Source organism: Phascolarctos cinereus, unplaced genomic scaffold (assembly GCF_003287225.1).
Source record: "Phascolarctos cinereus isolate Bilbo 61053 unplaced genomic scaffold, phaCin_HiC Scaffold_2;HRSCAF=192, whole genome shotgun sequence".
NCBI lineage: Eukaryota > Metazoa > Chordata > Mammalia > Diprotodontia > Phascolarctidae > Phascolarctos > Phascolarctos cinereus.
This window is the reverse complement of record NW_027555625.1, coordinates 303,912,659-303,970,358: the sequence shown is the minus strand read 5'-3', so window position 1 is coordinate 303,970,358 and position 57,700 is coordinate 303,912,659. Positions and strand designations below refer to the sequence as shown.

General features: G+C 38.9%; 1 protein-coding gene across 1 annotated transcript; it reads right to left on the bottom strand.

Moving 5' to 3' along the window:
- Positions 1-38,556: 38,556 nt before the first annotated feature.
- Positions 38,557-56,473, bottom strand: LOC110211311 (N-acetyllactosaminide alpha-1,3-galactosyltransferase-like). Its single transcript, XM_020990543.2, has 5 exons — positions 56,378-56,473; positions 54,811-54,899; positions 50,484-50,549; positions 46,624-46,761; positions 38,557-39,206 (listed from the first exon to the last, which is right to left on the bottom strand). The coding sequence occupies exons 2-5, from the start codon at positions 54,888-54,890 to the stop codon at positions 38,639-38,641; spliced, it is 852 nt and encodes a 283-aa protein (XP_020846202.1). The 5' UTR covers positions 54,891-54,899; positions 56,378-56,473; the 3' UTR covers positions 38,557-38,638.
- Between the last annotated feature and the right edge of the window lie 1,227 nt (positions 56,474-57,700).

Sequence of the window (57,700 nt, the reverse complement as noted above, 5' to 3'; positions counted from 1 at the left end):
TTGTTAAGACTCTGCTTTCCTCTATACAAAGAATAGACTCCTTCCTCACTACTGCTTCTTAAAATCCTGAAGTTTCTTCAAAATTAGTTCAGGTTTCACCTGAACTAATTTTCTGATTCACTGAGATGTTAGTGTGCTCTCTCTCTCTCTCTCTCTCTCTCTCTCTCTCTCTCTCTCTCTCTTCTCTCTCCTCAAATTGCCTAATATTTACTTATCAGCATATAGATCTTATCTTCCAGTGGAATGGAAGGGACTTTTTTGGGTTTTTATTTTTGTCTCTCTGGCACCTAACCCAACACCTTGCAACATATCACATACCAAGCACTTGATACTTTTTATTGAATCAAAGATCCCAGTCTGGGAAAAAGGGCCATGGAAAAATTAGCTTAGCTTTCTCTGGAGGTCTATAAATTTCTCTTACTGTTCCCAGTTTTCCCAGTAAAGCCTGTGAAGAATGAACAGAATCATTGAGTCCAAGAAAGACAGAGAATCTTGTGTAGAATATAGAAATCTTAAACCATTCAACTATTTCTTTTGAATAAGGATGCACCTTCAAGCTAAGCCAACTGTTCACCCCACAAAAATATTTTAGACTCCCAGTATTGATGGGAAGCTTAGAGGGTATCTGATAAAACTCATACCTGAACAGGAATAATCTTTATGATATTCCTGGCAAGTGGTTCTCCAGTCTTTGCCTAAAAACTTCTTTTAGACAGTTGTGACTGTTAAAAAAACTTTTCTGTCCATTAAGATGAAATCTGCCTCCTCCACCAATCAATCCTACTTCTATTCTCTAGACCTAAACAGAGAAGAATAATCTTTCTTATGCATGAAAGCCCTTCAAATAATTGAGAAAAGAATGACCCTCCTTACTACCTTCCCTCAGTCTTCTCTTCTTTAGGTAAACATCCCCAGGTCCTTCATCCTGTCTTTTCATTGTCATGATATCTCACCAGTCCTCTCACTAAATCCTCTAGAAAAACCTTTTTTTTAATTTAAAAAATGACTATTTTTTGTACTTACCTACACTTATGGAAATAAGCAGTATTTGTGTATTGGGCAGAAGCCGGTACTTAAAGTCAGGATGATTTATATTCAAGTTGTACCTCTGACACATGCTGTCCATGTGACCCTGGGCAAGCCATTTAAACTCTCAATCCTTACTTGCCCCTTGCCCCTCCCCCTTAACTCTCTAAGACAATAAGTTGCAGAGCCCCTGCTGGTTTGCATTGGTAGAAGAAATTTCTTTAAAATCATGTCACAAAAATCCTAGGATCATGGAATTTAGAGTTGGTAGAGACCTCAGCATCCACCTACTCACAGTAATTTGGAAGGGATTTCTCTTCTATTACACTTTTAATGAGTGATCAGCCAGCTTCTTGTTGAAGGCACCCAAAGGAAGAGAAACCAATACATTCTGAGGCAGCTAATCCCATTTTTGGACAGCTACAATTCTTAGGAAATTTTTCTTGGCATCAAAGCTAAATTTGTCTTTTTTGTAACTTCCACCCACAGATTTTGGTTCTGCTCTCTGGGATTAAACAAAACTAGTTTAATCCTTCTCCCATAAGACAACCAGTCAACTGCTTGTGAATGGGGAGATGGTGCTTTGAAACTTTGACAATTTTGATTACTGAAAGGGGTTAAGACAAAAAATGTGTGTGAAGTTTACACTAAGAAAACAGTTACAGAGACCATGCACTCATTCATCTACTAGAAAAAAAGTCTACTTCATGGTTTTGTGCTAAGGTTGCTCATCTGCATATTCAAGAGAGAAGGACTTTGGAGTTGATAATTGAGGAACTTTGAACCCCAGAACTGATTTATCATTACTGAATACATTTCCTTTTCATGTTTATGATTCAGCAGAGTTGAGGCTTTGGTTCCTCATCACGAGATGTAGTGATGCTATTCAAAGTGAGGATGCTTTTCTGAACCAAACAGAGTACAGAGAGTCAGAGGAGAGACCTCAGAGCTTTCCAAAGGGAGGCATTAGCATTCTGAACTGTCACTTATTGTTGAGGAAGTAGACAAGAAGAACCTCAGAGCCCAGCTACAGGAGCAGAGCTGGAGAGGCTTCTGCCACACTGTAGCTGAGTCTGAACCAGAAAATGCTGAAGACAATAGCTGTCATGGAGGAGTGGGAGTAAACTCATCATAGCAGAAGAATAACAAGCAGGAATGTAGTCCAATTGACCAACCTCATCCAGCTGAGATCATTGCCCTGCCTGGTGCTGAGCTAATCCCACATAGGTATAGAGCTGTTCAGTTTAGCAGGGGGGCCGCTTGCCCAACACGGCAACTATGCTCATCATGAAGTTTTGGTTCCTGAGATAGAGCAAGGTTGTCAGCGATCACTATTTCTGACTTGTGAGTTGGCTTGGCCACATGTGTTCCCCACACATGTACTTCATTACCCTTAATTTAAGTTGGCGCCCACTCTCTCTGACAGACTGTGCACATTGATAGGAAGTATGCCTCGTGCATGTGGGTAGAATGTTAGGTAGTTGCTATTCCTGCTCTACCTCCTGTTTAGTAAATGTTTTGATTAAGAGTTAATGGAGTCATCTCGACTGATTTGTTCATGAGAAATACACTGGGTGAGGACCCATGATCTATAGCATTAGTATGGAAGTCACCATCAAGAGTTAATCCCGACAATCCTAAGAGTAATGAGTTTATTCATCCTCCATTCTTCTTTGGAACCCCAACCTGTCAGAGTAGATGCAGGTTGAGGGGAATTTTTTTTTTTTTTTTTGGCTAGGCAATGGGGTTAAGTGACTTGCCCAGGGTCACATAACTAGTAATTGTTATGTGTCTGAGGCCAGATTTGAACTCAGGTTCTCCTGAATCCAGGGCGAGTGCTTTATCCACTGCGCTACCTAGCTGCCCCATGAGGGGAAATTTAACTTTGACAGGGGAAATCCAGTCAGGAAGGATGGCAAATTCTTAAGAGTGGAATTCTGAAGACACAAAGGAAAATAATTACAATGATGAGGAAAAATAGAAGTTTTCTAAGTAGACAGATATGGATGAATAGGAAATCCAATCAGAAAGAGCCTACAGCCTACAGAGGGAGTTCAGTCTATACCAGAGGTTCCCAAACTTATTTGGCCTACTGCCCTCTTTTTAAAAAAAAATTACTCAGCATCCCCCCAATCTGCTTTCTTTAACCCTTTAATGATTTGTTTTTGAAATTTGCATCATTTCAAAACAATATAAATTTTTTAAAAAATGATGTATCTTAAATTTAATAATTTATTGTAAATTTGTGGGGTTTTCCTGCGTTGAAATTTTGATGATGTAATATTGCCTCATGTAACCATATAGTATTGTATTGTAAACAAATCTTTACATGCACATATTCCTGCTGATGCATGCTGGACTTTCCAACAATGCACTACAGTCTTACCTGACAACACTTGCTTAATAAGACCTGTCAGCAGATTTGGCCACTGATTGGTTATAACTTGCATTTCGTGTATTTATTTGGAAAATAATGTAACCACTATGACTTTAACTCTGTCACACAATAGATGAAACAGGTATGAACAGTGTTTCAAAATTTTCTTATCTTTTCTTCTTTTCTCATGTTTTTCCCATCCCCTTATTTTTATTCAATGACCTCCAATTGCCCCTGAGGTTACCACTGCCCCCTTGCATCATTCCAGTGGCCCCCCCTGCCCAGGGCATGGTATCACCCACTTTGGGAACCTCTGGGATACAGCCAAGTTATCAATGTTATGAAAGCATCTATCAAAGCCCTCTCCATTCCTCCCTCTGCCCCCACTTAATATTTCTTCTCTAGGAGAAATATTCCTGTAATTATTCCTTCAATGACATGGACTCAAGGACCTTTACTATCCTGGGTTCCTTGTTCTTTCCAGTTTATTAATGTCCTTTTAAAACTGTGGCACCTCAAATTGAACATAATATTCCAGATGTGATCTGATCAGAGCAAAGTACATAGGGACTATTATTTCCTTATTTCTGGAAATGACGCTTCTCAATGTAGCCCAAGATCACATTAAATTTTTTGGCTGCCACACCATATTGATGACTCATATTGAGTTTTTAGTCCATTAAAACCCATAGATGTTTTTCAGAACAAGCTGTTCTCTAACCATACCTTCCCCATCCTGTATTTGGAAGCTGACTTTTTTTTAAACCCAAGAAGGTTTTGCGTTTGTCTGTACTGAATTTCATGGCATTATATTTGACCCAATGCTTTGGCCCTTCAGATTCATCTAGGATCCTGTCCCTCTTCTTGAGTATGGTTATCCCTCTCCACTTCAGGCCATCTGCAAATCTGATGAACACACCATCTCTATGCCTTTGTCCAAGTTTTCAGCAAAAAGGTTAAGGGGCAAAGGCCCAAGCACAGATTCTAGGGGCACTCTACTAGAGATATCCTGCCAAGTTGCCATTGACTCACTACTGGCTACTCTTCGGTGTGACTATTAGAATAATTCTGAATTCATTTAACTGTATTATTGTTTGGCCCACATCTCTCTATTTTCTCCTTAAGAACAGCATGAGATCATGTATAATTGATATCATATTGCTTGCCTTCTCAATGAGTGGGGGAAAGGCTGGAGAGAGGGTGAGAATTTGGAACTCAAAATACTAAAAAATGAAAGTTAAAAGCAAAGTGGCACAGTGGATAGAGTGCTGGGCCTGGAGTCAGGAAGATTCATCTTTGTGAATTCAAATCCAACCTCAGACACTTACTAGCTATGTGACCCTGGGCAAGTTACTTTACCCTGTTTGTTTCAGTTTCTTCATCTATAAAATGACCTAGAGAAGGAAATGGCACACTACTCTAGTATCTTTGGCAAGAAAACCCCCAACAGGGGCACAAAGAGTTGGACATGACTGAAAAATGAATTAGCAACAACAAAAAATTAAAAAAAAAGAATGGTGTGAGATACTTTAACAAATACTTTGTTGAAGTCTAGGTTTGCTGTATATACAGCGTTCCTGTAATCTACTAGTTTAATAAGCCTATGAAAGAGGAAATAAGAAGGCAGCTAGGTGGCATGTTGGATAGAGCACCAGCCCTGGATTCAGGAAGACCTGAGTTCAAATCTGGACTCAGACACATAACACTTACTAGCTGTGTGACCCTGGGCAAGTCATTTAACCCCAATTGCTTAAAAAAAAAGAGGAAATAAGATTAATCAGATGTAATTTTTTCCTAATAAAGCCATATTGGCTTTTTAAAATTGGTGCTTCCCTTTTATGGTAATATATTAGTAACAGCACAAACTCCAAAAGACCTTTCAAAACAAGCAGGAGATTAAAAAGCAGTCTATCATATTTCTGTTTATAAGAGCTAGCACTTACATAGCACTTTAAAGTATTCCAAGTACTTTATATATGTTAACTCATTGATCCTCACAATAATCCTGGGAGGTAGGTGCTATTATTATATCCGTTTTATACATGAGGAAATTGAGATGGTAAGTGACTTTCTTAGGCTCACACAATTAGTAAATGTCTGAGTCCAGATTTGAACTCTCTTTTTCCTGACTCTAAGTCTTTTGCCCTATCCACTGAGGCACCCACCTGTTTAATCATTCCTAAAACAGCTTAACTCTTAACCTGAATTGTAACTTGGTGTCAACACTCCTTTTAATTTGCCTTTAGCTTATGGCTGAAGACAAATCAGCCATTTCCCATCTTAATGTGAGGACTCATTTCTTTAGCTATCTTTCCTTAAATCTTTGGCTGACAGGACCTAATGAAATAATGCACATAAAAAGCTTTGCAAATCTGAAAATACTACATAAATGCTAGCTAGTATTATTATTATTACTGTTATTATTCCAGAATCCTCCTAATCTCTGTCTCAAAAAAATTCATATCACATGGAACTTCCTTTTTAAGTCCATAAAATCCCGTCTTTCTCTAGAATTTTTCTGTTCTCTCTCTGTTCTATAGTCTAATCATTTGGTTAGTCCATTTTCCTGGTTCATAGGTTTCTGGGATGTCATTATGACAAGATATTTTATATTCAATAAATATTCTTTCCTTGGATTCTTTCATTAGATTTACAGCACCTCTCACCTTCTTCCAGATAACCAACTCCCTTATTTATTCACTCATTCATTTGACAAAAATTTTCTGCATACAATTTATAAAACGCTGTACTAAATGCTGTGAAGAATACCAAGATGGATATGATAAGGTCCCTGCCCTCCAGAAGCTTACAATCTTCTAAGAAGGAATGAGATACATATTCAAATAACTATTTTTACAGGAGAAAATGTATTGCCTCAAGAAAAGTATAAATAAAACACAAGGGATTAGCTAAGTGAAAGATCATATCCAGTTGGCAGGATTACAGAAGGTTTTTGTAGAGGAAGGAATGTTGGAACTGGGCCCAGAAGAACGGGTAGGGCTTGGACTGGTAGAGATGGTTGGAGCACAGGAGAAGGAGTAAGAGAAGGAGGGAAAGGGGAAGGAAAAAGGGAGGGGAAGGAGGAGTGAGAAAAGAAGCTGGAGGAGTAAAGGGGAGGAGAAAGGGAAGAGGAGAGAAAAATGGTAAGGGGGATGAGGAGGAGAAGGGAAAGGAGGAAACAAACAAGCAAAGGTATGGAGGTAGAAAAGTGCATGGTTCAGAAGTAGCTTAAAACCAAAGGACCATTTTCATTTTGTTTTAAATAAAAAGCTGAGGCACTAGCTTGTCCAAGCCCCTCCTAGAAGAGAACATGCTAACCCACATATAGTCTGAGAATCATGAGAACAGAGGGACTATCACCTCTTCTTCTGAGCACTAGGCCAAAGATCCCACTAGCATTTTTGGTAGTCTTACTGCTGCTTCATTTTGAGCCTGGAGTCATTTGACACCCTTTGGCTTCCTTCATCCTTACATCTGCCTGTTTTTCTTGACGAGGACATGTTTATAATGAGAAATAAATTCCCCAAAATGTCAACTAGCATCACAGAGTTAACCACTGTTTTCCCCTCACTCAGCAAATTTGCCCCACGGTCTAGATCGGAGGGGTCAAACATGCAGTCCAAGGGAACATATGGCCCACAACACTCTTGAGTATTGCCTGAACAAGATTAAAATATAATGGGGAAACATTTAAGGAAATAAATACAAATACAATATAACATAGATAATGTTAATATGTGGTGTTCTAAGTCAATATCCTGCCCACAGGGATCCCTTTCTCTTTCAGTTTGATACCACTGATCCAGAACATACCCATCCTCACCCTCAACCCCCTTGATTCCTAAGCCTCCCAAAATATTAAAGTATATTCTTTCCCTCCTCTCCCATGTTGAACCATGCAAAGGGCTCTGGATTAGGAATGAGCTGAGGGAGCCAGCAAGTCCATTTGTGGCACTGGTTTGCAGAGTGTGTCCTCGGTAAGATATTTTACCTCTCAGCTCTTGGCTAAACAGAAAACATCTCTGTAGCTGGAAGAATCTTGTAAGGCAATTTGTTCTGAAAGGGCATTATCTGGCATCTGATTGTCCCAAACTCATCACCTCAGGACATTTCTATTACCTGCTTCCAAAATGGAGTTTCGTGAAATGGAATTCCTATGAATACTATGTCCTTTCAGAAGAGGCAGTCGATGGCCCAGAATTCAATGATTTCATGGAGTCTGACTGGAAAGAGAACAAAAAACGTAACAGTTACGGAGAAGTTATTGTAAGAGGCGATGGGGAACAAATCCCAGATCTGCCATTTATTACATTCCTCTTTGAATTATAATTATTTGTGCACATGCTTTTTCTCCCTGACTAGATAGATAGTAAACTCAGATAGGCAGTGTGGTACAATGGAGTCAGAAGAGCTGGGGCTAAAGCTGGCTCTGCTAACTAACTGAGATATTTCCTATCAACAGCTAAGAGGTAAAATATTTTACTCGGCAAACCAAGTGTCACAACTGGACTGGCCAGCTCCCTCAGCCCATTCTTGCATGGTCCAACTTGGTAGAGGAGGGAAAGAATATACTTCAGTATTTTGAGGTTCTTAGGAGTCAAGTGGCGGGGGAGGGAAGGTCTAGATCAGCGGTGAAACCTTGTGCAACTTTCTCAGCCTCTTTTCTGGACCTGTTTCCTTGATTTATAATAGTGCTGAGGCACTGAATCAGATGGCTTCTGACTTCATGTCTATTTCTTTTTTTTTTTTAGATAATTGGGGTTAAGTGACTTGCCCAGGGTCACACAGCTAGTAAGTGTCAAGTGTTTGGTCTGAGGCTGGATTTGAACTCAGGTCCTCCTGACTTCAGGGCCGGTGCTCTATCCACTGCGCCACCTAGCTGCCCCAAGGTTGCCATACCTTGATTCTGGATCTGGTAGGGATTGCTGCCGGTACCTAAACTGAGAAGGATAGATGAAACAGAATAAGCAGAGACCCCAGGCCCATTAATCAGAGCCATGGGATAAAAAGAGAAAGGGGAAAAGTATGCTGCTTTTCCTGTTTAGTTCATGGTGCCCTTGCTGTGAGTGACCTGTGTATAATTGTCACCCTCTGGATACAACAGAAACGAGCACACAGGAGAAAGAGAGTGAAATTGTCTTCATCTGGCAGTTTTAAAGATATGGCCTATTCCCATTATGTGGCCAATTAGGGGCAGCTAAGTGGTGCAGTGGATGGAACGCTGGCCCTGGAGTTAGGAGGACTTGAGTTCAAATTCAGCCTCCAATTCAGACGCTTAGTAGGTGTGTGATCCTGGGCAAGTCACTTAACCCTATTTGCCTCAGTTTCCTCATCTGTAAAATGAGCTGGAAAAGGAAATGGTAAATTGCTCCAGTCTCTTTGCTAGGAAAACCCCAAATGGAATCACGAAGAGTCAGAACAAAACCAACAGCCAATATATTGACAGTCTGGCCATATATGTAATGTTCCATACCCACTGTCTCCTGCCCTTACAAAAAAATGTTTTCTAATCTCTTCTTTGGGACCTAACTTAGTCATTATAATTATTCAGTGTTTATTTTATTTTATTTTTTTGTGGCTGACCTTTGCGGATTATAACTATCATTTATCTTTAACCGTGAAAGCTGATAATGGCAATAGACTTTGGCTTATGCATGATTTGGATTTCTTCCACATGGTTTGTGTGAAAACATCCAATGCTGGGGCCTAGAGAGAAGAGACCAGAGTGAAAAATAATACTGGAAAGTGAGTGTAACCAGCACTTGTGTTCAGTTTAGCAGCTCTCAGACTGGACTGTCCTCCCATTGAGAGAGCCATGAATGAGATCTATTGATTGAGCTAGTTCTAACATATTGGGACAAAATGGGACAGCTTAAATGGGTCTTTTTAGAGAGAGGATTTTTCCTCAGCCTGGTTGTTTTCAGCTGCTCTAAGCAATTTCCTATTGTATTACCCAGGGCTTCAAAAAGTAGAAGGCTGGCTAAGACCAAATTCCTGAAATCTATAGTCTCTTCTGGTTTCTGCTGGATGGTGGGCTCCTTGAGAGGGTGAGACTAGAGCTTGTTAATTATCTTTGTACGTAATAGACCACAGGTTGCAGGACAACATAGCCAGAGTCTGTTCATATGCACAACTATTTCTGCCAGGGTGTGCTAGAATCTTAACCTGCAGTTGGTTTTTGGACCTCTGGGTGGTGCAGTGGATAGAGTGCCAGTCTGAAGTTGGCAAGACTGCTCTTTCTGAGTTCAAATCTGGCCTCAGACACTTACTAGCTCTGTGAGCCTGGGCAAGTCACTTAGCCTTGTTTGCCTTAGTTTCCTCATCTGTAAAATGAACTGGAGAATGAAATGGCAAACCATTCCAGTCAGCATCTTTGCCAAGAAAACCCCAAATGGGGCCATGAAGGGTTATCACTGAAATACTGAACGACAATTTAATTTTAAAAAAAACCCGTTGTGTAACGATTGCACCTATAAAGCCTATATCAAATTACTTACCATCTTAGGGAGGGGAGGGAGAAAATTTGGACTCAAAATTTTTGAAAAATGAACATTAAAAATTGTCTTTACATATAATCAGAAAAATAAAAGTACAGTGTACAGATGTGTGCACACATATGCAACATATGTACACGCACAGATATATGCAGTTGATGTCAATTATACAAAAATCAGTCTGTTCTCCAGGAGGTTAGATTTATGCTGGAGAGATAAGATGCTTCACCCTGGTAAAAAGAGTGGTTATTTCAATGATGTGGGGGCTCCTTCACCTAAAGCAGATTATAATCCCTCAGCAAGTAGTGCCTGAAACCTGAACTACTCCTCAGCAGACAATTATTGTTTTCAGGGGGTCCCAGCAATGTGCCAGAGCTGACTTGTGCTGACAGGGTGCTTGGGTGCTTGTATTGGGACCCCGATTCCACGACCACGTTTCTCCCTAGCCTCAGAAACACTATCCCTGGAAGTTTCTCCCCGACCCAAGGACACTGTGCCTAGCAATTACTCATGAGTGGGCCCCAGCAAGACCCTTATCTCTCTCCCTGGTGCAGTTACAAACAGCACCTGAAGGAATTATTAGTTTGAACTGGCTTTGCACTGGGTCAGAAAGATATTCTTACCCATTGGACTATCTATACGACCGTCCTACCTCATTATCTACGTCCTGTAGTAGTCTACATTCTACATAGTTTTAGGTCTAGAATACAGATAATGAGGAGTCCAGGATATAGATAATGAGGTAGGGTGGTCGTATAGATAGTCCAGTGGGTAAGAATATCCTTCTGACCCAGTGCAAAGCCAGTTGAAACTAATAATTCCTTCAGGTGCTGTTTGTAACTGCACCAGGGAGAGAGATAAGGGTCTTGCTGAGGCCCACTCATGAGTAATTGCTAGGCACAGTGTCCTTGGGCTGGGGAGAAACTTCCAGGGATAGTGTTTCTGAGGCTAGAGAGAAACATGGTCATGGAATTGGGGTCCCAGTACAAGCACCCAAGCACCCCATCAGTACTGGCTTGAGCTGGTTACATTTTCAGGCATTTTGTGAGCCTGTGGTTATATACAGCCAGTAAGTGGCTCCATCAGCTTCTATACCAGTAATGTCATTTGTTGCTTTAAAAGAATTGCTGTCTACCACAGCAGAGTGTATTTTGAATACATTATTGTCTACTTTAAATGACTGGGCTTTAATAATGAATATTTAATAATGAATATTAAAAATGCATTTAATTGCATTTTGTCTTAAGGGAAGGGAGTCTGAAGTAGCTATGAGATTATTAGAACATTTTCCTAAAATCATCATTAGGTACTGTTAAATCATTGATTGAAATTATCACTTGACAATTCAATATCTGAAATAAAATGTTAATCATTTAAAATATTTCTGGATGAAATTTATTCTATTTCTTACTAATTTAATAAAAACTAAACTCAGCTAGAAAATGTTGCTAAAGAACCCGAAATTTTTAAAATTGGTTGAGCACTGGGACTAAGAGTTGAATATAGTTTACAAACTGCTACTGCTGTATGGCATGTACATTCATATTACTATATATGCATTTTCATGTTTTTCTTATTCCAGTGTGGCAAAGAGATGAATTAATATTAATTTCTTGCAAGATCTTGCTTTAGTGATTGATATTCCTGAAGAATTTTCTTTCTTTTTTTAACTCCACTACAGTCAAGATCAACTAATTTTCAGAAAGTACAAAAATTAATCAAGTGTACCATAAGAACTTTGGAAAATTTAAAGATTTGTTCCAGGAAATATGAATCTTAAGTTGAAAATTTGATTGTCAAATAAGTTTAAGGATTTTTCTTTTAATAAAGAGAACAATTTTAATCCTTTTCCTAGGAATATTACAAGAAAATGTAATTCAACCATGAACTGATGATGTCTTTTATCAAATAGAAACAATAATGAAAACATTTTATATTATTTTGATTTATTAGAGCCATCTACTTGTTCTTATGGATAGCTGGTAAAAAATTATATTATTTAAGTGAAATGTGAAAATATGAAATTGATTTGAACAATTTGGTAGATAACAACGTAGAATCCAGCAACGTTTTTATCCTTGCAATTATACAAAAATCTAAAAACACAGTTAGGACTATCATCAGTAGAGCTGAAACTGAAAGTGGTTTCAGTTTAATGTATATAATTTGTAAGATTTAATAACAATGAATTTTTTGGGAGAAGAGTTAGCAGATTAGGCTGCAATTTCATTTGTCAAATCATGGTTGAATTGCAACAGTAGGTTAGCATGGTACAAGAATTCAGCAAAAAAACAAGAAAAGCATTCTGTGAGTATCAGTTGGTTACACTGCATTTACAATAAAGCATATATATATATATACATATATATATATACATATATATATATATAGTAGTAGTAGTAGTAGTAAATTGTATAGTACATGTCCTTTATATCAGTAAAATTTATTATAAATACATATCTATATGTGTGTATAGATATAGCTATACATATAAAGGCAGCTAGGTGGCAAGGTGGATAGAGTGCTCGGCTTGGAGTCAGAAAAACTCATCTTTGTGAGTTCAAATCTGGCCTTGGGCAGTTAATGGTTGTGTGACCCGGGGCAAGTCACTTAATCCTGTTTGCCTTAATTCCTCCATTTGTAAAATGAGCTGGAGAAAGAAATGGTAAACTACTCCAATCTTTGCCAACAAAACCCCAAATGACATCATGAAGAGTCAGACACAGCTGAAATGACTGAACGGTAAAAACGACAAAATGGATGTAATGATACTTATTCGATCACCTTCATAGGGTTGTTGTGAGGATAAAATTACTGTGTATGAGTGCATTTTGAAAACTCTAAAGAGCTGTATACGTAGTTTTATCATTAGATAGCAGGACTTTAGCTTTCTGAAGAAAAAGACAAAGCAGCATTCCACTGTGGCTAGGTAAAAACTCCAGAGGCGATTTGTACGACCCTCGTGTTAGCTGCCAGGGACTTGACAGAACCTGAAAGGAATGTGCTCGTATAGACCAAACTATCAAGTAGACCCAGATGAGTTACTGCTATGAGGAGATAAGACCGTCAAAAAGAAAGACTTCTGAGGGCCTCTACTGTACTGGCTGAGTATAGCTGTAGGCCTGCTTAACAAAAGAACTGAAAGCGCTCCCAGGTATGTACAGTCTTGCAAAAGAACAGAAAACGCTACCTTTGAGGTAGAAGTTAACTTCGATTAGCCAAAAAGAGCTTTTCAAGATGGCACTAGTTCAGTCTAATCCAGCAGCAAAAGGCAATATCAGCTTATCAAGGGTCAAATCTTCCCAAATTATTCACGATTTTAATTTTGCAATACAAAGGAGATAATGGAGCTGGTGATCTTTGACCTCCACTCCTACAGTTATTCTCACATTGCTGACTTCCTTATAGATATGAAAAATTACACCTAGATTTAAAAATAAAATCTCAAGGCTAGAAGGACCTCAGAAATTGACTTTCTAGACATTATGTAGTTATGAAAGAATCCTTTATTTAATAATGGCACTACGTGGTTGTCTAGGCTGTGCTTGAAGACCAGCAATGACCACCCATTGCCCCCAGAGGCAGCTCATTCCATTTATGGTTAACTCTAATTGTTAGTAAAATTTCCTTTATTGAGTCTAAATTTGACTCTGCTTTCTGGGGTCCAGAAGAGCAAGTCAAATGTCTCTTCCACATACATGAAGACTGCTACATATACCCTTTAAATGTTCTCTTCTTCAGGCTAAATATGACTAGTTCCTTCAATCTAAACAGGAGTATGAATGTAACTATTCAGTTACTTTGGATTTGTTCTTTATTTATCATATTTCAAATGACAAGTTTCAAGATCACAAAAGGGCAGAGTTTGATTTTTAGGGAAGTCATGGTTTACTGATACTGTTTTTTCCCCCGTGGAGCCAGCTTGAGTCCCCCATCACCAGAGAAAGGGTAGAATGTCCTAGAATGGTCAAATCAGAAAAAGACATTTTGACCCACTCTGAGTTAATGTCCCATAATCCTTTTCATGCTCTATGAATGAACCCAAAAATCAAACTGACTGGGAGCTTCTCCAGTTTATAACTGATAAAGACCAGACACCTTGAACCAGACACTAACTTGATTAATGATATTTCTCCTAATCTTATTGTTTTATGGCATGATCTTGTTAAGACACTACTTTGACACTCTTATTTTATGACATCCTAGGAGCGTCCTCTTGTTCTCTGGAAACTATAATTTTGGCTGCACAGCTCCTGAGGAAGGAAAGGAAAGGGGCAGAGGAGGGGAGCACTATCTTGCTTTATGGGTATATAATCCATGCAGCTGAACCCCAAAGTGAGCTCATTTCCAAATGACTCTCATTCATGTCTGCCCATGTTGAGAGAAATAAACATGCACATACAGCCTAATTTTTTCTTTCTTAGAATGAACTTTTAATAAATGTGTTATCTGTGTATAAAAATGTTATCAGTTTTTGAAAGATCTGTTTCCATCAGCTATTAGTCAGAATAAAACACTTTGTTCAATTTAGCAATTTAAGGACTCTGTCTACCCTCTAAGAGCCTTCATAAGAATTAGGGATTACTTCTAAGCATTTGGTATAACTTTTTACCAAGCCATTTTGACAATCTAAATATCAGAAGAGTTTTTTAATCTATAATACCAACAGTATTCTGGGGATAAGGTTTTACTATGTGTGTTGAGTAGGAAATATTTGTTTAAGCAGCTTTCTTCATGCCCCACATCTTCATAGTTACTTCACAGTCCTGAAGAATTCCTAGAAAGCACTCCTTTGTGAGTTTCAGAACTGCAAGAGGATCTCACCAAAAATGAGTTCATGGTAATAGAAACCTCCCATATCCAAGGGGATGTATGCCTCAGAGAGAAGCAACCTTTCATAAGTGAGATTATTTATATTTCTCTTATAAAAGAACTGAAAGCACCCCCAGGTATGTACAGTCTTGCGAAAGAACAGAAAACACTACCTTTGAGATAGAAGATAACTTTGATTAGCCAAAAACAGCTTTTCAAGATGGCACTAGTTCAGTCAAATCCAGCAGCAAATGGCAATATCAGCTTATCAAAGAAGCCCAGTAGCAGAGGGTCAAATCTTCCCAAATTATTCACGATTTTAATTTAGTAGTACAAAGGGGAGAATGGAGCCAGTGGTCTTTGGCTTCCATTCCTATAATTATTCTCACATTGCTGACTTCCTTATAGATATGAAAAATTACATAGATTTAAAAATAAATCTCAAGGCTAGAAGGGACCTCAGAAATTGACTTTCCTAGACATTATGTAGTTATGAAAGAATCCCTTATTTAATAATGGCACTAAGTGGTTGTCTAGGCTCTGCTTGAAGACCACCAATGACCACCCATTGCCTCCAGAGGCAGCTCATTCCACTTTTGGTTAACTCTAATTGTTAGTAATGATATTTATGATGAACAAATGATATCCACCTTGAGTGGAGCTGAGTTATTGAGTCACTCAATGACTCCACCCGAATTCATTCCCAAAGACCTGATCTACATTCATGCAGAAAAGAAAGTCATCTTTCTACTGAGTATGCTTCACAATGTGTTCCCCAATGGTCTTCATGCATATCATACTAATGTCTTGCCATCTCCTCTCTCCGGGAATTCCAAATACTTCGAATGTATGAAGAGGACTCGGTTTTATCCAAAGCATCCTAGAGGAATTATCTACCATGATATAAAATATAACATTGAGGCCAACTGTGAAATAGTGCTTTAAGAGAAAAGGAAGGGCTCCAAGTAGATATTTAGATATCTGGGAAACATAGAAAGCAAATTTATTCTTACAGAAGTTAGGAGCTAGGATGAAAATGATGCTATTGTACTTAACCACCTTATAGTGTGTTTCCATGGTAAATTTTCTTGGTGATACTATAAAAGTGGGAACCATGGAACACCATGATCTCAGAAGAATTATGATCTCAGGTGACCAAAAGGGCAATGGAAAGATATGTGGTGAATGTGAGCAGGCTGTATGGTGTATCAATGATGACTTGCATATGAGATCTTTTATAACAGATTTACAGGATATGTACGTCCTGAAAAAAAGAGGTGGGTCGGGGTGGAATGAAAAATAACAGATGGCCATCTGGATTGTTGTGCCTTGGCAACCATAAAAGATAGAAGGCTTCTAGTGCTTAGCATATATTCTCTACGAAGGATTACCTCTGTGATCAAATATAAAGTCCCTTGGAATTTAAAGCTCTTCACAACCTACCTTTCCAGTTTTCTTACACTTTACTCCCTCTCCACTTATTCTGCAATCTAGGTACATTGGACTACTTGCTGCTCCTAGCCCACAGTGCTCCATCTCCCATCTCTGGGCTCTTGCACGGGCTGTTCCTCATGCCTAGAATGCTCTCTGTTGCTTTTCTGCCTCTTATAATCCCTGGCTTCCTTTGTGATTCATCTCAAATCCCACCTTCAGTAGGTGACCTTTTCCAGCTCCCTATTCCCCCCCCCCCATGCTACAGCTTTTGCTTTTTCCAATTACTCTGTGTGCCTCGTATGCATGCCTAATTTTTTCATATATGTGAAGGCTCCTAAGGGCAGGATCCATTTTTTCTACCTTTATGTTTCAGATACTTAGCACAGTGCGAGGCACATAATTAAGTGCTTGATAACCAACACACATTTATTAAAAGTGCCAAGCACTGTGCTAAGCACTGAAGATACAAAGAAGAAAAAGAAAGACAGGCCCTGGCCCCAAGGAGTTTATTATCTAATTCGGGAAGACAATTCACAAAAAGAAGCTGCAAAGTAGGAGAAGGGTGGCACCATCGGATGGGGGGAGGGGAATGGGGATGGGGGTGCATGATGTTTCTGGAGTGGAAACTAAGCAGAGTAGCTGATGGTAAATGAAGTTAACTGGAAAAGGCTGAACCCTCTATAAGGAGAGGCCAGGGAAGATTTCATTGTTCCCTTCTCCAGTCCTCCAATAGGAGGTTTTAAGAAATAAGAAATTATTGTTAATTGACTGATTAATGAAAGGACAAGAATCCCACAGGTAATGGGATTGAATGGGTTGCAATTAGTATTAGTGCCCTTAGCAGTGTGATTAATAGTCATGAATCCAGTGAATTATCTAAGTATCTGCTATGTGCAGGGGTGGGCTGGAGGGGTATGTGCCAGATCTGGGGTGGGGGACCTGCAGCCTGGAAGCCACATGCACTGGGCTAGATTAATTAAGAGCATCCTGGTGAGCTTCGGTGACTAGATATGTGCTCTCCCTGATGTTTCTAAAACACCTGTAACGGACTCTGTCCTCATCTCTGCTCTTCTGAACATTATCTTCCTTTGAGGCTCGGTTTAAGTCCTGTCTCCTCCATGAATCTTTCCCTCACATTATGAGAGGACCAGTTTTTCTGTGTTTTCCCTAAAAGGCAACAAAGATGCTTCTTTGATCCCTGTCTGTGATGGGCCTGGAGTCAGGAAGACCTGAGTTCAAATTTGGCCTCAGACGCTTACTAGTTATGTAACCCTGGGCAATTCACTTAACCTGTATTTGCCTCAGTTATCCCAACTATAAAATGGGACTCATAATAGCACCCACATCACAGGATTATTGTAAGGGACAAATGGGATAATATTTATAATGTTATGCTTTAAAATTGCTTATATGTGATCATAAATGAATATGCTTATTTATAATTTATAATGCTTGGCACACTCCCTGGCACATAGTAGGCACTATATAAATGTTTATTCTTTTTCCACCTCTTTCCAGGGCACCTAAGACTATAAATAGTCTCACCCAGAGAATTGGGACCCCTCCCACTTGGTTACAGAAGTCATCATATCCTTTCAAATTGATCACATAGAGATGGGGGGGACTGCTAATGCCACTGTATACTTTTACATATGCTTAGTGTGTTAAGACACAAGAAACCTCCTTTTGTTAGCTGTTTAGAGATTTACGAATATCTCATTTTGTCCCATTATCAAATCTGAAACTGGTTCAGGTCTGCCCCTAGTACATATCCATCACCCTGACTGATTTCCAATATTTTCTGCTTTTTTACCTTGCCTTGAATTATATACATGTTGTATTTCCTCAGTAGAATATAAGTTTCTGGAGGGCAAGGACTGTTTTGATTTTTGTCTTTATATTCTGAACACCTAAGCACTTAGTACGTGCTGAATTTAGTTTGCTGAATTTCTGAACTGACTTGCATCAAGAGAAAGTTTTATGATTGTCTTAATATAAGTCCTTTGGGTCTGGGCAGGTTATTTGCCCAAAATTTAGCGTATTTTGTGGTTGTTTTAATTTTAAATAGCATCTCTCTATAATTTTTTTTTCTGGTTCTTGTTAGTGATGTACAGCAATGCTAACAATATATCTGAGTTTTTCTTATATGCTGCTATTTTACTGAAGCTATTCAATGTCTTTATTAATTTGGGTTGGTTTTTCTGGGTTTCTAAATAAACTGTCAAATCACCTATAAATACAGGTACCTTAGTGTTTTCTTCACCAATGTTTATTGCTTTAATTTCTTTTCCTTGTCTCAGTGCTCTGGCCAGCATTTCTCAGATCATTAAACTGTAATGGTGGGACTAGGCAGCCTTGGTCAGAAAATGTCTAATATCTCCCCAGTACTGATAATTCTGTCTTCTGTGTTCAGGTCAATACTGTTTATTATGTAAAGAGAAAATCTTTTCTTTCTCAGGCTTTTTAGTATTTTTTATGTAAATAAATATAGTATTTTTCTCCCTCTATTGCCATAATCATGTTATTATTCCCTTAGTGTTTTAGCATATTAATTGTTTTCCTAAACATATCTTAATTCCTAGGACAAATAATAAAAAATAAATGGTGTTTATATAACACTTTTAACATTGGTAAAGCCCTTAAAAAAGGAGGGAAACAAGAATTTATTAAGCATGTACTATGTGCCCAACACTGTGCTAAGTACATTAAAAATATAATCTTATTTGCTCCTCACAATAATCTTGGAAGGTAGGTGCTATTATCCTCATTTTGCAGTTGAGGAAATTGAGGCAGAAGGAGGCTATATAATTTGCCCAGGGTCACACAGCTAATAAGTGTCCAAGGCCTGATTTGATTTCAGGTCTACTTGACACCAGACCTGGCACTCTATTCATTGAATTACCTGCCTCTCTCCTTTTTTACATACATTATCTCATATGAGCTTCATAATAGTCATGTGAGGTGTCTAATATTGGTATTCTTATAACCTTCATTTTACAGACAAGGAAATTGATGTTCAGTGATTTGCATATACTTACTAGATAGCTTTCAAGATGCAGCTCTGACATCCTTCTCTGTAGGAAGTTTTTTACCGATCCCTGTAATTGCTAGTGCCCTCCCTCCCACGTTATCCTACGTTTAACTTCTTGGTGTATGTTCCTTTTATTAATTTTATATTTATACTGTACATATTTTTATATGCTCTTGCTTTTTCCCCCCATTAGAATGCAAACTCCTTGCAAGTAGATTGCTTCATTCTTTGTATTTGTGTCCCCATCACCTGTGTCTGAAGCTTAATAAATATTTACTGATTGATTGATTCACAAGTAACAGATACATTTGAAATCTTCCTAAGTCCAGCAGTTTATCCACCATGCCATGTGACCTCATAAAAAACGATCTTTATGAAGTGCCCTATTTCATTTAATATTCTTGCATCAATTGTATTATCTGTTCTCTTTCTTTGACTTAGCCTTCCCTGGTTTGTGGATAAGGACCATATTTGTCTTGTGAAGAAGTATCCAGCATTGATTTAATTTTTAAAAATGTTTTAGAGCAAGTGTTTGTTCTGTATATATTTGATAGCACTCACTTTTCAATATATCTGGCCCTACTTTTTTCATATGGCAATTCAGTGATGGCTTAGTCAATTTTTTTCCTGTCATCACTTATTTACTTAGTGTATCTCATATTTTTGTATGTATCTTTCCATTTCCTTTCCATTATCAGTTCTGTTTGCCCACAGCTCTGTGCAATAGTCTCTGCCAATTTTCTTTATTTCTTTACCCTTTGTTGAGATTTTCCCCTTATCATTTTTTTATTTTGGTAATTTTGTTTTCTCTTCTTTTTGATTAACTTTGTGGGTGCTTTTATGCTTCAGTGATTCTATGATACTATCAATGTAGCTCTCTCCAAAGATACAGTACACAATTCACCAAATATCTTCTAATCCATGTCAACTTTTGTCCATGTCTTCTCATCTCATAAATCCTTCTGCACAGTATGCCAGGGACTTTTCTCTAGAACTTCTCACAGTGAGTGGGTGTCATTGGGGAACATAGACTGTGTGATAAACTATCTCTCATTCTCAAAACATGGCTGGTCATCTCCTTTTCTATTCATACATCAATGGTTATATCTCTCTGAAAGATATATATATGTATATACACATATGTGTGTAAACACACACACACACATACCATCCAATTGATTTAAAATGATGGGGAATTGGACATTTTAGTAGTCATCAGGATTGTAACTGTTAACTGTGGCCAAGACAAAGGAGGCAAAGAGTTCTGGCAAGTTGGGGCCAAACGACCCTGGAAGATCTTGCAAGACAATATCAAGGGCACTAAGCCCCATATCTATCATTTGATATGGCATGGCAGTGATGTGTCTATATCAGGCCAGAACTTTGAGAAGATCTTGACATGGGGGTTTGCTAAATGTATTCTTGGAAATGTGGTTTGGGATGCTGTCACTTATACTGAGAGGTAAATGAAAGACTGGTACCACCATAGCTGCAGTCAGTCAGTCAATAAGCATTAATTAAGTGGCTAGTGTATGGTCGTATACTTTCAAGTACCATAGTCATACCCTCTACCACACAGCTGAGCTTAAACTAAATACAGACCTAAACAAAACAAAACAAAAAACACAAATCCAAAGGAAAGGTCCTTTTCCAAGTCCCTTAAAAATCTTGACTTCAACAAGACTTTGATTTGACAAGACTTTGACTTGGTCTTGTTTTTTGGTTGTCCATGATTGTGGTGTAATGGAAGAAATACAGGCTTTGGAGTCAGAGGAACTGATGTCAAGTGCAGGCTCTGCCACTTAGGAGGCATATGACATTGGGCAAATTATTCTCTCTCTAGGCTTCCAGTTCTTTCATCTACAAAATTATAGGATCATATATTTAGAGCTGGATGGGAGCTTACAGGTTATTTAATCAAACTTTCTCAAAAACTGAGAGACAGGGAAGTTAAATTACTTGGCCAGGACCACAAAGCTAGTAAGTGTCTGATGTAGGATTTGAACTCAGGTTTTCCTGACTCCCAATCCAGTGCACTATCCACTGGGTCAACTCACTACCTCAAAATGAGGGGATTGAACTAGATATTCTCTAAAGTCCTTTTCAGATTTAAATCTAGATAATTTCCCCACCATCTTTTGAGGCACAAGACCAAAATAAAAGCATTCAGCATCATTTGGAACTTGGGATTCAAAACAACAAGCAAAGATTGTCTACCTAAATGCAGCACTTGTGGAAAGCAAAACTTTTGAGTAGAGCCTTGAGACAGATTCTCAAAGGAGATGGTGTCTATCTCAATATAGTAGCTTTTTCCAGCCACATAAATATGTTTACCCCCCAAAAAAAAACAAAGTAAGGAAAAGCAGATGCAAGGAGAAGGGGGAAAGATTTTTTTTTAATTGCCATTTAGTTTTCAAGTCATGTATACTGTTATGAAATGTTACTTTGAGTTCTGTTTAGGTTAGGGACAAAGGTGGGCTGGGGTCCAAGCAAGAGATAATTCCTCATTTTATCACTGTTTGAGAGTCAGAGAGAGATACAAATAGAAAGACAGATGGAGAGAAAGAGAGGGAGAGAAAGAGAGAGAGAGAGAGAGAGAGAGAGAGAGAGAGAGAGAGAGAGAGAGAGAGAGAGAGAGAGAGAGAACCTTAGAATCATCAGCAAGATCTGGAATTAACTCCCACTTCTGACACACTGGGCAAATTGCTAAATGTCTCATTTTCTGAGGCGACTAAGACTGTAAGAGCAGGCACAGACCTGCTTTATCACAGATTTAGAACTGGAAGGAATCTTAGAGGCCATGGAATCCAAGCCCTCATTTCATAGCTGATGAAAATAAGAAATGGGGATGTTAAATGACTTGCCCAGAATTGCACAGCTAGTAAATGTCTGAGGAAGGATAAAAGAAGTTTCCTTGCAGGAGTTTCTTGTCCCAGTAAAATCACAGGTTTAGTTCCTCCCACTCCTGAAATTAACGTGTATATCTATAAATTTCTTTAAGTCCATAAAATAGCTTTTAAAAATCAGTCATCAGAGTTAAAAATGCTTGGATGCATCATTGTTTCTCAGTTATCTGTAAGAATATTCATTAATTATTACCAATATAGTTAGTAAAATCAGTATCAGGAATAGAATCTTTTTGCTTTTGATGAATGTAGGAAAAATGATTTATAATATTGTTCAGGAAAAATTATTATGCTGTTTAAATCCAGCCCTATGTAATTAAAGGTTGTCTGCATCCAGAATTCGCCTGACCTCTATAACTCTCTAGGAATGCTGGAGATGTCTACAAGGAATTTTGGATTCTCCTAGGTCATAGATCCACCCAAAGTTTTCTTGTTTTGGGTCCACTCAAGCTTGTTTTTGGGTTCCCTTGTGTTTTGGCTTTGCCAAAATTTTATTGAATGTTTATAGCTATTCATACCTATCTTGATCTACCTTGGTTTGAAGTCATCCTCTTGGTGAAACTGCTTAACTGTATATGGTTCTTGTGCAGTCATTCTTGTGTAAATTTATATAATAAAAACCTTTCAGAGCCTTGGGGAGAGGGAGCCACACCGACTCTCTGGCTTGCTTTCCTCTGTCAAATGACCTAATACATTTCTTGCTAAAATTATTTCAGATTTTGGGATCTGTTCTCATGAAAAACAAGAGCATATTACTTCTCTGGAAGGGAAAAAAAAGAGAGAAAGTAAATGAACCTAAGATGAAATATGGCAAAACCTACCTCCCCACTTCCTAAGGAGTCATTTATGAACATTGAATGAACATTCTGTGGAGTTTCTGCAGCTCATTTTAGGTAATGAAGAAGTTAATTCTTGAGAGTCAGCATGGGGGAGTGGGTAGAAAGTTGGCCTTGACTTGGGAAGACTCCCATCTCTGACACACACTGGCTTGGTGACCCTGGATAATCCACTTAACCCCTAAATGCTCTATCCAAATGTGTGAGTAGTAGCCTCCCCGCTTCCCCTCCCCTCCCCCCAACCCCACACCTGCCCCCAAACACACTCAACCAGCCAGTTCCAGTTGGGCAATGCTACTATTCTCTCCTCCTCCTCCCCTTTCCCATCCTCCTCCTCTTCTTCATCTGTTCACTTGGGGAGTTGTACTCTGACATGTAGGTGCTCTGTCCAGAGGAATATAAATTTTGATCACCTATACTTCACAAGGTATCTTGGGATTTGGGGCTCAATTTTTTTTCCCTACTTATTTATTCTTTTTTTTTTTAAACTGGGACAATTAACTCTTTCATCTCAGACAGGTTTCATTTATGATTTCTTGAAATATAGCTCTGAAAAACTAGGCTTTGATAAGGCCCATTGGGATTTAAACGGAACTATTTGACTATGCCTTTTAACCCAATTCACTCTGATTCTCACTGATTGGTCAAAAATAGGTCCCAGCCCAAGCCTCACTTGCTTATTGTTTGGGTTTTGATGACTCAGAGTGAGTGTAAATAGCAATCCTTTGTTCTGGCCAGAAGCTCTGAGGGTCTTTCCCGTCCCAGACTGATTCTTCCCTGAAGGCAAATTAGGCCATCTTTTGCCTCAACTCTAACCTAGTCTTTAATTACTGAATGGATGTTGCCTCAGACAGACTGAGACCTCTGAAAGATTTTAGCTTAAAAAGGCCAAGGGCTCCCACTGCATCCAGAGCCATTGCCAGCTGTCCTAACCTGTGTCTTGCCACTGGACTCTGGAGGAGAGAGTGAAGCTGATGACTTTGTGCAGTTCTGCCTCACTTAAATCCAAGTCACTTGCAAATCAAGTTATCACCCTCATGATGTCATTGGTCTTCTTCAAGAACAAAGGACAAACAACAGCATCTCTGACACTGGCCAAGTGATCTTGGATAATCCACTTAACCCCTATGTACTCTATCCAATTCTCTAAGACTCTTGCAGATCTGTATTGGTAGATGGAATTTACTTGCCAGGAAGTTCTCTACACTAACAAAATCACATATGTGTACTAAACCCCTCCACAACCTCAATTTCCAAACTCTTGACTAGAATGTTCCTTATTAAGTCAGCACATGCTCGTATTGAACATTCTTTTCTTATTTTATGGAGGGTCATTGGCCAACTCAACTTCTTCCACCATCCCTTGGCAATCACAGTGGTTTTCTGGTTACTTTTTTAGGAAAACCTGCGCGTACTTTATGAAGTGATCTACCATCAGCACATTGCTTAATCCCTTCCTATCTCTTTCCAGTGAGAATGTCTATCCACATGCTCCAACGGTCACCACTACTTGTATTCCCCAAATGAGAAGTCCTAATCAATAGCACTCTACTATGAAATCAAGCATAAGTCTCTGCTGCCATCTTGTAGTTCTTTCTTGACCCAAATGTCCAGGATGATACTGTAGCATTTTCATAACCACAGAACAGAAGGCTTTGGGTAGCATCCACTGGTTTCTTGTACCTCTTGTTGGATCTAATATAATTGTTGTTGCTGTTGTTGTTCAATCTTTCAGTCGTGTCTGATGCTTCATTACCCCATTTGGAGTTTTCTTGGCAAAGATACTGGAGTCGTTGGTTGTTTCCTGCTCTAATTTATAGGTGAGGAAACTGAGGTAAATAGGGTTAAGTAAACTAGTAGGTGATTGAGGCTAGATTTGAAATCAGGTCTTCCTGACTCCAGGCCTGACAATCTATCTATTGCAACACTGATAGAGTTAAGAATATTAATAATACACCTAATATTAATAATGGGGAAGCTAGGTGGCACAGTGGATAAAACATTGGGCTTGGAATCAGGAAAACATCTTCATGAGTTCAAATCCAGCCTGATGCTTACTAGCTGTGTGATTCTGTGTAAGTCACTTAACCCTATTTGCCTCTGTCTTCATTTGTAAAATGAGCTGGAGGAGGAAATGGCAAACCACTCCAGTAACTTTGCTAAGAAAACCCAAAAAAATAGATTCATGGAGAGTTAAGATACCATTGAATACCAGTATTAACAATAGGCCTAATAATAGGTCTCTTGCATGTCTACGACTTCTTTCTCTTCTCTCATCTCAACAGCTTTTGTCCCTGAGGGCCACTTTCCCGTTTCTTGCCCTGTTTCCCTTTCTCATAGTTCTTTATGTTGCAGGCGATCCTGTCACCAGTCATCCTGGGATGAACGAGAAAGGAGAATTGGTACAAAATTTATATCCACTCATGGCAAACACTCTGGTAGGAATTTCAGGATCTCTGCTTCACTTTCATAGTTTTTATTGTATTTTAGTCAGATTTTGCTGGTGGCTTGTCTCCCTGTATATCACGTCCCTTGTTATCATTACGGTTTTGGATACACGGGGCACTGCAGGATAGAGTGCTGCCTCTGCACTCACATGAATTCTCCCTGTCCACTCATAATGTGTTTAGTTTGTGGTTGCCTGGTGCCACTACCCATCTCTAGTTAATAATGCTGTGACAGATGATCTCTCAAAAGTGAAGCCTCCTCAGGGGATCAATAGTTGTTGTTAATATTTCTTGATGGTTGCTTTCAAAACCCTCCTCCGCTCAGACCTTGTATTTTTTTTTTAAATGCTTAGCAGAAAGAATAGCCCTGCCCCCAACCTGAACTGCTTGCCCTTTGTAAAGCTTCCTGCCTTTTCTTGTCTCTGGGATAAGGAGGAAGGCGGTTAGGGAGGGGAAATTGCAGTAAATTTCAGTTTCCTAGGAATTACCTAACTCATGGGAATTTGGCCCTAAACCCCTTCCTGATCACCACACCACTGCTATGTCAGCATTAGATTTACTAAATAAGGACATGTATGTTTGGATTGGCTATACCCTGTTTCCTTGTTCTTTGTCTTTGATTTTTCTTGCCTAGAATATAAGCCCCACCTCCCAGCTAATGGGAGTAAGGGACAGGGGTAGGTTATATAATCTCATTTTGCTTTCTGTGCCTCGCCTCTCTCCTCCTTGAAGTGTACCGGGGGAGCAGACGCCCTTTCTTGTGAGATTGTAATAAAAAGTAACTTTTGCTTCCACCTTGAGAAGTCTCTGAGTTTAACTGATTTAGAGTCACTGTACCACACAACATGAAACAGTGCTTGTCAAAATACACAGATGTCTTGCTGCCCATCCAAACTTAAAATCAAGCTCGATATACACAGTGTCCAAAGGAATCAGTGACAGTCCACTTCAAAGTTCAAAACTCAAATTTGTGGATGGATAATGAGTCATTGTCAGTGAGTCCTCTGCTGGTAATGCAAGAGGTCTCTGGTACCTTTCAGACCCTTTTATAAAATTACTACTAGGTGCTATTGGTTGGCATTAGTGGGTCACACAAAGGATTTATTTGGATCTGCAAACCCTGGTGTACGTGTAATGCAGCTGACCAAGTCTTTGGAGATCTCATGTTACTTGCCCCAGTGATCTCCAAAGGGTGTCACAGGGTGGACGTCAGATTGTTTCTTTTTGTTCTTCTGTTTCCAGTTCTTATTATTATTAATAATAGCATTTGTATGGTGCTTTAAAGTTTGCAGAGTATATATGTATATATATATATACATATATATATATGTATATATATATATACATATATATATATATATATATATAATAAATCAACTCATTTGATCCTCATAACAGCTCTGTGAAGTGGGTGCTGTTATTATCCCTATTTTATGGATGAAGAAACAGAAACTGAGAGAAATTAAATGACTTGCTCAGGGTCATATAACTAGTTAAATGTCTGAGGCAGTATTTGAATTCAGATCTTCCTGACTCCATGTCCTGTTCTCTGTCCATATGCTGAAAAGTGAGATAGATCATTGCTAGGCTTAGAAATTATGTCATATTTCTTCATGAATTTCTGGTAGCAGCCCTGGAATCCTAAACTTTTGTGGTCAAAAGACATGGAAGTCATTATTATTTATTGAGACATCACGCTCTGGACACTATAGCCCTTTTAAAACAATGACTCTAGACCAGTGGCTTCTAGTTGATTTCACATTTTCAGCCATGTTTCTACTTGACTAAAATATTTCCAGAATCTAGTGAGATACACCAACATCTCTGAGAACTTCGTATTACTCGCTGTGAAATCATACTACTGACCAACAGCTGAAGAGTGACGAGGACCCCAGGAATCTCTTGAGGACATGTGCTATAGTTGGTAGCATTCTATTAGGTAGACAAAAGCTGTCTTTCCCTTATCTTCTTCTGCAATGGGGATCTGATAGTATCAAATAGCAGAGGATAAGGCATCCTTTATACAAAGTTTAAATAAAACTAATTATTGCCTTTTTTAGAAACTTGTTTATTTTCTTTTTTCTTTATTTCTTTTATTAATTTATTTTTAGCTTTCAACATTCATTTCCACAAGATTTTGAGTTTCAAATTTTCTCCTCATCTTGCCCTTCCTCCCACCCAAAGACAGCGTGCATTCTGAATACCCCTTCCCCTAATCTGCCAACCCTTCTATCACCTTCCCCTCTTCTCTTATCCCCTTCCCCATCTATTTTCCTAGGGCAGGATAGATTTCTATACCTCATCGCCTGTATATCTTATTTCTCAGTTGCATGTAAAAACAATTTTTAACATTTGTTTTTAATGCTTTGGGTTCCAAATTCTCTCCCTTCCTCTGTCACCACCCATCCTCATTGAGATGGCAAGCAACTCGATACAGGTTAAACATGTGTAGTCATGCAAAACCCTTCCATAGCAATTATGTTGTGAAAAACCAACTATATTTCCCTTCATCCTATGATGCCCCCCATTTATTCTATTCTTTCTTTTGACCTTGTCCCTCCTCAGAAGTGTTTGCTTCTGATTACCCCTTCCCCTCTACCATCCTTCTGCTCTCTTATCCCCCTATTTTCCTATAGGGTAAGATAGATTTCCATATTCAATTGAATGTGTATATTATTCCCTCCTTAAGTAAGATTCACTCATTCCCTCTCACCTTCCCCCACTTCCCTTTCACTGTAAAAGCTTTTTCTCGTCTGTTTTATGTGAGATGATTTACCCCATTCTCCTTCTCCCTTTCTACTTCCCCCTTAATTTTATTTTTTAGGTACTATCCCTTCATCTTCAACTCACCCTGTGCCATCTATCTATCTATCTATCTATCCATCTATCTATCCATCCATCTATTCATATATTTATTTTTTTTCCCTCCAAGTACTCTAATATTGACAAAGGTCTCATGAGTTACAAATATCATCCTTCCATGTAGGAATATAAGCAGTCCTACTTTAATAAGTTCCTTATGATTTCTCTTTCCTACTAACCTTTTCATGCTTCTCTTGAGTCTTGTATTTTAAAGTCAAATTTTCTATTCAGCTCTGGTCTTTTCATCAAGAATGTTTGAAAGTCCTCTATTTCATTGACTATCCATTTCCCCCCCCAAAGGATTATACTCAATTTTTCTGGGTAGGTGATTCTTGGCTGTAATCCTATCTCCTCTGCCCTCCGGAATATTATATTCCATGTCCTGTTGTCCCTTAATGTAGAAGGTGCTAAATCTTGTGTTATCATGATTGTGTTTCCACAATACTTGAATTATTTCTTTCTGGCTACTTGCAATATTTTCTCCTTGACCTGGGAACTTTGGAATTTGGTTATAATATTCCTAGGGATTTGCCTTTGGGGAATCTCTTTCAGGAGGTGATAGGCAGATTCTTTCCATTTCTATTTTACCCTCTGGTTCTAGAATATCAGGGCAGTTTTCCTCGAGTTTTTGAAAGATGATGTCTAGGCTCTTTTTTTGATCATGGCTTTCAGATAGTACAATAATTTTTAAATTCTCCCTCCTGGATTTATTTTCCAGGTCAGTTGTTTTTCCAATGAGATATTTCACATTGTCTTATATTTTTTCATTCTTTTGGTTTTGTTTTACAATTTCTTGATTTCTCATAAAGTCATTAGCTTCCAATTGCTCCATTCTAAATTTTTTTTTGGTGAGGGCAATTGGGATATGACTTGCCTAGAGTCATACAGCTGGTGAGTGTTATGTGTCTGAGGCCGGATTTGAACTCAGGACCTCCTGACTCCAGGGGCAGTGCTTTATCCACTGCAACACCTAGTTGACCCTCCATTCTAATTTTTAAGGAAGTATTTTCTTCAGTAAGCTTTTGGACTTCCTTTCCCATTTGGCCAATTCTGCTTTTGAAGTCTTTTTTCTCTTTGTTGGCTTTTTGGATCTCTTTTGTCATTTGGGTTAGGCTATTTTTTAAGGTGTTATTTTCTTCAGTATATTTTGGGGTCTCCTTTAGCAAGCTGTTGACTAGTTTTTCATGATTTTCTTGCATCACTCTCATTTCTCTTCCCAGTTTTTCCTCTACTTCTCTTACTTGCTTCTCAGAATCCTTTTTTGAGCTCTTCCAAGGCCTGGGACTGATTCATATCTTTCTTGGAGGTTTTGCATGTAGGAGCTTTGACTTTGTTGTCTTCTTCTGGTTGTGTGTTTTTATCTTCTTTGTCACCAAAGTAAGATTCTATGGTCTGACTTTTTTTTTTGCACTGTTTGCTCATGATCCCAGCCAATTATTTGGCTTTTAAACTCTTTGTTAAGGTAGGGGTCTGCTTCCAGTGTGGATAATGTAGTGTTCCAAGCTTGGGGGGTTTTGTGAAGGTGTTTTTAGAGATGCTTCTAGAGACCTGTAAATTTTCAGTTCTTCTAAGACGGTATGATTAAAGGCGAGGTGTTTACTCCTTTCCTGGCCTGTGCTCTGGTCTATGAATGACCACAAGCACTCTTTTCTGCCTTGGAACTGTGAGGAGGGTTTACTCTTCACTGACACCACAGGCTCCACCACGCCAATACTTCTCCTTGCCCCAGGACCTCCACTCAGAACTGTGACCCAGATACAAGCACGGGCAAAGCAAGAGAATTCTGCCTCAGCACCAGCTAAGAGATCCCTGCAATCCCCCTCTGATGCTTGATTCCCCCCTCTGTCTGTGGGTTGAGAGATCCAGAAGCAGCCACCACCCTGGGGCTGCAGCTGGAACTGGGGCTGGGACCAAGCTTCTCTCTCACCATGGTCTGACAGACTTATCCTATTGTCCTTCTAAGTTGTCTTTGGCATTTGTGGGTTGAGAAGTCTGGAAACCACCACAGCTGCTTGTGATTCAGTCACCTGGGGCCTGCTCCAGCTTCTTTGAGGCCTGGTTTTTGCCTGCGGGCCCACACTGAACTGCGCTCCTCTACCAGCCTGGCGCAATAGAACTTTCCAATCAACCATCCAGGTTGTGTTGGGCTGGAAATTTATTTCCCTGTCTTTTTGTGGGTTCTGATGCTCTGGAATTTGTTTAAAGCCCTTTTTTACAGGCATTTGGAGGGGTTTTGGGGAAAGCTCAAGCAAGTCACTGCTTTTACTCCACCATCTTGACTCTGCCCCTCTTGCAGCTCACACCAACAAGTATAAGCAATACAAACACAAACAATCATGTGGATCTAGTAGAAACCCAAGAGCACAACTAAAATGTCTCTGAACCGAGCAGTCTTGCTAACATGCCTGGCTAATGAGTGGCTTACTAACGTTGTACCCCAGGACTATGACCTGTGCCCTAAAACCTCAGGCTGGCCATAGAAATTCACATACAAAGATGAAGTAACATTTAGATCAAGCCAGACTACCAGACAAATAAGCTACCACATAGCTCTAACCTAGCTGGAAAAAAATTTTTTTGAGTATGCCTGAAAGGGTTAACTCAACAACCCAGAATGCTGGATATCGCAAGGACAATCTCAAGCAAGGATGAATTATATTTCTTCTCTTATGTGAAATATAATCCCTTTAATTCACCTTATTTTGTTATTTCAATCACTGGGTGTTTGGCGTATAATAAATATCTCTGGAATTAGATGGATCTGTGTAAGGATGTTTATTCAACAAGAATATTTCCCTGTCCAATTGGCTGTCTCATTACATCAGTAAATTTCTACTATTGATGCCTAAGATGTAATGCTATAGACTAGAAAGCCTTTAAATATTAATCCTTTCAGAAGATGCACATCATTGCCTCGAAGTGAATAAGGTTTCATGGAGATTAAAGCTAGGGCTTCAGAAAATTATCATCAGGAGAACAGAGACTGTTTGTTAGGTGAGTCATAGTATACAAAGGAAGGATGTCAGACCCTGGGAGGAATTTTCCAAAGCCAGAAAAGTAGTTATTGAATGGCCCATGGAAGATATGTAGATTATTTAAAGGCAAAATGAAAGATACAGAGCACCTGCTTTTTTCCCCTAAAGGAGTTAGTTGTTCTAAGTCATGTACTTTTATTCTGGGCCAATGAGTTTCCTGTGATAAGCTTATTTGAAGAACATTGAATGTCGTGGCCCAAAGAAAATAGCAAACGATGAATGAAGTGATAATGCTGAAGATCCAGGATCACATTTGTGGGTATCTTGGCTCTCAGACCAGAATACTCTCCTGTTGAAAGAGCATCAATGAGACTAGTTGCCTGAGGATTCACTTAATATATGTTGTGATGAAATGAGGATACCTCCCTCCCTCCCCACAACCTGACAGTCTCAGAAAGGAAGAATCCACTATGTTCAGCCTAATAATAATAATAATAATAATACAATTATGGAACAATTCAAGGTTTGCAATGGGCTTCACACACATTGTCTTATTCGTTCCTTACAATAACCCTTTGAAGTAGGTACTACTATTATCCCCAGTTTTATGGATAACAAAACTGAAGCTCAGAGAGGTTGATTAGATTAGTATCATACAGTAAGTGTAGGAGGCTGGATCTGAACTCAGTTCTTCTTAATTGGGAAGTCCAGTGCCCTATCCATCAGGCCATGCTACGTCTCATTCAGCATCTTTCTGGATGATTCCATGGCGCCATCATGCAGATCTATAGAAAAATTGCAGCAGCAGAGTAATATCTCCTCTAAAGATTGTATCCCTGGGATTCAGCCTTGCTGGACTTGCTGTTCTTCTTTGCCACTCCAACCAATATGTACTGAAGACCTATCACGTGCAAAAAAAGCTATTAGATAGTTTGGCTAACAAAAAAAAAAAAGATGGGCAAGGAAGAGTTCTTGCTCTCAGGAATCTGCAATCTAGTTGAGGAAAGAAACAGACCTAGATGTTTAGTTGGTAACCCTGGGATAGAGAGCTGACTGTAAGAGTACCTGTGTGAGCTGAGGCAAATCAGCTCATTTTTCAAAGCCTCAGTTTCTGTTTCTGCAAAATGGTGATAATATTCACGACATCAATTTTATAAGGTTTTTTAGGATGAAAGAATTTTGTGAACAAAGTGCTCTAAAAAAGAGGCATTATGGCAACAATGGCAACAACAACATCTATTATTAATAATAGAGAACTGTATTGTGCTTCTACATGGTTCACTATAACTAATCGTATGTAGTCACACACCTAAAGTAGCATAAGATAATTGCTGAATGGATGGTACAGTTAAGTTCTTCCAGGACTTGTCCAGAAGGGCAGTCAGTTTGGGTTGAGCTAGTCAGGGAAGACTTTACTGAAGAAGTATTTGAACTAGGTCTTGAAAAATGAGTAGAATTTATTAATAATAATATTTATGTAGCACCTTAGAGTTTGCAAAGTATTTTTCTTACATTATCTCATTTGATCTTCCCAACAAACGAAGTGCCAGTGCAGAAAAATGCAAGAGATGCTCATAACAATCCAACAGAAGGGGAATAGTTGGGGATAGGCTTGGAATGATTGGTTGTAACTGATCATGGAATGTTTTGAATATCATACTAGGCAGTTTGTGCTTATTTATTTTTGGGAGTACAGAATGAAGAAACGTTGAAAGCTTTAGAGGAAGTGTGTGTGTGTGTGTGTGTGTGTGTGTGCTGACAAAGTTACGCTTTAGAGAAAGTATTTTGGCAATGATAGTAGGGGAGGAAACAAGCATTTATTAACACCTACTGTATGCCAGGTTTGCCAAGAAAACCCCAAATGGGGCCCCAAAGAATTGGACACGACTAAAACAACTGAACAACAACAACAAATATGCCAAGTACTGTGCTAAGCATTTTACAAATATCTCATTTGGTCCCCACAACAACCCCATGAAGTAGGTGCCATTATTACCTCTATTTTACAGCTGAAGAAAATGAAGCAGACAGAAGTTAAGTGACTTGCCCAGGGTCATACAGCTAGTAGGTTTTGAGGCTAGATTAGAACTCAGGTCTTCCTGATTCCAGGCTTGGTGCTGTATCTACTGTGTCATCTAGCTGCCTAAAAATATCTATAGCACTTCAAGGTTTGCCAAACAATCTCCTCACACCTACCCTAAAAGGCAGGTGGTCCATGAATTCCTGCTTTGCAGCTAGGCAAACAAAAAGTTAAATGACTTTCCATACAAATTTGGTGGCGTAAAGGGTACAAAGCTGACAGCAAGACTCCGTAGAAGTGTCAGGACCACCAGGCCGATGACCCATTAACTTTTGAAACTCAAGGAGCATGAGTGTGTGCATGCGATAGTAGAACCTGGGTCTTATGAATAATCAGGACCCCCAGGGACACAAGACAGTCAACTACCCGAACCCTTCCCCACTGCTATATCACTGCTCTGTCCTAGGCTCTTCTATGAGTACCATTTCTTCTTTGGCTTAGCCCCTGCCTACTTGTCCACATCGTTTTTATTTATTTCCCAGATCTTGCTGTAAATTCAGCTGCCTTCAAGACTCAAGGTCACAGTCATAGTTAAACAGCAATGTAATTTGATTTAGTATAAGCATAATAAAATATAAAGCAAAAGACATATATTATAGAATGTAACATTTCACTCAGGCCTAATGACCCAAACTGCTCCACCACTCCAGGGCAGGAAAAATTCCTGTTAATGTTGCCATTCATTTCCCAGCCCAATGTGTCCTTCCTATCCAATGTCTGGATTGCAGGGAAATGTATTAGCTAGTCTTAAACATTACAACTCCTAGCTGTATAGCCCAATATATAAGGAGACGTGGTCTAAACTCATAACAGATTGGGCATCTTAAAGTTCAGAAATCTTACACTGTGCCAAAAGGGCTATAAAACTGTGCATACCCTTTGATCCAGCAATACCACTACTAGGTCTGTATCTCAAAGAGAGAAAAAAAAAAGGGAAAAGGAACAATTTATATAAAAAAACCTAAAAAACAAAAATCAAAAAACTTACAGCAGCTCTTTTTTTGTGGTTGCAAGAATCTGAAATTCAGGGGATGTTCATCAATTGGGGAATGGCTGACCAAGTTGTGTTTTATGATTGTAATGGAATATTATTATGCTATAAGAAATGGCAAGCAGGTTATTTCAGAAAAACCTGGAAAGACTTACGTGAACTGATGTGGAGTGAAGTAAGCAGAACCAGAGGAGAACATTGTATAGAGTAACAGCACTACTGTACAATAAATAACTATGAATGACAGCTATTCTCAGCAACATAATGATCCAAGACAATCTCAAAGGACTCCTGATGAAAAATGCTATCTGCCTCCAGAGAAAGAACTGATGGTGTCTGAAATATAGACTGAAGCATACTATTTTCCACTTTTTTTCTTCTTTTTTTCTTTTGATTTTCTTTCACAAAATGACTAATATGGACATATGTTTTACATGATTACATATTTATAACCTATATCAGATTACTTATCTTCTCAAGGAGGGGGAGAGAAGAAAAGGAAGGAGAGAATTTTGAACTCAAAACTCAAAAAAAACCCAAATGTAAAAAATTGGTTTCACATGTAATTTGGGGAAAAAAATCAAAATATTATTAAAAAAAAAAAGAAATCTCCTTCCACACTCTATCCCAAGTCCAGCAATTGTTTGTTTCTCCTCTGGCACCTTTCTTTCAGTCTTCTTTCACTCCTACTATGGCCATGGCCAAGCATCCCCCTGTTCTTGAAGTGTCACTTTCAGTGGATAAGGTTGTTACTTCAAGGTTCCTTCGGCCAGTGATGCCAGCAGTAAGAGACCATTGGGGCCACCTCTGTATCAGGAGCCTTCCAACCCTCCAAACTGCCCTATTGGCCCCTCTAGCCCTCAGCCCCTACAATGCATCTTGGGAAGCAGAGTGGACTAACGAAATGAGGACGTTGAGTCCTGGCAAGGGAGCTAGAACAATTCTGTTACACAGGTAACCAAAGAAAGGCTCATGGTCAGATAATGAGATTCTTTTGTGTAGCAGTTTCTATATCTAGGCTTATTACTAATTAGCTCTGCAACCTTGATCAAGTTACTTCTCTCTCTGAGCCTCATTTTCCGCATCTGTAAGATATCTGTAAGATATCTGCTAATTGTTGTGAAGGTCAAATGAATTCATGTATTTGAAAATACCATTTACAAATCAATCTTATTATTAGATAACAAGACTTTTTCAAAAAAGCATTTTGGTGACACACAGTGGCAAAATACCAAGACACAACATCTTTAAAAGCCTTCTTCTATGCCATTCCCTATGTCCTGCTCATTCTGAATACAGAATGCTCTGGGTTATTCAACCCATTTTCCGCTATAGAAGGAAGGGTTTCTGACTATAAATACATGTGCTTCCTATCTGTTAAGGTATTTACAGCAATACAGTAGATTTTATTGATCTCAGTGGGGACAGAGGAGGAGGGCCAAGCTGTGGTGCTTCTGGATGAGTAAAATGAAGAAATCCTAGGGCACCAAGGAAGAGCTCTTATCTCATGAGTCAATTGAAAGGCTCCAAACTGAAAAGACCATTTTTGTTTTGTTTTGTTTTAATTTTGTTTTATATTTTATTTATAGTATTTTATATTATCTTTTATATTATGAACTTGACAATCATCAAAATCACAGATATGCCAAGAAAAACATAGAAGATTGTACATGAAATTATGGACTTCTAGTTTGGATTGTTAGGAAGTACATACTAACAATATAGTGACAGCATTTTTTCTGTTTGTGAACCTTCTAAACATCTTTTTGCCTTCTGTATAATTTTCAGTGTTTTATTGATGCTATTTTTTCCCTATCAGCTCTATCCCTAACCATTAACAACCTTTAAGTAGAAACTTTTCATTAAAAATGTTTTTATAAACATCAACAAATGTGGACATAAATAGAAAAAGAGAATTCCCTATAAAGCCTAGATGCAGGGGTGGGGAGCCTGCAACCTTGAGGCTACATGTGGCCTTCTAGGTCCTCAAGTGGGGCCCTTTGACTAAATCTAACAGTCAAAAGGCCATACTTGAGGACCTAGAGGGCCACATGTAGCCTTAAGGCTGGGGCTGCAGGTCCTCGTCGCCCCCCCCCAGTCTCTTAAGTACAGCTTATTTTTTTAAAGTACATTTTCATTCAACACAGTTTTACCAGTAGGGGCCTGCTAGTCTTGTTCCCTTCTGAATTTCTTTAATACACTTTTCTTTGTATTTTAAAAACATTGCTTGAAGGTCTTTTTTCCCCCTTCTTTTTCGGACATCACTATAACTAACCTCTTATTTCCCATAATAAATTTCTTCCCCAACCCTATCACAACAAACAAATAAACACATGAATATTTAATGAATAAAGACATAAATAAATATATGAATAAATACAAATAAATAAATGAATAAGTGAACAAATAAATAGACTGATAAATGAACAAATTAATAAATAAAATTCTCCCCTGTAACAAATAAGCATAGCCAGGAAAAACAAATCCACACATTGGCTATTCTGAAAAATGTATATCTTGTTCTGTACATCTTTTCCATCACCTGCCTATCAAAAGCATGATTCTTCATTTGTCTTTTGGAGTCATGATTACTCATTGTTTTGATCAGAATTCTTAAGTCTTTCAAAGTTGCTTTCCTTTACAATACTGTAGTCATTGTATAAATTGTTCTGGTTCTGTTCATTTCACTCTGCATCAATTCATAAACTCTTTCCAGGTTTTTCTGAATCTCCTTTACACACACACACACACACACACACACACATATAATGGAGCAACATTACTCCAATTATATTTCTTTAAAAATTTATATTTTATTATTAATTTATGAAATAAAACAAGCATTTCCATAACATAGTAGAATAAAAAAGATGATTGCACATGGAACTGCAAACCTATTACATGTCACTTGCTATTCCTTTTAAATATATAATATCTTTTTCTCCCTTTTTTGTTCCCTCCCAATTCCCCCCGCCCCCAGCATCCACACTACAGATGGCTACCATGAGACACAAATATGCATATATTTGTAAAACCATTCTGTACATACTTCTATTTATCAGTTCTTTCTGGATGCAGATAGTGTCTTCCTTCATATGTCCTTTGTAGTTAATTTGGATATTTATAATACTCAAAATGACTTAGTCACTCAAAGTTCTTCTTAAAACAATATTGCTGTTACTGTTTACAACGTTTTCTTGGTTCTGCTCATTTCGCTCTTTATTATTTTGTGCAAGTCTATCCATGCTTTTCTAAAATCAACGAGCTCATCATTTCTTATAGCACAGTAGTGCTATAGCTATAGCTAGTAGTGCTATTCCCTCATGATCATATACTTCAACTTGTTCAGTCATGACTCAATTGATGGGCATCCCCTCAATTTCCAGTTCTTTGTCACCTCAAAGAGAGGTATGTTTCATCACCAGTCTTCTAAAATCATGCTAAGTCCCTGAGTGGCTCTCACCTCTGTACCTCTATCACTAAGCTAGGTACCTGAATGACAACCCTCTTACTAAGTGGGACCCTGAGCCACAAATGAAAGACTAAGTATGATGTAGCGGAACAGTGCTGAATCTGGAATCAATGGACCTGTGTTTATTTAATCTTGGCTCTACTACTTGTTTCTTGTGTGACCTTGGGCAACTCAGTACACCTCTCTGAGACTTAATCTGTGGTGGTCTGTTTGCTTCTTTCTTTCTTTCTTTCTTTCTTTCTTTCTTTCTTTCTTTCTTTCTTTCTTTCTTTCTTTCTTTCTTTCTTTCTTTCTCTCTCTTCTCTCTCTCTCTCTCTCTCTCTCTCTCTCTCTCTCTCTCTCTCTCTCTTGCAATCAGGGATAAGTGACTTGCCCAGGGTCACACAGCTATTAAGTGTCTAAGGCTGGTCCTCCTGATTCCAGAGCTGGTGATCTGTCACTGCATTACCTTGCTGCCCCATGGACGTCTGTTTTTTTAAAGCCCAAAGTCTCTTCCCATTTCTCTGAATAGATGTAAAATTATCATTTATCTTTATCTAATTACTATATAATTGTTCTTTATTCATTATTAAAATTACAAGGTTCAAGATTACAGGTAGGAAAAGGCTTGGAAAGCTTGCTTTTTGTGGAGATGACTTTTTTTTAGTTTTTTCTAAAATGTTAATTTTTAAATGGCTACTTTTCTTACTTATTGGCTAGAATGATATACTTTTTTATTCAGAAATGGAAAAGTTGAATTCCCCCTCCCAGATGCCTCGTGAACACTATATACTACTTTAAATAAAGTCATATAATTTTTTTTGCCAAGATATTTTGACGATATCAATATCAGAATTGTCTTTTAATGAATAATCCCAGCAATATTCTGGGGATAATATTTTAGTGGGTTTGTTTGTTAAGAAAAAAAATACTTGTTCAGGTGGCTTTCTTCATGCCACACAGCCTCAATGCCATTTTTCTTATCCTGAAGTATTCCCTTGTCACAAGCTTGGGTGAGTTTCAAAACCTGAAGGGGTGTCCCACCAAAAATGGCTGCATGGTAATAGAAATCTCCGGTGTTATTGTGTATGAATGCTGTAGGAAAAGGCCGCCTTTCATATTTGAAATCATTGACATTCTTTTTATAAAACCAAGGATGGAGCTGGGCCACAGACTCACCCAGGGTCTCCACACCAAAGTAATTTTCAAAAACCTGATCCACATCCATGCAGAAGAGGAAGTCAACTTCATGCTGGATATGATTTACAATGTGCTCCCAGATGATCTTCATGCGCATCATACTAATGTCTTGCCATCTTTTTGCTCCCTGGATTCCAAATACTTTGAATGTATGAAGGGGATCCACCTCTATCCAAAGCATCTTGGAGGAGTCATCCACCATGATGTAAAAAATTGAATTGTGACCAGCCATGAAGTACTTCTCTGCAGAGGAAAGGAATTTCTCCAAGTAGTTATCAAGATACCTAGGTAGCAAATGGCAAAAGCAGTTATTTCAGTAGAAGTTAAGGGTTAGTATAAAAATGATGCCAATATATTTGCTTACCATGTAGTAAGAACTTCTTTGAGTTGACTTTCAGTTGCAGTGATAGATTAAATTAGCCACAATCTTTCCTTGTGATTAATAGCGTGGGTTTGCTAAACAATGTGTAGCTATGGAGCAAAGTTTTTCTCTACATCACAGATGCCATCCTTCTGTGAAGCTCACTGAACAACATGGGGCTTGGATATTACCCAGCTCTCATTACTATCATACTCTATATGTAATCCATTGAGAAGTATTAAGCACTTTCTTAGTGCCTGGCACTATGCTAATACCGTGAGATACAAAGACTTTTGAAATAAATGAACTATTCCTTGCTCTCATGGAGCTTACTTTCTACTGGGGGAAGACATGTACATATAAAAGTATATACAGAATAAATAGAAAATAGTTAAATATAAGGTGATAACCAGATATAGGTATACATGTAGAAGATGAGAGGAGATTCAACTATACTTAAAAAAAGGATGGCATAAAAACAAAAGATCTAGAATATTGAGGGAAATGATGAAACCAGATAGGAATGAAGGGGTAGTAGCATGTCTAGAACTTTAAACTATGTTATAAAGCAACAGTCATCAAAACCCATCCAGTATTGGTCAAAAAATAGAGAGACAGATCAATGGAATAGACTAGGTAAGAGAGAACCTGAGACAATACAGCTCAATAATCCTGTGTTTGATAAAGTGGAAAACATAAATTACCCAGGAAAGAACAGCCTATTAAAAAAAATACTGAGAAAACTGGAAAGCAGTCTGGCAGAAAATAGACTTAGGCCATATTAGACCTTATACCATATTCCATAATACACTCTAGGTGCATATACGACCTTAATATTAAAGATCATTCTCTACAAAAATTAGAAGAGAAGCAGATCATATACTTGTTATTAACTATGGATAAGAGATATATTCTTAAGCAAACAAGAGATAGAGGAAACTACAAAAGATAAAATAGATAACTTAGCTTCTGCACAGACAAAATTAAGTACAAAGGATGAGAAAGTAAGTGGTCAAGTGGGAAAAAAATCTTTGTCCATATTTCTCTGACAAGGGTTGGCATTTCATATATATATATATATATATATATATATACATATATATATATATACATATATATATATATACACACACACACACACACACACACATATACATATATATAAGCAATTAACAAATATATATGACCAACAGTCATTCTCTTATAAATGAGTGGTCAAAGGATATAAATGATTTTAGAAGAATGACAAAGTAATCTCAACCACATACAGAATACTCCAAATCACTAATAATAAGAGAAATGCAAATCAAAACAATCCTAATGTTTTACTTCACATCTGAAAACTGGCAAGGATGTCAAAAAATGGCAATCATCGATATTAGAGGGATTGTGAAATGATAGGCATGCTAATACATTGTTGGTGGAGCTGTGAATTAGTACAACCATTTGGGAAAGAAATTTAGAATTATACAAATAAACTAATTAAAATGTTCATACCTTTTGACCCAGAGACTCCATTATTGGACTTAAACCCCAAAGAATCCATTAATAAGAAGAAAGAACCACATATATAAAAATATTTATAGCAACACTTTTTTGTGATAATAAAGAATTGGAAACAAAGTAGATGTACATTGATTGGAGAATGGCTGAACAAATTGTGGTACATGAATGTAATAGGATGTTACTGTGCTATAAGAAATGGTTAATGTGATAAAGAAATGTTGTCCTTGATCAAAGAAGCATTGAAGATCTATGTGAATTAATGCAGAGTGAAGTATGCAGAGCCAAGAAAACAGTATTCATATTGAGTACAACAATGTAAATGGATAGAACAACCATACACACACACACAGACACAGACTCAAATACACAAACACACACACACCCCAAAAGGGGATGTAACAAAATTATAAAGTTCAAGAATGATTCTAATGAAGAGATATGAGAAGATACTCCCAAACTACCTATTCATGGATATGGGAGGTCCATAGATATTCCACGTTGCACATGTTTTCAATCTTTTTCAATATGTTGATTGGTTGTACTGATTTTTCTCTCTTCTTCGTCTTTTCTTTTTTTGTCTTTAGAAATACTATTTGTTGGGGCAGCTAGGTGGCATAGCGGATAGAGCACTGGCCCTGAAGTCAGGAGTCCCTGAGTTTAAATCCAGCCTCCAACCAAACACTTGACACTTACTAGCTGTGTGACCCTGGGCAAGTCACTTAACCCCAATTGCCTAAAAAAAAAATACTATTTGTTAAATAGGATATCTCTCTGGAGGGAGGAAAGGGAAGGATAATGGGGAAAGCTATGATGATATAAAAAACACAAAAGACATCCAGCAATAATTTTTTTCTAAAAAGAGGATGGTATGTTAGAGGTGAAAGATAGAATATGGACAGAATAGAATCAGAAATGGATGTGAGCTCTACCTGTAATGGACCTCCAGCACTATAAATGTCCCATGGAGGATAAGTACCCCACAGGAAGGTAGTCCTGCCTGGGCTTGACTTATCTGTACAAGATATAGGTGTGTATGTATGTGTATGTGCATCTGTGTATGAGTGCGTGTGTGTATCACACCATCTCATTTCCTTCCCATCAGAAATTTTGACTTTGCCCCTTGGTCCTTGGCTCTGATGATTGAGCTTTTACCTCATCTTTCCAGGGTCTGGGCATCTATACCACCTTTTGGTTTCATCCAAAATGTGTTGTCTGCTTTCTGAATAACATCTTCATTTCCTTTTCATAGTACTTTCAACTGTGCTTACGTCCCTTGGGTCTGAAAAGTGACCCATCACCTTATCTTACTGGAGTCCAGTGCTCCATGACATTTCCTATCATCTGTGACCATGACCCCCTTTTTTGAACACTCCTTTATTTTGTCTTCTCCCATTAGAATGTATGCTCTTTGAGGGCAAGGGTTATGTTTTGCCTTTTTATCCCCAGAGTTTAGCATTGTGCCTGGTACATGATAAGCACTTAATAACTGCTCTATCATCTGTCTGTCTGTCTATCTATCTATCTATCTATCTATCTATCTATTTCTTCTGTTAGTGGAAACTTGTACCTGTTTAGAGATGTGATAGTTATAGCTAGCATTTATATTGTACTTTAAGATTTACAAGTGATTTGAAAATATTATCACATTTTATCCCCACAACAACCTTGAGAGGTAGGAACTATTACGACACTGTTTTATAGTTAAGGAAACTAAGACAGACAGAGGGTAAGTGATTTGTCCTGGGTCACAAAGCTAGTAAGTGTCTGAGACAGGATTTAGACTCAGGTGTTCGTGACTCTAAGCCCAGCACTCTATCTACTGTGCCACTTGGCTCTTGCCTGTCTGAGTCATTCTTCTGCTAGGCTGTACTGGGTCCTCAAAGGCCACAGTATCTCTGCTGAACTGACAGTTCAGCTGGGCTTGCAGCGTCTTGCCTGGAAGGTTTAAAGTCCATAGCTGGACTGGTTCAAGATCAAGCAGGTCACTTAGATAACAGCAGAATAACTTCTCCACCACCTATACCAGTACTCTGCCCTGTAGCAAGCTTTGTATGGACCCTACTGGGACAGAAAGGGCAAAGAGCCCCTACTGTTCCAGAACTGTGTGTTGTCTTAGCCACAGGTGGCTCCTGACACATGTGCTTTATTGGGTTCTATGTGTATTTGTAGGAAAGTGTGCCCAGGTTTTGGGTGAAATGCTTTGTAACCACTGCTTTTGCTATACCATTTGAATAAATGTTTTTGCTAAAAAGTTGAGTCTACTGGCTGATTGTCAGGAGGAACTCATTGGTAGGGGCTTGTGGGCTGCAGTGTTAGATAGACAGCCATTCACAGGATTACCTCTAGAACATGTGCTAGCATCTTTCCTTCTGGGGACCCTATCTGCTAATGCTACTATAAGTTAAGGAAGCAATTCCAGAAGGGGTTGCTATAGGTACATGGAAAGGATAGCTACTGTAATAGAATAACAATAATAGCTCACAGTTATATAACGCTTCATTTGTGAAGCACTTTGTATAGTATCTTATTTGAACTTACAGCTTCCTTATGAGGTGGTCCTTATTTTATCACCATTTTAGAAACAAGGACATTGAGTCTCAGAGATGTTATATGACTTATTCTAGAGTCATATAGCTAGTACATATTGAAGACAGGATTTGAACTCAGGCTTCCCTGACTGCAAAACCAATGGTCAATCCACTATGCCATGCTGCCTCTCATTAAATATTTTGGAACATACCTGGGACTTAATTGATCTTGACAAACTCCCTTTACCAATAGAGATCAGCACCTGTTCTTCAACTTAGATTCTTTTTTTTCTTTTCTTCTTTAGTGAGCTGCTATTTAATTTTATTTCAAATAATATCTTAGTTTTTCCCAATTACATGTAAAAACCAACTTCGATCTTAAAGTGTTGCCCAGGGCCTGAAAAGTTAAGTGCCTTGCTTAGGGTCACACAGCCAGAGTGTGTCAAAGGCAGGACTTGATCACAGGTTTTCTCAACCCTGAGGCTGGCTCCCTATCTACTCTGCCACCTTGCCTAATAATCTCACTGTGTTCTACCCTGGTCCAGCCATAGCTGGAGAATGGTGCTCAGTTCTAGGAATCACATTTTAGGAAGAATAAAGATAAGCTGGAGAGCATCAAGAGAAGGATGACCAGGATGGTAAAGGACCTCAAGATCATTCCCTATGGGGATCAGTTGAAGAAAGTGGAGTTTTTATCCTGCATAGCTTTCAGGTAAAGGGGGATTTGTCTTGTTATGCTCAGCAGAACTGGGAGCAGTGGGGTAAAGCTGCAGAGAGGTAAACATCGGTTTGATGTAAAACAAAAAGAACGAATAAAACTTCCCAATAATTTGACCACAGAGGTTCCCAAAGTGGGTGATCACCCCCTGGGGGGCATTGAAATGATCCAGAGGGGCAGTAGTAGCCTTGAGTGCAATTGGGGGGGGTTGAATAAAATAAGAGGGTGGTGGAAGAGTAAGGAAAGAAGAGAATTTTGAAAAACTACGTTTCAGCTGTTGTGTGACAGAGTTGAAGTCGTAGTGATTACATTATTTTTCAAATGAACAAACAAAATGCAAGTTATAACTGACAAAGGGGTCAAGTCCACTGACAGGTGTTAACAAGCAAGTGCTGGCAGACAAACGCGTTGCCATTGTCTGGAAGTCCAGCATGCAGCTTCAGGAATATGTGCATATAATGACTTGTTTACAATAGGTACTATAGGGTTACATGTGTCATCAAAATTTTAATGCAGGAAAAAACATAAATTTGCAACAAATTATTAAATTTAAGATGCATCATTTAAAAATACATATTTTATATTTTTTAAAATGACATAAATTTAAAAAGAAAGTATATTTCCAGGGGGGCACTGAGTAATGTATTTTGAAGGGGGTGGTGGGCCAAATAAGTTTGGGAACCTCTGAATTGGAGGGATCCAAAAGTGCAGTGGCATCCTCAGGAGGGAGTGCACTCTCTCTCACTTGAGGTCTTTGAGCAAAGTTTAGCCATTTGTTAGGTGCATTGCAGAGATCTTCCCTAACCCCTCTTCATTCCAGTGCCTTCCTTCTATTAATTATTTCCTATTTATCTTATCTGGGGCAGCTAGGTGGCACAGGAGTCAGGAAGATTGGCCTCAGACACTTACTAGCTGTGTGACCTTGGGCAAGTCTCTTAACCTTGTTTGCCTTGGTTCCTCTTTTGTCAGATATGCTGGAGAAGGGAATGGCAAACCACTCCAGTATCTTTGCCAAGAAAATTCCAAATGGGGTCACAGAGTATGGGACTGGACTGAAAAACATCTTAACAACATTTATCTTATCTGTAGTTTATTTGTACATAATGTAGATTGTAAGCTCCCTGAGGGAAGGGACTTTTGTCTCTTTTTTGTATCCCTATCACAGCACAGTGCCTTGCATACAGTAGGTATTAATAAATGTTGATTGATTAAGAGGATCCTTTTTCAGGTGGGGTGGAATCTGATGGCCTCTGAGGTCCTTCCAACTCTGATACTATGGCTCTATAATGGAAGACAGAATTAAAGCTAACATAGAATAATAGCAACACTAAGATGAAAGTTAACAGGGATAAACGCAGTCCTCCAATCTGGGTTAAAAATTAATTGCTCACAGAATTGAGGTAGCCCCACCTTCCATTTGCAATATGTTGTTCTTTCCACAGGTGAGTTGCAATGAGTAGAATTTATAAGAGAAAAAAAATTGATATGGCAACCAATCTTCTTGCCTATTCTGGGCATCTTTAACACTATCAACATTTGACAGCCATCATTTGTGGGCAGAAAACCATGTCAGGGGAGATACAAAGACAAAGCAAAATACTGTCCCTGCTCTCATAGGGTTCACAGTCTGGAAGGGAGGGAATGACATAAATAACTATATTAACTAACATCTGACTCATATAAGGAGTTATTTTTCTTCCCTTTAAAGAACCTGCAGCAATTACCCTGAAACAACCTACTAATAACCACAGGGATAGCAGCTCCTCCAAGCATCATCTGGTCTCAAACCTCTCCTTTATGGAAGTATATGATGAAGAAGCCATTGCTAAGGACAGGAGGAGGAGTTAGGGTGGGGCTAAGACATTTAACCTTTAAAGGACTTTGGACAAAATCCTAATATTAATAATGACTCATTATCATTTCCCCTAAACTCTGAGCTACTTCTCATCTGTTTAGATGGGCCAAGGATTTCTGTGCAGCCATGACTAACATGGCTCATGTCCAAAGTTTCAAAGTTTCAAAATTCTCCCTCTAAGAGATCTCAGTCCTTATCATGCAGTTCCTTGGGAATAACCAGGTACTAGGTTTTTCTAAGGAGAGGGATCTATCAGCCAATTTTTTTTGGATCCTTTGAGTCAAACTTGAAAATGGCAGCCTTTCATTTATACTGATTTTGTTTTGTTTTGTTTGTTTGTTTCTTTTTTTGGGGGGGGCTAGGCAAATGGGGTTAGGTGATGTGCCCAGGGTCACACAACTAGTAAGTGTCAAGTGTCTGAGGCTGGATTTGAATTCAGGTCCTCCTGACTCCAGAGTTAGTGCTCTATCCACTGTGCAACCTAACTGCCTCTGATGCCATCTTTGCAACCTGTATCCCATAGTGTTAGTCATCATAGGGGGCAGACAGACCTGAATCTCCTTGAGGAAAGGGCCTTACCTTCCTAGATTCCTATAATTAACAAGTATAAATAATATTTCATTAAATATGAATATGTTGGTGGGTTTTATTAAATTCATGGGCAGTCCCTCCTCCCATGTACATTTCTAAAATGAGAAAGTTGAAATGAAGGGCAGTTGGTAGACACACCTACCTTCCAAAAGCAAACACCACCAAACCCACAGTGATGTTCTTCTTTTTGTAATAATCCTCTAAGACTGACTTACGGTAAGTTCCTTCCCACACGATAGGAGCAAGCCAGTCAGTTACTGTTTTAACATATGGGCGTCTTCTGTTGGATAAAACAACAATGCAAATTGAACTAATTTCTCTTTTACTGAGACAACACCAGATGTTATCCAGACAAATGAGCAAAATGAAGAATGGCATGGGATTATGCTTCCTGAGTCCAGCTTTCAGGGTTTCCTTAGGAATAGAAAGTCTTAGCATTTCTCAGATCATTAGCATATAAGCCAGGGGTTGACAATCTTTGGCATGGAGGCAATGAGTGGCATCTGAAGCATTTATGGTTAGCATCTTACTTTTAGCAGTTCTTAACCTGGATTCCATATAATTTGTTTTAGTGTTTGGAAAACTATCTTAATATAATCTTTTTTTTAGCCTATTTGTTTTTGTGGCCTTTTGGTTATATATTAAAGACATTATTCTCATAAAGCGTTCATAGGCTTCACCAAACTCGAAAGTTAAGAAGCCTCTGGATGGTCTTTTTTTCCACCCCTTCTGCTTCTCTATTGGTTTTCCCCCCCTCCCTCCTGTCTTTCCTCTGATCTAGTTCTTACTATCTCCGCTGCTTGTGTTACGGGCCTGACATTGATCCCCTTGGGCAACTGTTGGCCTGGTGGGTAGACCGTTGAAGAGGAAGTAACCATAGGATTTAGAATTGAAATGACTTTCATAATCATCTAGTCTAACCTCCTCTTTTTACAGATGGAGGAAGTTGTGGCCCAGAGAGATGATTTTCCCAAAGTCACACAGCTCCTAAAGAGCAGAGCTGGGATTTGAAAGCAGGACCTCAGATTCTAAATCTAGCGCAATTCATACCATGTTATGGCACTCTCATTAGCATGAAGAGTAAGATATTTATATTCACATTGCACCAAAGGCAACAGAAGCACCTCTCTAAGACTGTAAGTTGGAGAGGGGAGGTGCTGATCTGCATTGTTGGAAGGTTTTTTTTTTTTTCATTTGGGAGTTCTCTATACCAGTGAAATCACAAGCCCTAGCCCTAGCCCTAGTATTGTGCCTAACCCCATCCTTATCTCTATCGCCAAAAATAGTTGGGAGAAAAAAAGGAAAGGAAAACCTAATCAATTTCAATCCTATCAGAAAAAAAATTATTGCTATTTTTTATTTTTATATCACTTTCATATATCCCATTCCTCTTGAAAGCCATCCTTTGTAACAAAGAATAAAAAAGAAATGAGAAGAAAAAGGTAGTTCTGTAAAACTAACACATCTACCAAGACCGATTATATATGGAATGTTTCACACCTATAGTCCCTTATCTCTGCCAGCAAGGGAAGGAGGTAAATTTTTTTCCTTGTTCTTTGGAGCCAAGTTTGGTCAGCATATTTACACAGCTTATCCCCATCAGTTTTGATTGTGACAGGTGTTTCCAGGGAATTACATTGTTTTCTAGGACACCATCTTTATTAACAGTCCTAGGCCTGACTGGATGAAGCAGGAAATAGCATATAACCTCTGATACCTCTTTTAACTAGAACATCTCTCTCTGCAACAGTTTTATTAGTCCTGGACATTCTCACTCTCTCTCTCTCTCTCTCTCTCAAAAAAAACACATATCACCCTCCTCTCAGCAATGAGGTGAGAGTTTACTGGGGCATAAAGTTGCATACCTTATCAGCAGGGAGTAGGGGTGAGGTTACATTGCAATTACTCTCTGGGGGCATCCATGAAAGAATATGAACTAGAATCACACAGGATGAGAAAGCATACATATCTCATATGAACTCTGAATCGCCTTATCCCAACTCTCACTCTCATTGACAAGTATGGGGCCCAGAGAAAGACTACATCTTCCTCTCAGTGTTCTGGGGTACCTCTGATTTGTTGGAGCTGATTCTCTAATACCATTGGCTTGAGCCCCTACCATGTTCTTCTCCCTACCCGAGATTATCAGCTGAGAATCATTACAGTAAGCCAGCCTCAAAGAACTTTTAGAAGGGAGTATTTGCCAAGGTGAAACAGTAAAAACAGTTAGTGCAAGATATTTCCCTCACTAAAAATCTGTGACATACTCTTTCATAAATAGATACAGAGTCTAGGGGAAATTGCACTCAAGCTTAGAGAGAATGTGTGCTAAAGCACAACACCTAATTGCTAGAAATCCATTTCTCTCATTTGGGGGTGCTCAAGAAGTTCCCCTTGTAGTTTCTTTGCTGTGTTCCTTGTGAAACCATGAATCTATATCTAGTCTATCCCTGGCTCCCAATGCAGACACTTTGGTCAGCTGATCTAGAGGTGCCATTAGGATACATAGGAAGATGGGAAGTCTAACATCTTCTGGACCCTCCAAAGTCCTTCTTTGGCCAAAGATGGCGCAGTGGGGAGGAGACCTAGACCAAGCCTGAATTTATCCAGGATCTCTCCTTCTCCCTCATCCTGGTGGTTCTGCCTCAGGGATTTTACAGGAATGTCCAACTTGGTCTTCCCTCTGGAATGACTGCCTTCTCAACTCACTTAATAATTTATAGATGAATGCTAGGACATGACTAAGTTTCTTCAACCTAGCTGAACTCTCCCTTCTTGTGCAATGTCACTCCAGTTCCAAGTACTTTTTGTTCTTAGTCTAAAGCCTATAATTGATTGATTGGCTGACTATTTTCAGCTGGTTAAGGTCTCAGGCTATCATCACTTAATTTAAGATGTTTTGATTAAGTAAATCAATCAATATCACCTTACCCATGGATGGTCATGATAGTGAACATACCTCTCTCAGAGAAGATCTAAATATTGAATGAATATTTGTCTTTCCTATTTCATTAGGTTTTTTGTAACGATCATGATATCATAAGCTCATGGATTGACAAGTAAAAAGGATTTTCTAGGTCAGTTAGTCCAACCCTTGCGTCTTGTAAATGAGGAAGCTGAAGGCCAGGTCAGTTAAATAACTTGAACAAGGTAACACAAATAATAATCGGAAGAGCCAAAGTTTGAGCCCTGGTCCTCTGACTCCAAGTTCAGGGCTATTTCTACTGAAAAAGTCAGTGTTGTTTCCACCTTCTGGGTGGTATTTCAAGTATTTCACAGACAGGGCTACCCAGAAGCAGTCTATTACATATATGATGTATATAAAGCACTTTGTAAAGAAGAATGCATATGGCAACTATTATTATGTGATTTCCTGGCCCTGTAATCTGCACCCATTTCCTCTCGAATGTCTGCTGGTAAATTAGGTCAATTCAATTCCTTTGTCATAATCAAATTTAATTCAAGATTTATTTATGTGACTGCCATGTAAAAGGTACTGTGCCCTGATTAACCTTACCCCAACACTGATCCCTCCTTTTTACCCTGCATCTCAGGAACACACAGGGCAGGTAGGTGGCACAGTGGATAGAACACCAGGCCTGGAACCAGGAAGACCTGAATTCAAATCTGGCCTCAGACACTTACTAGCTGTGTGACCTTGAGCAAGTCATTTAATCCTGTTTGCCTCAGTTTAATCATTTGCAAAATGAGCTGGAAAACGAAATGGCAAATCACTCCAGTCTCTTTGCCAAGAAAATGCCAAATGGGGTCACAAAGAGTCAGGCATGCGTGAAAGGACTGAACAAGAATAACAACTCAGGAACACAAGACAGACTGGCATGAGCTGTTAGCGGTCGAGTCCCTGAGTGGTGAATAAGCCTCTCTAAATAAACGTCCCTCTCCTATCTCGCCTTTCTCCAGTGCTGCTGCCAACACGTGATACCACTTGCCAGGTGCTGCCCTGAGTACTTACTTCATACAGGGCAGAGTTTTTGTTCTTACCTGGGTCTAAACCAGTCTGACAGTTGAAGATCACGGGACTGATGAGGTGTTTTCGGCTGATTCATCCTGAGTGCAAATGGAAAAGTAAAGATGGTGATTATGGGACTGTTGGCTACCATGTGGTTACATTACATTTGTAAATGTCTGTCAGATCAAACAATTCATTGTAAGACATCGCACACATTTTCAATTTGATTCAGAGCCCTGAGCTAGGCAGTGGAAATGCAAAGATAAATGAGGTGTGGGCCTTTGAGTCATGGGAATTTCCCACCTTGTAGGAACTCTGGCACAAATGCTAAGTATAATAGAAGAGAGAACATGAGTGTAAGAGAGATTAAAAACAGATTGTTTTGTGAAGCTCATGGAAGGAAGAAAAAACATTTTCAACCATAGGGGATCAGGGAAGACTTCACGGAGGAGGTAGCATTAGACTTGGGCCTTGAAGGATGGGTAAGATTTCCTCTCTGAGTCTGTTTTCTCATCTGTAAAATAATGGCAATTGGATTGTAGATGATCTCTAAGGTGTTAAATAATTTTGATGGAGGGGAGGGAAATCCAGATAAAGGGAATGAAACTAACTAAAGTCATGGGGGTAGGAAAGCAAAAGAGGTCCCAGGATCACAAACTTAGAGCTGGAAGGAATTTTAGAGATAGAACATTTAGTTTAACCTCATCATTTTTTTTTACAGATGAGGAAACTGAGGCCCAGAGAAGTTAAGTCACTTTATGGCATAATAGGGTCATAAATTTAGAGCTAGAAGAAACCTCACAGAATACCCAATCTAATACTCTCATTTTATAGAAACTGAGTCCCAGGAATATTAAGAGATTACTTGCCCAAGCATTCAAGCCCAAGTTCTCTGACAGTAAGTAATCTTTTTACTTCACCACGCTGTCAAAGAGAGAATAGTACATAGTCAAGTTTGAATGGAGTTTAGTGTAGACACAGAGGAAACAAGGGGAAGGTCTAGTGTGGATAAGCTGTATTAAGGTTAGAAAGGTAGGCTGCTTCTAGACTGCAGGATGCTTTGAATATTAAGTGAAGGTTAAGTTAAAAGAAAAATCCAACTGGAAGACAAGAGGACAAGTAGCATCTCTCCTAGACTCAATTCCAAATGTACCAGATGCTAGGAGCATTTTACTTTGACCAGGGTCTAGCATGCTTCCCTTTTTGGCATCCTGGTAGTAAGCAATGGGCTATACCCTATCCACTTAGCATCATAGGTGTTAGCCTGAGAAGGGACCTCAGAAATCATTTTATAGAGGAGACTTAGATGCAGAGAATTTATACAAAGATCATCCATTTAAGTAAGAGCCGAAGCCACTTATTTAAGAGGATTCTAAACCCAGTACTCTCCCAATAGGAAGATGGGAAGTCTAACATCCTCTGGACCATTTCTTATGAAAAGAAACTGATTTTATTGTTGTTGTTCAGTCCTTTCATTTGTGCCCAAATCTTTGTGACCACATTTGGGGTTTTCTTGGCAAAGATGCTGGAATGGTTTACCATTTCCCTCTCCAGCTCATTTTACAGATGAGGAAATTGAGGCAAATACAGTTAAGTGACTTGCCCAGGGTCACACAGCTAGTAAGTGTCTGAGGCCTATTTGAATTCAGATCTTCCTGACTTCAGGCCCAGAGCTCTATCCCCTATGCCACTATTAAATTTGTGCCTAGGCAAGTCCATCTGCCTTGAATCATAAGAGCCAATCTTTGCACCCGCTGAATCACTGAGCACTTCTGAGTACCATATGCTGGTCCTCTTGTCTTCCTGAAACCCTGAAGGCTTTTGATTCTTTGTTAAATCCTCCCAAGTTATTTAAAGGGTTGTCATATGGAAAAGGACTTTTCTGCTTATCTCTCCAGGGTAGAGCTGGGAACACCATGGGAAAATTGCAAGGAGACACAGGAAAAATTCCCTCACACTGAGAGTTGTCCAAAAATAGCTTGAGCTTTCTCAGGAAGTGCTAAGTTGTCTATCTCTGGAGAGCATCAAGTAAATGCTAATTATCCGTTTTAGGGGGATGTCGTAAAACGTGTACTGTTCAGATATGCATTGGCTTGATGACCTCTGAAGTTCCTCATAGCTCTGAAATTTTGTAAGTCTCTGATCCCTCCCTTGAACTTTCACTGGTACTTCATAGACTGGGCCAGTTAACCTCCAACTTCTAGAATCTTGTTCCTTGAGTAGAATGCTTGAATTCATTTCTAGACAGTTTGCCATGGTTGGGTCCAGATGCCCCTTCTGAAACTGAGAGGCCAGGGTCATTCTCTGCCAGGGCAACTTCAGCCTGCTGCCTCCCCAGGGCCCATAACAGCAGTAGAGCAAACTCCATTACTTAGCCCAGCAAACATAAAGACAACCCTTAACTGCAGCTGGTACTAAGATTCACAGATTCACAGGCTGTTATAGTTAGAGAAGAAACTTCTGGGAAGCAGCTGCTCAACCTCCTCATTTTACAATTTTCCCTTCCACATCTCGACTTTCCCTGTCATGGTTTCAGTATATTTTTGTCGGCATAAGACATCAAATGGGAATTTTGGGGAAGTCTTGTGGAAGCCACAGATGATGTGTGAAGGCCAGCAGACAACACAAAAAAAGTTTAGAAACTCAGAAATATATGTATTGTATAATATCGACATATTTTATGTTTTAATACCATGATAATTTGGACTTCTTCTCTGGTATGAAGAGAGGGCTAAAAAATTTTATGTGGATTTTCCAGATTGGGCAGGGGGGAAGGCGTGAGAGGCACTGAATCTCTAACCCCCTGGATGTGGAAGAGATAACTGTATACATAAGGAAACTGAAATCTAAAAAGATTAAGTGACTTGCTGAAAGTCACAAATTCAGTGAGTGGCAGAGCTGGGACTTGAACCCAGCTCTTTTGTGTCCCAAGTAAGTGACCCCGCACATGCAAAGCAAACACTGTTGTCATTGCTGTGCTGCACACGTGTGAATCTAGATGTAAAATGCGCCAATTGACTCAGCCTTCACAGGCTTCCACCATGACTGAATAACAATTTCTAAAGGGGAAATTTTAAAAGTTAAGCTAACCTTAATTGCCAGAGACCACCTTTGAGGCACAAGCCAAAAAGAAACTTGTGCATCATCCTCAGGAAAATGAGACCAATATGTGAAAATGCCCTCTGCTTGGATCCAGCTGCTGTGGGCAGGAAGCTTTAGCTGTGCCTTAACGCAGGGCTATTACACTCCTGCTGGCAAAACTCCCACTATGACCCCAAGCAGATTAAAATGTAATTGGAAAATGTGTAACAAAATTAATAAAAATACAACACAGCATAGGTAATGTTAGTTTCTGGGTTTCCAAGTCCATATATTACCTGCAGGTATAATTTTTTTTTTAAGTCTGATACTACTACCTTAAGCTACCAAGATCCTGGAATTGATTCATTAAAAAAAAAAAAAGACCAGTTACTTACTTCAATAAAGTAGCTGTTACAGCTATCTAAAAATGTTTCCAACAACAAAAGCTAATAAAAAGAGGATAATATGAAAAGTTTCCTCTTTTTCCTGAGAGTCAGAGGAAGAGGTAGAAAGTTATGTACTTGAGACAGTTGTAGCTGCTTCCCATTTGAATCCAAGATACATACGTTGTTATGTTTTCCCTCTCCACTTCACTCTCTACACAAATGCCAAAATACTCTGTCTCAGTCTCTCCCTGTCTCTGTCTGTCTCTCTCTCTCTCTTTCTCTGTCTCTCTTTTTCCTATCACTCTGCTCAAGGACTTCCAGTGTCTCCCTATTACCTCTAGGATGAAATGAAACTCTTAGCTTATTCTTTAAAGTCCTTTACAATCTGGCTCCAACCTACATTTCCATGTTTACTAAACATTACTCTCCTTCATGCTTAAATTCCAGCCAAACTCAGCATTCTCTTTCTTGCCTCTGTGACTTTGAATAGCTTGCTCCCCATGCCTGGAATGCATTCTCTCTCCACGGCCCCTCCTATGGGAGGCTTTATTGGATTCCCCCTAGTTTCAACGCTGTAACCTCTTCAAAATATCAGATGTTAAACCCCACCCCCACTCCTGTCCCCTACCCCCTGCCTCTTTCTCATTCTGTCTTTTTCATCCTCAGTTCTTAGTGGATGTGCCTGGTACACACTTTAAAATACTTATTGGATGGGATGCTACCCTGAGCTTTTTAGTGCCAGAGATAGGGCAAGATGTGGGAAAGGGGGAAGGCCGTGTTCATTTACCCTGAGTTGCTGTCCATTTAAAAATGTATACTATGACACTTCAGCTGATTGATTCAGTCATCAAAGGTAAAGCAAAACTGACATTCATTAGTATTTCATTATTACCTATCGACAAGTTCCTGAAAGATGATCCCCAAAGTTAGCAAAAACAGCAGGAAGAGAAGGATTTTATCTTTGGAGATCATTGTTCTCTCCTGGGAGGAAAAAAATGAACAGAGGAAGAGTAGATTACAATGAATTTGTAGTGAAATACAATCCAGCTTGCCTCCCCACCTCCTAAGGAAAGGAACTATTTATGACTATTAAATAATGGAATATTCTTGTGAGATGAGCTCATCCCAGATAACCCAGAAGTACCCCATTGGTTCAGGCTTCACTCTTCCTTCTCCTCTGCCCCCCCACCCTAGGCCAGGGTATACTCATAACCATATTTCTCCTATTACATTAGAGAGAGTCACCTGCCAGCTTGACAAGGTCTCTGCAGGTTGAATGTCGCCTCTGTGCCTAAGCACTTTTTTTGCAGAACTGGCCTAATTAGCTTCATGATTTGTCCATTCTGGGAACTACTTCTTTCCCTGTCTCTAAAAAGCAGTAATTTTATCTTCAGCTGGATTCTCTCTCTTGGAAAGCACCTTAAAATGTCCTAGTTTCTGCCCTGATGCTTCTGCCCCTCCCAGGGTCAAGCCACAGACATATTTGGATTTGTATAGCAGATCCAAAGGGGAAAAGATTAATATTTAAAACTGTGAGCCTTTTTACCCTTCCTTAGTCAGAATGGAAGATCCCAGGTGATCTGTTTGGGGAGAAATCAGGTCTGGATTCAATGCTGCAGCTCTGAGCCTTTGGTGAACTTTTGTCACAGAACCTCCTAAAAATGACATTCCAAGGATGCCAATACCAGGAGCACAGACATATAGAGGCATAGTGGAAGGGCTGTTGCTGTGGCAACATAGTTGGGGGTGTATCTTCCTCAAATGATGATGATGCTTTTTACCATGAAGTCCGCCAATCTTAATGCAGCTAGGTGGCACAATGGCTAGAGACTTATCTTCCTGGGTTTAAATCTGGCTTCAGACACTTAGTAGCTGGGTGACCCTGGGCAAGTCACTTCACCCTGTTTGCCTCAATTTCATCATCTGTAAAATGAACTGGAGAAGGAAATGTCAAACCACTCCAGTATCTTTGCCAAGAAAACCCAAAATGGGGTCGCAAAGTGTCTGACAATAACAGTCAATCTTGCAATTAAAAAAAAATGAACAGTAGCAGGAATTCCCTGATGCTGATGATTAATCTTGATCTGCCCCCTCCACCTATGAGCATCAATCGATGAGGATACACAGCAGCTGAACGGACACAGCATTATTTGGGTTTCTTTGGTCCCGCATTTCCTGGTTGTGTGTATGATTCCTTCTCTGACCATGCAAGAAACTTATAGTTGAGAGACAGAGACACACAAAAGTAGGAAGCATCAGAGACAGGATTTTCCCCCAGGTCCTCTGACTACAAAGCCATTGCTTTCTCCACTAGACCACATTGCTGCCTTCTTCCCACTTACTCCATGTTCATGCCCTTGGGTTAAGGCAAATGGGAGTAACTGCCCTCTTGGAGAAGTATTAGCTGACCAGTTTAAGTGTTGGTGTTAACCAATTATAAGCGTAGTAAGGTATCTTACCCCTGGAAGTTTGATTTATAAGAAATGTATCAGAAGCTAGATGAGCCTTTGTAAGGAAGTTTACTCCAGAAGTCTGTTTGCTGGTACCTGATTGGTTAAAGCCTTTTCCATAAGTAAGTTTCTATTGTTGACTTACAAGATGGAATGCTACAAACTAGAATTCCATTGGGAATTAGATTCCTTCAGAAAAGACTTCTGATTGGCCATGGAGGGCAGCTGCAGATAAGAGGTCCAGAAATATAATATTTATAAAAACAGATATTATTACAATGTCACATGACCAGTGGATGATGCCAATTGTGCCAGTACTAAACAATGATAAAGTGACATTTTGTGAAGACAAAAAGTATAGAATGAATAAGGCATTTTAGCAGTGTCTATATCCAGTGCCCAGAGTCAATCTTTTGCTGTTCTTGTGAGGAGAAAAGCCTTCAAAAAACTTGATCTTGCTCAAGCTTACTTATAATTGATGATCAATGATATAGATGCCCAAACAATCTGTTTTCAAGAGGCATTGAGTCAAGTCCTTTTATTTTGGAGTTTCTCTTTTCCTTGGATCTTCTTCTTCCCCTGAATCTCTCTTGGAGGCATAATTGGACTTATAGGAAATACCCTCCTATCAATTTGAGCAATCCAAAAGTGGACTGTTCTTTGAGAGAGTTTCTTGCTGCTAGAGATATTCGAAGTGACGGTGGTTGATCACTTGGTGAGGTGATTTATCCTTTCTATGGAGATTAGAGTATATATATATATATACAATTTCTGAGGCCCCCTTTGATTTGAGGTTTTGATGATTCTATGAAATATCTCATCATTCATAGAAGATTTTTTTTTTCTGGAAGAAATATGCTATTCCAATGATCAGTAATCATGTTATCTTGGCTGAAACATGCAGCACATCTGGAAATTGTTCTCAGGAAACATTTGCTAGAAGCTAAGTCTAATGGCCTGGAATGGACTTTATACTGAAAATACCATAAGGAAATACAGCACGTGCCAGATTACTCAAAATAGTATAACAAAGTTAGGGCTTTTGTTAGCAGTGACCAATAAATTATGGTCAAGACAACATATTGATTTTTCAGGACCATACCAGAGAAATAACTTGATTGTGTGAGATTCCTCAAAAGTGGTTTGAATTGCTCTCAATTCCATCTTATATCTACTGCAAGAATCACAGTTTTGCACTCATTCTTTTTCTTGCTTCTCTTTAAAAACAAAATGAACTTAACAAAACATTAATGAATACAAACATTCCTACAAGCAGAGAACAGAAAAACATGATCTTTCTTCTGGAGTTAAGATTAGTCCTTACATTCTTCA

Excerpts from the sequence above, each read along its gene's own strand:
- LOC110211311 (XM_020990543.2), bottom strand. The coding sequence starts at position 54,890 with ATGATCTCCAAAGATAAAATCCTTCTCTTCCTGCTGTTTTTGCTAACT. Across the intron at positions 50,550-54,810 it reads TTTCAGGAACTTGTCGATAG|GATGAATCAGCCGAAAACAC; the intron begins GTAATAATGAAA and ends ATTTGCACTCAG. Across the intron at positions 39,207-46,623 it reads GTGGTGTTTGCTTTTGGAAG|GTATCTTGATAACTACTTGG; the intron begins GTAGGTGTGTCT and ends TTTGCTACCTAG.